General features: G+C 44.5%; 1 pseudogene; it reads left to right on the top strand.

The window, feature by feature from the left end:
* Positions 1 to 32,832: 32,832 nt before the first annotated feature.
* LOC125554870 lies at positions 32,833 to 45,535 on the top strand (annotated as a pseudogene).
* The last annotated feature ends 26,554 nt before the right edge of the window (positions 45,536 to 72,089 follow it).

The following is a 72,089-nucleotide window of genomic DNA, read 5'->3' as shown; positions in this document are numbered from 1 at the left end:
ATCGTCGCCCGCACCGATTCCGGCCGGCGACCTCGACCCCTCCCCGCGCTGTGAGCCCCTGCCTCCTCCCCTTTTCCTTCTCATTGCCGTCCCCGCACGTCATCCGTAAGCGCGCGCCACCGCCAACCATCGTCGCCGTCGCCGTATAGTGCTCATGTATATGCTCACTGTATGTATGTATGTATGTATGTATGTATGTATGTATGTATGTATGTATGTTCACTGTATAATGCTCTGTATATGCTGTATATATAATGCTCGTTTTTGCATTTTTTTTTGTTACCAAGAAAAAGGTCTATTTTTTGTTGATATGTATGTTCATATGCTCATTAATATTTAAAAAAATGTTCATATGCTCATTTAAGAAAATGTTCATATGTAACATTTAAGAAAAAAAAGTAAATGTATGTATGTTCATATGCAAAGAATTATTTTTGGATGAAATGAGATCAGATGAGATGTTTTTTGTGTTGGAGAAGAAAAGACGAAGAAGGAAGAAGGAAGAAGAAGTAAAAGAGGGTCGAGGAGGGGGGTCGATATACTCCCTCCCCGATAACAATTTTTTCCATGTATATATGCAAAAGTTACATTTTTAGAAAAGTTTTATATATCTAGCTAGAAAGAAGGAAGAAGAAGAAAAAGAAGGAGAGGAAAAAGGAAAATAAGAAGAGGAAGAAAGGAGAAGAAGAGGAGAAGAAGAAGGGGGAAAATAAATAAGAAAAAGAAAAAAAGAGGAGAAGAAGAAAGGAATAGAGGAGAAGTTCTATTTTCTCTTCTTCTCCTCTATTCCTTTCTTCTTCTCCTCTTTTTTTTCTTCTTTTTTTTCTTTGATCTTCTCCTCTAGATATTCCTTTCTTCTTCTCCTCTTTTTATTTCAGGGTCGTCTAGGGGTCGAGGGTTCCAGGGTCGTCGAGGGTTCAAGGGGTCGAGGATCGCCGAGGGGTCGAGAGAGGTTTCCTAGTGTCAAAGTATTGAAGAAATCCCCATGGCTTCATCATTAGCCGGAAGTAACCAGGGCATGACGAAGTCCTCCAAAGTTATTTTGGAATGGTGTCCCGGATAGGATAATTTGCCTTTTTGTATGAATTTCAGCAATGGCCTTCCAAATAATGATATTTGGAAGGTGTTGCTGAACTTTGTACCAAAAAGCGAATTATCTTATCTGGGACTCCGTTCCAAAATAACTTTGAAGAGCTTCGTACCATCATGCACATGTTACTTTCGCCTAATGATGAAGACATGGTTTTGTTGAATCCTTTGACACTAGGCAACCTTCCGACCCCTCGGCGATCCTCTCGAACATGAGAGGAAGAAGATGATAAAAAAAGAAGAGGAGAAAAAAAAAGAGGAGAAGAAAGAATAGAGGAGTTCTTCTCCTCTATTCTTTCTTCTCCTCTTTTTTTTCTTCTTCTTCCTCCTTTTTTGTCAGGAACGAGGGTCGTCGAGGAACATATAGATGTAGTGTCGTCATTGTCGATATATACCCTCTCGATAGCTTCAACACGTGGGGGGGGTCAAGGCCACTAATTAATATATATGATTCCTTACTATGATTAGGTAGCTAGTTCTATGTTTGGCACTAATATATCCATCTGTCATGTTTGAATAATAATTTCCATGTTGTAAATATTTGTAGAAACTATGGACACCGCCCGAGACGAAGCAAATGAAGCGTTGTTGAGGGACATAATCACAGAAGGAAGTGATGCCGTCTCGTTGTTTCTCAACGACGCCGATGGTCTGGAAGGAGAGGGTGAAGAAGCTGGCTACGGTGACCTAATGCCGGTGCAAGAAGAAGAACATGAGGACGGCTCCGGTGACCGTGACCCAATGCCGGTGCAAGAAGGAGACCGTGATGATGGCTCCGGTGACCGAACCGAGTCCGGCCAGGTATATATATTAGTTAAGCCTATGCTGACTAGCTGATTGATGCATTCATTGTTTTGGTATGTACACATATTAATTAAGTCTTTGTTCTTTTTTCTAGCCCTCCGAATCGAGCACAACTTCGGTAAAGAGACGAGGCCCGAAGAAAAAGTTGAGCTCGGATGAAAAGTTTGAGATCATAGCAATCGCGCCCGACGGCCAACCGATTGAACCCCTCCGGACAAAGAGCGCATTTTTTGCTCAGTGCGGGGTTCTGGTTAGGGACAAGATCCCGATAAGCATCCAGCAATGGTTTAAGCCGGCTACAGAAGACCCTGAGGTGTCTTATGTCAATGATATGCAGAAAAATGATCTTTGGACTGAGCTGAAGTCAAATTTCACCCTACCGCCAGAGGATAATCCAGAGAACCCAGTTAAAGAGCGATTAATCAAGTCTTTTGCTCTTAAGAGGATGGCAGAACTATTCAGGAGGTGGAAGAAAGAGCTGAATAAGTTTGTCGAAAATAATGAGACACCAGAATTCAAGGGAAGATATGAGAAGATTAGAGATCACTGGCCCGCATTTGTGGCCCACAAGACATCGGAAAAGAGTAAGAAGATGTCGGCGACAAACAAGCAAAATGCTGCGAAGAAGATGCTTCACCATCGCACGGGGTCAGGTGGCTACCTCGTAGCCCGGCCTAAGTTGGACAAGACTGAGAATGATCTGGTTGATAAAGGGATCGAACTAGAGACAATTAGCTGGCCAGACCGTTGCCGGACTTGGTTCTTCGGGGCTGGCGGAACCTTGGACCCTGTAACAGGGAAGTGCATTTGGACGAACGATCAAATGGACATACCAGTCAGGAAGCTTAAGCAGTATATCGAAGCAGCGCAGCAAGGGAAGTTCTTTCCAGACAGAGAGAACGACGAGCTCACAATGGCCCTCGGGAATCCTGAGCACCCTGGACGGACACGAGGCACGCCAGGATCCATTCCGTGGAAGGTTGGGTTTCTGGACGCAGGCGGTTACAAATCCCATGAGAGGAGGAAAAAGTGCAGCAGACCAAAATGCAGGCGCTGTAAGCAAGGGTAGACGCGATAGAGGAACGAGAAGCAAATCGCAGCAAACATACTGCCGAAGCTTCCCCCGAAGCTACCCCGGCATCTCAGCGCAGAAGCAGCGTGGCTTCCACCGAGCTGCTTCAGCCGGAGCATGCCTTGATGGCTCCTGCCAGCTATCCCGTGGATGCTATCACGGAGTCTCAAAATTGCCACCTTATGACGCAATGGATGAATTTGAAGGTCAAGGCGGCTGTTGGCTCTGTTTATCCTACTAAACCCGGCGCAACTTTTCACTGCCGGCCGATTCCAGAAGGATATGCTAGGGTGATGGTGGATGAAATAACGGAGGGATTTGAGGACCTCCAGCTTGACCACCCTACCGGTGAAGGGGAGACTCGGCTGGGGTCTGCTCTGAAGACTCCATGCCTATGGCGGAAGGATCTCATCAACCTTCCGAACTGGACGCCTCCGCCTCCTCCTCCTCCTCCGGCGAGTCAGGGCACTTCGCCTCCTCCACCGCCTCCTCCTCCGGCGAGTGACGATCAGGGCCCTCGGCCGGCTCCTTCTCCGGCGCGTGGCGGCACTCCGCCTGCGCCGGCGCGCCCGAGCAGCCAGCCTCCTCCTTCTCCGCCTCGTCAGCAAGGGCGGAAGAGACCCGCCGCCGCTCCAGCAGCTGCTCCGGCGCGTCGTAGTCCTTCTCCTCCACCTCGTAAGCAAGTAAAGAAGACAACCGCCTCGTCTGCTCAGCCGGTGTCTAGCAGTACAACCAGAGGCAGGAGGACATACAGATTCGGTCCTTCTCTGAAGAGTCCACAGAAGTTACCATACGAGAGGACCCCGGAGGAGAACGAGAAGATCGCGCGAACCGAAGTGGATGACTGGTTTCAAGGGTTGAGAGCAAAGAGACATACACCTCCGGAGGAGAAGGTAGATCCGGTGAAAGTGAAGCGCACTCTGGCTGCCCTGGCAAAACCACCCAAGTCTCCGCCGAAAGGCAACTATGAGCGCATTATTGCAAATACATGGGCCGAAGCGGAGCGGTCGGGAAGTACAGTCAGTGATCAAAGGCTGAAAGAACGACGAGCAGTTGGGAAACAAATTTCCCAGCTCGGCGAACAAGCGAAGCAATCGTGCCCCCCCTCAAGGTGCCTAGCGACATCGTCGATCCGAGGATGGTGCCCGGTTATGGCAATGTTGACGATTACCTGCCCGACGATGTACATTATGATTCCATGGAGGTGCAGATACACAGATACGAGTACGGGAAGCCTCTCATCAAAGATGAAAAATCTTTAACAACGATGATGCGAAGATTACATGATTGGTACTTGAAAATCTGCAGAGAGTCTGGGGGGAGGAGTACTTTGTATGCGAGAGTTAAACCGGAGCATGACCTCGTTGGAATTGAACTGTTGCCTATTCCATTTGAGGAGTTCTATCAGTTTTTCAATCAATTGGCCCTCAATAAAACAACGATCACCTGCTACTGTCTGTAAGTACTATTACTTCTATCATTAAGTCTCTCTATATAGCTCATGTCTTTTCATTGCATGTATTTATAATTATCCTCACTATATTATGCAGAATGAAGATCGCCGAATTGAAGAAAAGACAAATCGGTAATATTGGGTTCGTTAACACATATCTCATAGATGCAACTGAGGTTGAACATCGTCCCAGAGATACCGAGGCCAACTTGCTACAATCATTCAAAAAAAATGAAAACAAAGATATAATACTCTTTCCTTACAACTTCAAGTGAGTGTTACTGTCTTGTGCATATTCGGTTTCCTTATATATTAGTCCAGGTTATAGTAATGTAATTGATGAGTTATGCATGCGTGTGCAGTTTCCACTATATTCTCCTAGAGATTAGGCTTGAGCAGGGAGTAGTAACCGTCTTGGACTCTAAACGAAAAGATCCCCAGGAGTATGCGGACATGACTGAAATCCTCAAGAAGTAAGTTAAATCGATCATTATCCACCATATCAGCAACTTTGTTCATTTCCTGATATCAAGTAATTGTTTTCTTTGTCCGGCAGGGTTTGGAGAAAATTCACCAGAAAAGTTCCGGGACTGCCGAAGGAGCTGGAATTTAGACACCCGAAAGTAAGTACTATAGTAGCATGTTCCGCGCATCTCCTAGTGATTCAAGCGCTAGTTTCATCAATACCATTTAGCATTCTTGCTTATCAGTTTGATTGACCTCTATTTCTTGTATAGTGGTTGTAGCAGGAACAAAGGAATGATTTCTGTGGATACTACGTCTGCGAGTCCATCCGCCACACGACCTGTGAGCGGGGCGGGTACTTTGACGAACAATATGAAGTACGTAAATAACAACATTCACAATTTTATTTTATTACCATCATTTGTATTGAGTTTCATTCATTCATATATATATATATATATATATATGTATTGACCCCCTTCTTCAAATTAGATGTTTCGGAAGCGGGATGAACTCCTAGCACCAGCTCGCATGCGAGCAATTCAAGAGGAATTGGCGGCATTCTTTCTTGACCACGTGATCGCTGAAGACGGAGAATACTATGTGGACCATGAGTCTGTATGATTATATTTGTAAGAGATAATTATTGTATATATGTAGCCGGTAGTGTCGGATAGATATACGAGAACTTGTTGTTCGACCAATCTCTCGGAGAAGGAGAGGTGGTCGATATCACTTCTCTCTATATGCATATATGTTCATGACAATCTTCTGTTTCCTTCTTTGCTTACTAGCTAGCTAGCGTGTCTAGTCATCTCTATACGTATGTATAGTACGTAGCGTCAACCAAGCACGGACATAAGAGAGGACACTTCTCTCTATTAATTATAGCTAGCTAACACAATATATGAAACACCTAAATTAACCACCCAAAACCCCCAAACCCCCCCCCCTTCAAAAAAAACAAAAACCCCAGCCACAGAAATGCTGACGCGTGGATGCCTATTGGTCCCGGTTGGTGCCACCAACCGGGCACCAACCGGGACCAAAGGGTTTCCTGCCTGGGCTCCGCGCACAGGCCACGTGGAGGCCCATCAGTCCCGGTTCTGGATTGAACCGGGACTAAAGGGACAGGGCATTAGTACCGACACTTTAGTCCCGGTTCAGGAACCGGAACTAAAGGCCCTTATGAACCGGGACAACAGGCCCTTTTTCTACCAGTGAGAAAGGAGCAACAGAAAAAGACTTTGCAACGACTAAGAAGAAATAATTTATTATAAAATGGCTCATATAAATTTAAGAGCCCCTAGTTAACATGGGAAAATGATTTTTTCAACAAACCACTTTTTGTTAAACAAAAATTTAATGCTTGGCTAAACCGAATAAAATTTGAAAAAGTGTGAGCATGACAACGACTTAGCTGGTTAATGTATTCGGCGTTGATGCCGCGGTCCGAGCTTGCTGCGGGACGAGGTTTCAGCCCCCAAGCCGGTCCCGAGGTGGCCGAGTGAGGAGCATGGCACTTCAAAGTGGCGACACAGTACGGCTGATGTGGCGAGGTGAAGCCCCCAGTCTCGCGGAGGTGACGGAGTAAGCCGACATATTAGACGACGGCTTAATGAAGTAATGGCGTGTGGATGCCAACACAAGGTGGCATGCTAAGGTGATGACACAATTTGTTCGTCGGAGGCGGGACGACAACATCGGCACGCCGAGGTGACCGTGTGACGCAGTCGAAATCGATTACCTGCACACATAAAACAGTGCAAGCCAGAAACAACAATAATTGAAAGAAAAATTGCATAATTAATGTATGCAAAGCCAATAATCATGTATGTTTGGCCTGGGCGCCGAGGTCGGTTCGACGGAGTGACATCGAGGACATGTCGATGAAGGTCGGCATGCGCGAGGCGACAACGTCAGCCCAGCATGAATTGCGCGGAGGTGTCAACCGGCGCGGTGGCTGTCGGCTTGATCTGTATGTAACAATTGGGGTGAAAGAGCTGCGCCAAAGTACTCATAGAGCTTCATATGTAAGGTACCATGTAAGCTAGCTCGTTGCATCAATCTGATCTTGATGGACTTGCAGTAACTAGTAGTGCTAATTGCATCAGGGAAGCACATTTTAGAGAGACCATTAGTGAAAAGTGTAGATGGTCTCCAGACTTAATTAAATAATAGAGAAAAAGAAAAATCAAATCTCCCTGTGACTGCGCTGAGTCGAACTATTGTTGGCCTCACATGCATGTTAAGTATAGTACTGCGTCATCTCCTCGGCTGGTTCACCGTCGTTCGGATTGCTTTTTTCTGATCATTGATCTTGACGAGGTGTCTATCGGTTGGCGCACGGCAAAACGGGCTGTCGAGAAGATAGCCAGGTTGGAGCGGCACGGAGGAGCTCTCTTAGTGATGAGCCGAACTATCTCAAGGCAAGCTCGCACAATGGTCCGACCTCGAAAATTAGGAAACAATTAGTACCATGCGTTCTTTGATAAGTACGCATCCGAAGACAAACTGCTTATTTAAGTAGTCTATTTCCTCAAGGCCTATAATTTAATAAGGAAGAGATACGATTAAATAAGGTAGAAAGAGAGAGAGAAAAGTTAAATCTCCCTGATGATCTCCTAGTGCCCATAGAAATTTTAGAGGGAAGAAAACTTAGCCATGTGCTCGGTGCTCCACGTGAAGTAGTAGTACTAGCTGTCAAAACTACCACTAGTGCCTAATCCAAGTGGTAGTCAGGGTGCTCCCGATCAGTCCACCTCGGGACCTGGAGTGCTAGCATGCCCCGACTCTTCTTGCGTAGCGCAGCAGCAAACGCGTACGTGGATAGGACACCTTTTGACGGTAGTAGCTTGATCGATCTAATCATCTGCGGTCTCCATGGGGGGAGCAGAAAATTATGGTTGAAATCGACTTGACATCATACGGCGGCTGCCGTCACAGATCAAATCAGATCGGTACGGTAGTATAAGATTGATTCTGGATGAACCCACGAACAGGAAATAGCACGGACCAACAAAGAACGTTCTTATGCAGATTAAACTGTGAGAAATATATCTAATTTTTTAGAAAAACAACACCTGATTCCTGTCGTCAACATGAATGAAGACGACCCATTGAACCGCGACGATCGCCTCGCAGGCTCTCAATGAAAGCACCAATGTCGGTTCTATATCCGGCATATCTCATAATAGGGGTCCTAAGCTAGGCGTCTTGGAGCGATGGTAACATGAACACAGGATTTTACCCAGGTTCGGGCTCTCTCGAAGAGATAATACCCTACATCCTGCTTTCGATTGTGTTGATATGGGTGTAGTACAGAGTACATGTGTCTACCACGAGATTGTTCTAATGAATATCAATTGATCTATTGACAAGCCTGGCCTCGGTTTATATAATATACCAGAGACCTAGGGTTTAGGGGAGTCCTTGTCTTGTGCGCCAAGTCTTGTGGAAACCTCCTTGTATGCGGTATGGGTTGCCCGAAGTGGCTCATGAGTGAACCACCATGGGGGTCCTCAGCCCGATCCAGCTGGTCGGGAGACGACGCGGTGAGTACCTCCTAGTTCAGGACACCGTCAACGGCCACCTGAATACGAATAATTCCTCTTCGGCATAAACAGAGAAGGTCGATGTCTAGAGTATCACCAATCACCAAGCCGACCGCCCAAAGACCCAAGAAGTGACGAAGAGCGTGAGGCACCCCCTACACATGCACCCAAATAGGTAGTAGCTCGAACCGATGTGGTATTTCCTCGGACTTCCAGGCCTTGAACTGTAGAGTGACATTATGAGACTTGATGAAAACTGTAAACCTGGACACCCTCCGTAGAACTTCCTCGCTTGGGAAGGACATGAGAAAAGCATTTTGGCCATGCGGTATAGCCTCCCAGGTCCACTACTGCTGAAATTGAGCAATCTTAGCAACCTCTGCCTCCACAATACTAGGAGTGATAGAGCCGCCAGAAATTTTAAGCAATGCCGTTGGTGAGTCCTGTGGTGAAAGATGAAGGAAATATGCCCTAGAAGCAATAATAAAGTTGTTATTTTATATTTCCTCATTCATGATAAAGGTTTATTATTCATGCTAGAATTGTATTGATTTGAAACTTAAATACATGTGTGAATACATAAACAAATACCGTGTCCCTAGCTAGTGAGCCTCTACTAGACTAGCTTGTTGATCAAAGATGATTAAGGTTTTCTAACCATAGACATGTTTTGTCATTTGATAACGGGATCACATCATTAGGAGAATGATGTGATGGACAAGACCCATCCGTTAGCTTAGCATAATGAACGGTCGGTTTTATTGCTATTGCTTTCTACATGTCAAATACATATTCCTTCGACTATGAGATTATGCAACTCCCGGATATCGGAGGAATACCTTGTGTGCTATCAAACGTCACAAGGTAACTGCGTGATCATAAAGATGCTCTATAGGTATCTCCAAAGGTGTTTGTTGAGTTGGCATAGATAAAGATTAGGATTTGTCACTCCCAGTTTTGGAGAGGTATCTCTGGGCCCTCTCGGTAATATACATCATAAGAAGCCTTGCAAGAAAAGTAACTAAAGAGTTAGTTGCAGGATGATATATTACGGAACGAGTAAAGAGACTTGTCGGTAATGAGATTGAACTAGGTATGAAGATACCTACGATCGAATCTCAGGCAAGTAACATACCGATGGACAAAGGGAATTACGTATGTTGTCATAAGGTTCGACTGATAAAATATCTCTGTAGAATATGTAGGAGCCAATATGGGCATCCAGGTTCCGCTATTGGTTGTTGACTGGAGAGGTGTCTCAGTCATGTATACATAGTTTTCGAACCCGTAGGGTCTGCACGCTTAACGTTCGTTGGCGATATAGTGTTATATGAGTTATATGATTTGCTGACCGAATGTTGTTGGCATTCCTAGATGAGATCACGGACATGATGAGGAGTCTCAAAATGGCCGAGAGGTAAATATTGATATATAGGACGATGGTATTCGGAGACCAGAAGAGTTTCAGAGTGCACCGGGTAGTCATCGGGTCATTGGAAGGGGTTCCGGACACCCCCGGTAAGTGTATGGGCCAAAGGGGGGACAGACCAGCCCCTGGTGCGCCCCTTTTTGGACAGCCAGCCCTAGGGGGAGGAAAGAGGAGGGGTGGCCCCACCTTCCTTTCCCTCCTCAAGTGAGAATGGAAAAGGGGGGCGCCACTGTAACATCCCAAATTTTCAATTTGGAATGTTATACATTAGATCATCATTGCATATCATATTTTATTGCATTTTGCCTTGATCCTAGAAATTCTGCGCAACTCAAGGACCTACGGAGAGAGTTGGGGATTTCATTATTTTCATATTCGAGTTTTCTCGAATTTTGAAAAGAGGATAGTTTGATTTTACTTATTTTCTCTTCGAATATTTCTTTTATAAAAATAAAATAGAGAGGATAAAATGACTTCCTCAAAATAGAGAAATATCGAAGATTTAATATTAAAATCAAATAAGATTTTTATTCGGAATTTTATCGCTATTTTATTTGAATTAGGAAAAAATGCGTTTTTTCAAAATTGAATTTTAGGCCCAAATAAATGTTCACCTTGTCCGGCTTATTTTTAGAGGACGGGGAACATTTATTTCGGGATTTTTGGAGTCTGTTTAGTATTTCTTTTCTTTTTTTCTGCATGTTGGAGTTATTTAAAAAAAATGAACCGACTCCGGGCCATACCCGAGCGGGACTCCGCCCGGGGGGCCTTTTCAAGCCGCGCCGCCGAGCCCACCGCAACCCAAACCACGCCGCCACCCAAACCCTAACCCTAGCCGTGTCGCCGCCGCCGACCCGCACCGCCGCCGATCCGCCGCCATGCCTCGCGCGCTGTCACTGCCGCCCGCCGCCCACGCCGCCGCTGCCGCCGCCGCCCGCGCCGCAGTGCCCCGCCACTGCCGCCTCCGCCGTCCGCCGCCCCACGCCGCCGCACCAGAGCCGCCCCGCCGTTGCCGGACCTCGCCGCACCCGAGGTAGCCGCCTCGGTTTTCATGAGAAAACCGTTTGGGTTTTTTTCAAAACTCTAGATCCGTTTTTTAGATCCGGTTTGGTTTATTTTTTTCGGTTTAGTTATTTAGCGAACGCCCGTTTTTACGTTCGTTTTAACGATCGATTTTCACCGTTTAGCCGCAGACAGCGAACGTTCGTTCGTTAGCCTGTTCGTTAGTTTTTCTTTTTCTCGGATTTTCCGCGATTATTTTCGATCGCGATTTCTGATACAATTTTCGTTTTAGTATAACTTTTCGCTCGTTTATCGGAATCAGGCGATTCAAGCGCCTAGAGTTTCGGCTCGAAACCCTTTTTCTGTTTAACCTACTTAAACAAGTTTTTGCTACTGTAAAATTTGAATTTAGTCCAGATTAGTAAACAAATCTTATTTCTTTTGCTGTTTGAGTTTTGTTGCTTCGTTTGATTTGATTCTTTTTGCAAACCGGAGTTCTTAAGTTGAACTTTCTGGTTAGATCTCTTATTTGAGTTTTACCCGTGTCCTTGCTTGATTGCTTATTGTATGCTTGTTTGATTGCGATCGAGTACCCGGAGTGCGAAGCGTGCTACATCGAGTCTCTAGGTTACACGGATCATCAACAAGGCAAGTAACACTTTGATCATACATCTTCACTACCCAGTTTTATTGCATTATATCAATCCTCAAACAATTTCATGGTTAGGATCTAAATTTAAATTGTGGGTTGGGAAGTAGATGAGGTAGTACCTATTCACCTGTTTATTATCAAGCCCTGGGAGTTACTTCTACGTTATGCGTATATTGCCATGCTATGCTCGTAGACGTGGATTGGGTTTGAGTGTATCCATGACAGATGTGAGATTGTTAATTAATGGTTCAACTTAAGGTGGCAACTTAAATACACATCTGGGTGGATTGAGGCACCTGGGTATCCAGTGATTGCCTGTTTTTTTGGAAATCCCGGGGTATCGTGTGATTTTCCTATGGACCGCCACCCAGGCTCAAAGGGATCATAAGATTATTCATACTGGAAACTTCCGTGTGCAACCACATGCCATTATGGGCTCTGGCATAGTTGAGTAAGTTGTGGGAAACCTTTCCATGACGGGCTAGCAGATGTAGGAGATTGTGGGTGTACCGGCCTATCTATCGGTTAAGGGGACCTCTTCGGAAAGACTATGTCTCGGTCATCCGTTTCTCAAACATTATGTAGAGTGAGAAATCTAACGGAGGAGATCGATTCTTGTGGGGAAGTGCACAAACCTCTGCAGAGTGTACAAACTAATCATGATTAGCCGTGTCCCCGGTTATGGACATCTTGAGTATCTGGTTTTTGGATTATCATGTGGATCTCATCACTCTTTAATATAATTTTATTGGGTTAATGATTATTTTTAATTGGTATTGAGAGGGGGTTTACCTTCTCAATGTTTTCAACCAACTTTGTAGTTAAATAAAATATATTCCTTTGAAGTAGGGAAAAATTGGCTTTTCGCAAAACCTATTAACCATATAGCCTCCACCAGCCAAATATGCATGTAGTGATAGCTTTGTTCTGTTCATTACTCTCTTGTGTTACATTGCCAGCATATTCCATGTACTGACCCATTTTCGGGCTGCAACGTATCATGTTGCAGACTTTTCAGATGACGAGTAAGGAGCCTTAAGTCGTGGTCTTTCACTCAGTGATATCGTTGGGCTTGATGGACTTACTTTATCTTCCAGGCCTTCCGTTGTTATCGTATTAGATGGCTCTAAGCCATATTTATTGTAATAAGTTCTCTTTTGAGACATTCGATGCAATAAGTGTGTGATTGCTACTCTGTTATAAATCCTCAAGTACTGTGCGTGTCAGCATTACCGATCCAGGGATGACACTAATGCACAGAGATCCGACTGTTTGAGGTCTGGTCGCTACAGCCACCCTCCCCTGCCTTTCTCGCACACTCATACATGGCAAGGGGCGCAGCTTGGGGCAGGACCCCAAGTGGGATTCGGCCCCACTTGGGGCACCTCTAGGCTGCCTCCTCCCTCCCCCACCTATATTGTAACACCCTCGATGCGACTATAGCTCCCACGTGTCGAGGCACGACTCAGAGACATAATCGCATTGAAGGCATATGTCGCAAGTTAGGCAATCTTCACAACATCCCATATAATATGAATAATAAAGGGGAGAACATAGTTGGCTTACACTCGCCACGTCAATCAAGAACATAAATAAAATTACATCATCCAAAACACTCATGGCACGACTACGGCGCCAAAATAGAAGAAAAACCCAACATGCGACAAGGCCCTGAATCAAACCCCAACTAGGCACCACTACTGATCATCAGGAAAAGACACGTAGTAATGCCGAGAGTCCTCGTCGAACTCCCACTTGAGCTCGTACTCGTCACCCGGAGCGGAATCACCTGGACCTGCATCTGGAGTTATAGTAATCTGTGAGCCACAGGGACTCAGCAATCTCGCACCCTCGCGATCATGACTATTTAAGCTTATAGGAAGGAGTAAGGCAAATATAAGTGGAGCTGCAGCAAGCGACTAGCATATATGGTGGCTAACTTATACGCAAAAGAGAGCGAGAAGAGGAGGCAAAGCACGAGCGAGGAGCTAGAGGGAAACCTGCGCAAACATTACTCCAACACCGTGTCCACTTCCCGGACTCCGCCGAGAAGAGACCATCACGGTAACACACTCAGTTGATCCATTTTAATTAATTAAGGTTCAAGTTATCTACAACCAGACATTAACAAATTCCCATCTGCCCATAACCGTGGGCACGGCTTTCGAAAGTTCAATCCCTGCAGGGGAGTCCCAACTTAGCCCATGACAAGCTCTCACGGTCAACGAAGGAATAGACCTCCTCCCCAGACGTTCCGATCAGATTCGGTATCTCGGTAACTCAAGACACTTAGACAGGTTAAAACAAGACCAGCAACACCGCCCGAATGTGCCGACAAATCCCAATAGGAGCTGCACATATCTCTTTCTCAGGGCACACTCAGATGAGCGCTCCATACAACTAAAACCAAACCTCGAGTTTCCCCGAGGGGGCGCTGCACAGGACTCTAGTTTGGACCAACACTCAGAGGAGCACTGGCCCGGGGGGGTTTAGATAAGAAGACCCGCGGGCTCCGGAAACCCGAGGGAAAAAGAGGCTAGGTGGCAAATGGTAAGACCAAGGTTGGGCATTGCTGGAAAAGCTTTAATCAAGGCGAACTATCAAGGGGTTCCCATTATAACCCAACCGCGTAAGGAACGCAAAATCCGGGAACATAACACCGATATGACGGAAACTAGGGCGGCAAGAGTGGAACAAAACACTAGGCGAGAGGCCGAGCCTTCCACCCTTTGCCAAGTATATAGATGCATTAAGATAACATAGCAATATAATGATATCCCAACAAGTAAGTAAAAGTTGTTCCAACAAGGAACGGCCTTCAAACTTCACCTGCAACTAGCAACGCTATAAGAGGGGCTGAGCAAAGCGGTACATAGCCAATCAATGGTTTGCTAGGACAAGGTGGGTTAGAGGTTTGACATGCAATTGGGAGGCTGACAAGCAAATGGCAGGCATCTTAGCATTGGCATAGCAAAGAGCGAGCAAACTAGCATAGCAAAGATAGTAGTGATTTCGAGGGTATGATCATCTTGCCTGCACAGTTGTCAGAGTTGACTGGATCCTCACAAGCAAACTCAACGGGCTCCTCGGTAGCGAACTCGTCTCCCAGCTCTACCCAAACAAGACAAACAAGCAACAAAGATACAATCAACCACGTGCAAGACCAAGCAATAAGATGAAATGATGATATGCTATGCGGAATGCGATGCGGGATGCAAAATGCAAGATATGACAGGAAATGCATGAACCTGGCCTCAACTTGGAATTCCAAGGGTGCCACTGGAAAGATGAGATGAAATCGCTTGAAAACGATATAAAGATCATCGGAATCGGAGTTACGCTTTGGAAATGGCAAGCATTTTAAGAATGACACCGGTCTGCGATTTACAGCAAGTAGGCATCTAAATGCAATGAAATGAACATGCTACAGCCACTAAACATGACAACAAAATACATGGAAGGGATTCACACAAGATGCTTAACAAAAGTCTACCACTGAGCTACGGCCAATTCATCCATTATGAGGTTCAAACAAGCATGGCAAAAACGCAAATGCAAAACAGATTTCAGACTTAGTAAAATTAACACTTGTCTGAAATTTCAGATCACAAAGCCCTCTTCGGAGCAGCAAAACAACATGATGCCTGACCTGATTAAGACAAGTACGAACATGGCATGGAGCTACTCAACAAGCTTAACAAAAGACCCAAGGTGACCTGGGGCCAAAAGTGTTCACAAAATATACTAACGGGCACACGAATATAGCAAAAACATAATCAGTTTCAGACTTAGTGAAAACTGAGACATGCTGAAATATAACTCACGAAGGCACGTAAACGAGCTTGATGCACTCATTACGGTGCAAGTCATGGCAAGGTAAGCATACATCCTTTAAGAAGGCATAAAATACAAGCTAGACATGGCAAGAACAATGGCATAGCATGCACGGATCAACTATAATAGCATCGGCAAAATCGCAAACGAGTTGACGATCTGCCCAGATTCACAACGAAGCAAAACTAGAGCTCGATTGACTCAAGCTAGGGTGCTCCATAATTGCAAACAAAGACATGGATGGATAGAGAATAACATGGTTAACAAAACTCCTTTACTGACCATCCTCAAAAGAGGCACGGATCACTCGGAAACAAGCTGAACATATGGGATCATGAACTAAATAATCCCAGACTTAGTGAAATTACTAAGTCCCTGAAAACAGATTTCCCGGGTGCCTCTCTTTGCAAGCTTGCACAAGTCACCACACACATCCTAAAAATGCATGGGTTGCACGTCTGGAAAGAAGACAAAATCCTTAACAAAACATATGAAGGACTCACAGGCATATCATGCACACAATAATCATGGCAAAAATGACAAAAGTCTAAGATGAATTAGCAGATCTGACAATTAACTCATGAAGCCTCCTTCTAACAGCATTTTGGGCATCAAGATGAACTCAAATGGAAATGATGCAATGGAATGAAATGATGTACTCGACGAGACGAACATTTTGATATACTAAATGTCCAAATCGGAGCTACGGATGCGGAGATATCACTGGTCAAAGTAGGCATAAAAAATTAGGGGAGAGGGAGAAAAAGTCAACCCAGATCTAGGGTTACTGTAGCAGCGGATCGGGAGCACTGTAGCAGCGGATCGGATCTGAGCTCGCCGGAGGACTCGCTGGCGTCGATGGCTCGTGGCGGCCGGAGTTCGCCATGAGGCGGCCGGAGAGGGCCGGATCCGGGGCCGGACCGGTGAGGAGGAGGACGGCGGGGCCGGGCGGTGAGGAGGCGCGCTCGGGCGTGGTCGCCGGCGCGGTTGGCGGCGCGGGACGCCGGATGACGAGGGGCGCGGCTGGCCGGACTAAGAGACGGGGCGGCGCGTGCGGTGTACGGCGGGCGGCGGCGCTCGGCTGGGAGCGGGCGGCGGGAGGAACCAGGCGGCGGGGCGAGGCGGCTGGGCCGCGGGGGCCGTCCCCGGGCCTGGCGGGCCGCGGCGGAGGAGGGTGGCGACTTGCCACGTGTCGCCCTGCGAGTGGGCGGGCGGCGGCGGCGGACGCGTCCGGCCGGGTCGGACAATGTCCGGCCGGCGCGAGGAGCGGCGGATCTGGAAAAATTAGGGTTAGGGGGAGAGGAGATCCGGGATTTCGTGGAGGGATCTATTTATAGGCATAAGTGGAGCTAGGAGAGTCCAAATGAGGTGCGGTTTTCGGCCACGCGATCGTGATCGAATGCTCTAGATGATGGAGCAGAGTTTGGTGGGTTTTGGGCCAAATTGGAGGGGCGTTGGGCTGCAACACACACGAGGCCTTTTCGGTCCCTCGGTTAACCGTTGGAGTACCAAACGAAGTCCAATTGATACGAAACTTGACAGGCGGTCTACCGGTAGTAACCCAAGGCCGCATGACAAGTCTCGGTCCAATCCGGAAATGTTTAATCCCCACACACGAAAGAAAGCTAGAAATGGCCACCGGAGGAGAACGAAGCGCCGGAATGCAAAACGGACAACGGGGAAAATGCTCGAATGCATGAGATGAGCACGTATGCAAATGCAATGCACATGATGACATGATATGAGATGCATGAAAACGAAAACAACACACGGAGACAAAGACCCGAACCCGGTAATAAATATAACTTAACGCCGGAAACGGCAAGAGTTGGATTACAAATTGGGAAAGTTATAACTGGGGCGTTACATATATATGTGGGAGAGGGGGCGCCTAGCACACTACAACATTGTCTTAGCCATGTGCGGTGCCCCGTCCACCGTTTACTCCCTCGGTCATATTTTCGTAGAGCTTAGGCGAAGCCCTGCGGAGATTGCATCACCATCACCATCACCATGCTATCGTGCTATCAGAACTCATCCACTACCTTGCCGCCTTGCTGGATGAAGAAGGCTCGGACGTCACCGAGTTGAACGTGTGCTGAACGCAAAGGTGTCGTATGTTCGATACTCGATCGGTTGGATCGTGAAGAAAGTTCGACTACATCAACCGCATTGTGAAACGCTTCCGCTTACGGTCTACGAGGGTACGTAGACACACTCTCCCTCTCTCGTTGCTATGCACCTCCTTGATAGATCTTGTGTGTGCGTAGAATTTTTTTTGTTTTCCATGCAACGTTTCCCAACAGTGGCATCATGATCCAGGTCTATGCGTAGATGATATGCACGAGAAGAACACAAAGAGTTGTGGGCGGTGAGAATCATACTGGTTACCACCGACAGACCATTTTTTTGTTTCGGCGGTATTGTGGGATGAAGCGTCCCAGACCAACCTTACACGTCCACACACATGAGACCGGTTCCACCGACTGACATGCAACTAGTTTTGCATAAAGGTGGCTGGCGGGTGTCTATTTTCTCCTACTCTAGTTGAATCGAATTTGACTACGCCCGGTCCTTGAAGAAGGTTAAAACATCAAACTTTGGAGATCAAGGTGTTGATCCGGTGACAATGGAAATCATGACGATGCTTTGGAGATGGAGATCAAAAGCACAAGATGATGATGGCCATATCATGTCACATATTTTGATTGCATGTGATGTTTATCTTATATGCATCTTATTTTGCTTAGAACAACGGTAGCATTATAAGATGACCCCTTCACTAAATTTCAAGGTAAAAGTGTTCTCCCTGAGTATGCACCATTGCGAAAGTTCGTCGTTTCAAGACACCATGTGATGATCGGGTGTGATAGACTCTACGTTCACATACAATGGGTGTAAGATAGTTTTACACATGCAAAATACTTGGGTTAAACTTGACGAGCCTAGCATGTACAGACATGGCCTCGAAACACTGGAGACCGAAAGGTCGAACGTGAATCATATAGTAGTACAGACATGGCCTCGAAACACTGGAGACCGAAAGGTCAAACGTGAATCATATAGTAGATATGATCAACATAGAGATGCTCACCATTGATGACTACCCCATCTCACGTGATGATCGGACATGAGTTAGTTGATTTGGATCACGTATCACTTAGATGACTTGAGGGATGTCTATTTAAGTGGGAGTTCTTAAGTAATTTGATTAATTGAACTTAATTTATCATGAATTTAGTCCTGATAGTATTTGCAGATCTCTGTTGTAGATCAATAGCTCGTGATATAGATCCCCTATTTTTGATATGTTCCTAGAGAAAAATAAGTTGAAAGATGATAGTAGCAATGATGCGGACTGGGTCCGTGATCTGAGGATTATCCTCATTGTTGCACAGAAGAATTATGTCCTTGATGCACCGCTAGGTGACAGACCTATTGCAGGAAGCAGACATTATGAACGTTTGACAAGCTCGGTATGATGAGTACTTGATAGTTTAGTGCACCATGCTTTATGGCTTAGAACCGGGACTTCAAAAGCGTTTTCAACTCCATAGAGCATATGATATGTTCCAAGAGCTGAAATTGGTATTTCAGACTCATGCCCGTGTCGAGAGGTATGAGACCTCTGACAAGTACTTTTCCTACAAGATGGAGGAGAATAGCTCAGCCAGTGAGCATGTGCTCAGAATGTCTGGGTACTAAAATAAGTGACTCTACTTTGTACTAACTGTAGTTAGTACAAAGTCAAGTAAGTTATTTTGGGACGGATACAAAGTCGAGTAAATTATTTTGGGACGGAGGGAGTACTTGATATGAGAACAACTACGCACTATTGGTCTAGACATTAGTGATCAATTGATGTCACCACTGATGCAAAGTGGTCCATGCCATTCTATGGCACTAACTTTTCTATTAGTAGCGGCTAATTTCATTCTTAAAAAATATGTTTGTTAGATAATATTTAAAAAATGTTTGTTAGATGATATTTCGAAATTAATCTCCATAGTTAAAATTAATTCCATTAATGTAGCATGTATATCTTTCAGTAGCATATTACTTGATATAGCTAGCTGATTTCACTTGTGTGATCTGTATGTTTCTGGGTTGATACTTGATGCTGAAATTGCCTCTCATTGAAGTCTTGTAAAATCTACTCCTAACGTTGTATATAGGTGAATACTTTACTATAGAATTTGCGAGACGAGGTAGCAATGGTTGGCGTCAGGTCACATTTTGTGCCACTAAGGTGAAAGTGTGCACCTTCACTCGGCACAAAATATGGAGTGCTTGTCCAGATTATAAACACCATTGCCGAATAATGATCCGAGGTTGGTTCTCGGTAGAAACTAATTTGAAGCTTTGTGTTTTTCTTATAGCTGGTTGATATACTTTTTATCTTTATAAGGCATATATCTTTTACATTCTGCAATAACTTGCCTATAGTGTGAAAATGTCTGTTGAAAGATGCTTTATTTGCTAAGTTACATGAGCTTATTCACAATTCTTTTCTGAAAAAGATAAGCGAAGTGGCAGGTGGATCAGCGGCATTTTTCCATGCTCAAATATCCTCTTGGGTTGCTATGTGTGGCTTTCTTTCTATTCAGTAGAGAAAGGGTCAGATGTCAGATTTGTGTAACCACTAGGACAGAAAAGTTCATGCTTATACTGATGCTTGAAAATTCAATACTTATTTATGATGCGGGTTCCTTACCACAACTCGATGAAAATGTTCAAAAAGTTGACGGGGAAGTTATTCCTAGTTCAGTATGGATATAGTTCACATGATTGTGATGTTTTTAGTGGAACAAAGTAGTGTTTCTTGTTGAATAGCTAACCATAATTACCATTTTCTCTTTTGAGACATAGTTAGCAAACAATATTTATCCTTGGTGTTGCACTATTTGTCGGACCTTGACATGTCAGGTTAAATACATGTGTGGATGCAAGTTGAATATTTGTTCTTTTGGGAACTGTGCATCTAGATTATTATTTTATATTTCTATAAAATTTCTGTATTAAATTGTCGTCCCAAATGTCCTCAACTTTTTTAGAAAAGAGGGACAAACATTATTCTGGTATTTATATGATAATATTTTGAGAAAAAATGAAGTTATTTGTGTGATTTTTTTATTGTATAATGATATTTTTCGTTTACACATTCTGCCCTATTGGGTGGGCATGTCCCCTTCTGGTATTGTCTGCCAGGGATTTCTCTTCCCTCACCCCTTGGTGTCCAAATGACAACGTGCATTTTCACTTAGTGGGAGGGGATCCCGTATGGACAGGGAAATCCCACTTCGGGAGTTTACTACCCAGGATTTTTCATCCCCAACAACCAAACGAGCCCTAAGTGTATGGGCCTAATCGGCCAGGGGGGGACAGACCAGCCCTTGGTGCGCCCCTTTTTGGACAGCCAGGCACCCTAGGGGAAGGAAAGGGGAGGGGTGGCCCCTCCTTCCTTTACCTCCTCAAGTGAGAAAGGAAAAGGGGGCGCCACCCTCCCCTACCTTCCTCCCGCACTCATACATGGCAGGGCGCAGCTTGGGGTAGGACCCCAAGTGGACTTGGCCCCACTTGGGCCGCCTCCAGGCTGCCTCCTCCCTCCCCCACCTATATATGTGGGAGAGGGGGGTGCCTAGCACACTACAACATTGTCTTAGCCGTGTGCGGCGCCCATGTCCACTGTTTACTCCCTCGGTCATATTTTCATAGAGCTTAGGCGAAGCCCTGCGGAGATCGCATCACCGTCACCACACCGTCATGCTGACATAACTCATCCACTACCTCGCCGTCTTGCTGGATCAAGAAGGCGCGGACGTCATTGAGTTGAACGTGTGCTGAACGCAGAGGTGTCGTACGTTCGGTACTCGATCAGTTGGATCGCGAAGAAAGTTCAATTACATCAACCACGTTGTGAAACGCTTCCGCTTACAGTCTACGAGGGTACATAGACACACTCTCCCCTCTCGTTGCTATGCATCTCCTTGATAAATATTGCGTGTGCATAGAATTTTTTTTCCATGCAACGTTTCCCAACAAAAGATCCTCCCTACAGACGTTATCAGGCATCTGAAAGAAGGCCATATTTTCAGTTCCATATCCACAAAGCATCTCCACTGGCTTCGGCATCTTAAGAGCAGGGCACAGTCGCATGGTCATCGGGTGGTTTGTCTTGTTACAAATGAAACAATACTGTTGTGACTCACAGTCATCAGATGTGTGTCCTGAAGACTGACATTTAGTGCACCACAACTTTTTAGGAACTGTTGCAACTCCGGCTACCCCTGAAGATTGAGTCGTATGTGGTGACTGATTCTGCATAAGGCCCAACTGCATTGGGGTATACTACCCTTGTCCCGCTGGCATGGTCGATGTAGAGGCAAAGGCGGGCACATGACTTGGTGGTGTCTGCATAAGAATAGCAAGGGGAGGAGCAGTAGTTGGAGGCACTGCTCCTTGTTGATGTTTAGGGAGGCCGCCCTTGCTGCCCTTCAGCTTGCGAGGACGTGTGGTGGCAGCGGCCCAGTGGCAGCAGAATTATACGCCAACCTGGCATTGAAAGTGGGAGTCGATTGCACGCCGGCGGTAGGATAATGCTGCTGCAAATGAGTGTTCCATGTGGGTTGATAGGAGAGCACTGTCGATTTTTGTTGTTGTTATTGCTGCTGCTACTACACGAAACTTGTTGGGGAACGTAGCATAAATTCAAAATTTTCCTACGTGTCACCAAGATCTATCTACGGAGAAACCAGCAACGAGGGGAGGGAGAGTGCATCTACATACCCTTGTAGATCGCTAAGCGGAAGCGTTCAAGAGAACGGGGTTGATGGAGTCGTACTCGTCGTGATCCAAATCACCGATGATCCTAGTGCCGAACGGACGGCACCTCCGTGTTCAACACACGTACAGCCCGGTGACGTCTCCCATGCCTTGATCCAGTAAGGAGAGAGGGAGAGGTTGAGGAAGACTCCATCCAGCAGCAGCACAACAGCGTGGTGGTGATGGAGGAGCGTGGCAATCCTGCAGGGCTCCGCCAAGCACCGCGAGATATGAGGAGAAAGAGAGGGAGGGCTGCACCAATAGGCAGAGATCAGATCGCGTGTTATGGGCAGCCCCTAGGCCTCACTATATATAGGGGAGAGGGAGGAGGGTGCGCCCCCTCTAGGGTTCCCACCCCTAGAGGGGCGGCAGCCCTAGATGGGTCTTGGGGTGGCGGCCAAGGGAGGATTCCCTCCCCCCCAAGGCACCTAGGAGGTGCCTTCCCCTCCTAGGACTCTTCCTTTAGGGTTTCCCCCACCCTAGGCGCACGGGCCCTAGGGGGAAGTGGCGCCCCAGCCCACTTTGGGCTGGATCCCTTCCCACTTCAGCCCATGGGGCCCTCCGGGATAGGTGGCCCCACCCGGTGGACCCCCGGGACCCTTCCGGTGGTCCCGGTACAATACCGATGACCCCGAAACTTGTCCCGATGGCCGAAACAGGATTTCCTATATATAAATCTTTACCTCCGGACCATTCCGGAACTCCTCGTGACGTCCGGGATCTCATCCGGGACTCCTAACAACATTCGGTAACCACATACAAACTTCCTTTATAACCCTAGCATCATCGAACCTTAAGTGTGTAGACCCTACGGGTTCGGGAGACATGCAGACATGACCGAGATGACTCTCCGGTCAATAACCAACAGCGGGATCTGGATACCCATGTTGTCTCCCACATGTTCCACGATGATCTCATCGGATGAACCACGATGTCAAGGAATTAATCAATCCCGTATACAATTCCCTTTGTCTATCGGTACGACACTTGCCCGAGATTCGATCGTCGGTATCCCGATACCTTGTTCAATCTCGTTACCGGCAAGTCTCTTTTACTCGTTCCGTAACACATCATCCCGTGATCAACTCCTTGATCACATTGTGCACATTATGATGATGTCCTACCGAGTGGGCCCAGAGATACCTCTCCGTCACACGGAGTGACAATTCCCAGTCTCGATTCGCGCCAACCCATCAGACACTTTCAGAGATACCCGTAGTGCACCTTTATAGTCACCAAGTTACGTTGTGACGTTTGGTACACCCAAAGCAATCCTACGGTATCCGGGAGTTGCACAATCTCATGGTCTAAGGAAATGATACTTGACATTAGAAAAGCTTTAGCATACGAACTACACGATCTAGTGCTATGCTTAGGATTGGGTCTTGTCCATCACATCATTCTCCTAATGATGTGATCCCGTTATCAACGACATCCAATGTCCATGGTCAGGAAACCGTAACCATCTATTGATCAACGAGCTAGTCAACTAGAGGCTTACTAGGGACATGGTGTTGTCTATGTATCCACACATGTATCTGAGTTTCCTATCAATACAATTCTAGCATGGATAATAAATGATTATCATGAACAAGGAAATATAATAATAACTAATTTATTATTGCCTCTAGGGCATATTTCCAACAGTCTCCCACTTGCACTAGAGTCAATAATCCAGTTCACATCGATATGTGATTAACACTCAAGGTCACATCCCCATGTGACTAACACCCGAAAAGTTTACTAGAGTCAATAATCTAGTTCACATTACCATGTGATTAACACTCGATGAGTTCTGGGTTTGATCATGTTATGCTTGTGAGAGATGTTATAGTCAACGGGTCTGAATCTTTCAGATCCGTGTGTGCTTTACAAATCTCTATGTCATCTCCTAGATGCAGCTACCACGTTCTATTTGGAGCTATTCCAAATAACTGTTCTACTATACGAATCCAGTTTACTACTCAGAATAATCTGGATCAGTGTCAAAGTTTGCATCGGCGTAACCCTTTACGACGAACTCTTTTACCACCTCCATAATCGAGAAAATTCCTTAGTCCACTAGTTACTAAGGATAACTTTGACCGCTATCCTGTGATCCATTCTTGGATCACTCTTGTACCCCTTGACTGACTCATGGCAAGGCACACTTCAGGTGCGGTACACAGCATAGCATACTATAGAGCCTACGTCTTAAGCATAGGGGACGACCTTCGTCCTTTCTCTCTATTCTGCCATAGTCGAGCTTTAAGTCTTAACTTCATACCTTACAACTCAGGCAAGAACTCCTTCTTTGACTGATCCATCTTGAACACCTTCAAGATCATGTCAAGGTATGTGCTCATTTGAAAGTTCCATTAAGCGTTTTGATCTATCCTTATAGATCTTGATGCTCAATGCTCAAGCAGCTTAATCTAGGCTTTCCATTGAAAACACTTTCCAAATAACCCTATATGCTTTCCAGAAATTCTACGTCATTTCTGATCAACAATATGTTAACAACATATATTCATCAGAAATTCTATAGTGCTCCCACTCACTTCTTTGGAAATACAAGTTTCTCATAAACTTTGTATAAACCCAAAACCTTTGATCATCTCATCAAAGCGTACATTCCAACTCCGAGATGCTTACTCCAGTCCCTAGAAGGATTGCTGAGCTTTGCATACTTATTAGCATCTTTCAGGATTGACAAAACCTTCCGGTTGTATCACATACAACCTTTCCTCAAAAATCGTCGAGGAAACAATGGTTTTTGGCATCCTATCTGCAAGATTTCACAAATAATGCAGTAATTGCTAATATAATTCCAACAGACTCTTAGCATCGCTACGAGTGAGAAAGTCTCACCGCAGTCAACTCCTTGAACTTGTCGGGAAACTTCTTAACGACAAGTCGAGCTTTCTTAATGGTGACATTTACCATCATTGTCCGTCTTCCTTTTAAAATCCATTTGTACTCAACAGCCTTACGACCATCAAGTAGTTCTTCCAAAGTCTACACTTTGTTTTCATACATGGATCCTCTCTCGGATTTTATGGTCTTGAGCCATTTATCGGAATCCGGGCCCACCACCGCTTCTCCATAGCTTGTAGGTTCATTGTTGTCTAGCAACATGACTTCCAAGACAGGATTACATACCAGTCTGAAGTAGTACGCATCCTTGTCATCCCACGAGGTTTGGTAGTGACTTGATCTGAAGTCTCATGATCACTATCATAAGCTTCCACTTCAATTGGTGTAGGTGCCACAGGAACAACTTCCTGTGCCCTGCCACACACTAGTTGAAGAGACGGTTCAATAACCTCATCAAGTCTCCACCATCCTCCCACTCAATTCTTCCGAGAGAAACTTTTCCTCGAGAAAGGACCCGATTCTAGAAACAATCCCTTATTGCTTTCAGATCTGAGACAGGAGGTATACCCAACTGTTTTTGGGTGTCCTATGAAGATGCATTTATCCGCTTTGGGTTCGAGCTTATCAGCCTGAAACTTTTTCACATAAGCGTTGCAGCCCCAAACTTTTAAGAAATGACAGCTTAGGTTTCTCTAAACCATAGTTCATATGGTGTCATCTCATCGGAATTACGTGGTGACCTATTTAAAGTGAATGTGGTTGTCTTTAATGCCTAACCCATAAACTATCGTGGTAATTCGATAAGAGACATCATGGTATGCATCATATCCAATAGGGTGCAGTTATGATGTTCGGACACACCATCACACTATGGTGTTCCAGGCTGTATTAGTTGTGAAACAATTTCCACAATGTCTTAATTCTGTGCCAAACTCGTAATTCAGATATTCATCTCTATGATCATATCATAGATATTTTATCCTCTTGTCACGACAATCTTTCAACTTCACCCTGAAATTACTTGAACCTTTCAATAATTCAGACTCGTGATTCATCAAGTAAATATACTCAACATCTACTCAAATCATCTGTGAAGTAAGAACATAACGATATCCACTACACGCCTCAGCACTCATTGGACTACACACATCAAAATGTATTACTTCCAACAAGTTGCTTTCTAGTTCCATTTTACTGAAAAACGAGGCTTTCAGTCATCTTGCCCATGTGGTATGATTTTCATGTCTCAAGTGATTCAAAATCAAGTGAGTCCAAATGGTCCATTTGCATGGAGTTTCTTCATGCATATACACCAATAGACATGGTTCGCATGTCTCAAACCTTTCAAAAACGAGTGAGCCCAAAGATCCATCAATATGGAGCTTCTTCATGCGTTTTATACCGATATGACTTAAGTAGCAGTGCCACAAGTAGGTGGTACTATCATTACTATCTTATATCTTTTGGCATGAACATGTGTATCACTATGATCGAGATTCAATGAACCATTCATTTTAGGTGCAAGACCATTGAAGGTATTATTCAAATAAACAGAGTAACCATTATTCTCCTTAAATGAATAACCGTATCGCGATAGACATAATCCAGTCATGTCTATGCTCAACGCAAACACCAAATAACAATTATTTAGGTTTAACACCAATCTCGATGGTAGAGGGAGCGTGCGATGCTTGATCATATCAACATTGGAAACACTTCCAACACATATCATCAGCTCACCTTTAGCTAGTCTCCGTTTATTCTGTAGATTTTATTTCGAGTTACTAACACTTAGCAACCGAACCGGTATCTAATACCCTGGTGCTACTAGGAGTACTAGTAAAGTACACATCAACACAATGTATATCCAATATACTTCTATCGACCTTGCCAGCCTTCTCATCTACCAAGTATCTAGGGTAATTCTGCTCCAGTGGCTGTTCCCCTTATTACAGAAGCACTTAGTCTCGGGTTTGGGTTCAACCTTGGGTTTCTTCACTAGAGCAGCAGCTGAATTGCCGTTTCATGAAGTATCCCTTCATGCCCTTGCCCTTCTTGAAACTAGTGGTTTCACCAATAATCAACAATTGATGCTCCTTGATTTCTACTTTTGTGGTGTCAAACATCGTGAATATCTCAAGGATCATCATATATGTCCCTGATATATTATAGTTCATCACGAAGCTCTAGCAGCTTGGTGGTAATGACTTCGGAGAAACATCACTATCTCATCTGGAAGATCAACTCCCACTCGATTCAAATGATTGTTGTACTTAGACAATCTGAGCACAAGCTCAACAATTGAGCTTTTCTCCCTTAGTTTGTAGGCTAAGAAAATCATCGGAGGTCTTATACCTCTTGACGTGGGCACGAGCCTGAAATCCCAATTTCAGTCCTTGGAACATCTCATATGTTCTGCGATGTTTCAAAAATGTCTCTGGTGCCTCAATTCTAAACCATTTAGCATTACGCACTGAACTATCATGTAGTCATCAAAACGTGTATGTCAGATGTTCGCAACATCCACAGACGACGTTCGAGGTTCAGCACACTGAGCGGTGCATTAAGGACATAAGCCTTCTACGAAGCAATGAGGGCAATCTTCAGTTAACGGACCTAGTCCGCATAATTACTACTATCAACTTTCAACTAAATTTTCTCTTGGAACATATCTAAACAGTAGAACAGAAACGCGAGCTACGACATAATTTGCGAAGACCTTTTGACTATGTTCAGGATAATTAAGTTCATCTTATGAACTCCCACTCAGATAGACATCCCTCTAGTCATCTAAGTGATTACATGATCCGAGTCAACTAGGCCATGTCCGATCATCACGTGAGATGGACTAGTCAACATCGGTGAACATCTTCATGTTGATCGTATCTTCTATACGACTCATGCTCGACCTTTCGGTCTTCTGTGTTCCGAGGCCATGTCTATACACATGCTAGGCTCGTCAAGTCAACCTAAGTGTTTGCATGTGTAAATCTGTCTTACACCCGTTGTATGTGAACGTTTGAATCAAACACCCGATCATCACGTGGTGCATTGAAACAACGAACTGTCACAATGGTGCACAGTTAGGGGGAACACTTTCTTGAAATTTTAATGAGAGATCATCTTATTTACTACCGTCTTTTTAAGTAAACAAGATGTATAAACATGATAAACATCACATGCAATCAAATAATAGTGACATGATATGGCCAATATCATATAGCTCCTTTGATCTCCATCTTGGGGCTCCATGATCATCTTGTCACTGGCATGACACCATGATCTCCATCATCATGATCTCTATCATCGTGTCTTCATGAAGTTGTCTCGCCAACTATTACTTCTACTACTATAGCTAATGGTTAGCAATAAAGTAAAGTAATTACATGACATTTATGTTGACATGCAGGTCATAAATAAATTAAGACAACTCCTATGGCTCCTGTCGGTTGTCATACTCATCGACATGCAAGTCGTGATTCCTATTACAAGAACATGATCAATCTCATACATCACATATATCATTCATCACATCCTTTTGGCCATATCACATCACATAGCATACCCTGCAAAAACAAGTTAGACGTCCTCTAATTGTTGTTTGCATGTTTTACGTGGCTGCTATGGGTTTCTAGCAAGAACGTTTCTTACCTACGCAAAAACCACAACGTGATATGCCAATTGCTATTTACCCTTCATAAGGACCCTTTTCATCGAATCCGATCCGACTAAAGTGGGAGAAACAGACACCCGCTAGCCACCTTATGCAACTAGTGCATGTCTGTCGGTGGAACCAGTCTCACGTAAGCGTACGTGTAAGGTTGGTCCGGGCCGCTTCATCCCACGATGCCGCCGAATCAAGATAAGACTAGTAACGGCAAGCATATTGAACAAAATCAACGCCCACAACTACTTTGTGTTCTACTCGTGCAAAGAATCTACGCAATAGACCTAGCTCATGATGCCACTGTCGGGGAACGTAGCATAAATTCAAAATTTTCCTACGTGTCACCAAGATCTATCTACGGAGAAACCAGCAACGAGGGGAGGGAGAGTGCATCTACATACCCTTGTAGATCGCTAAGCGGAAGCGTTCAAGAGAACGGGGTTGATGGAGTCGTACTCGTCGTGATCCAAATCACCGATGATCCTAGTGCCGAACGGACGGCACCTCCGCGTTCAACACACGTACAGCCCGGTGACGTCTCCCATGCCTTGATCCAGCAAGGAGAGAGGGAGAGGTTGAGGAAGACTCCATCCAGCAGCAGCACAATAGCGTGGTGGTGATGGAGGAGCGTGGCAATCCTGCAGGGCTTCGCCAAGCACCGCGACATATGAGGAGAAAGAGAGGGAGGGCTGCACCAATAGGCAGAGATCAGATCGCGTGTTATGGGCAGCCCCTAGGCCTCACTATATATAGGGGAGAGGGAGGAGGGTGCGCCCCCTCTAGGGTTCCCACCCCTAGAGGGGCGGCAGCCCTAGATGGGTCTTGGGGTGGCGGCCAAGGGAGGATTCCCTCCCCCCCAAGGCACCTAGGAGGTGCCTTCCCCTCCTAGGACTCTTCCTTTAGGGTTTCCCCCACCCTAGGCGCACGGGCCCTAGGGGGAAGTGGCGCCCCAGCCCACTTTGGGCTGGATCCCTTCCCACTTCAGCCCATGGGGCCCTCCGGGATAGGTGGCCCCACCCGGTGGACCCCCGGGACCCTTCCGGTGGTCCCGGTACAATACCGATGACCCCGAAACTTGTCCCGATGGCCGAAACAGGATTTCCTATATATAAATCTTTACCTCCGGACCATTCTGGAACTCCTCGTGACGTCCGGGATCTCATCCGGGACTCCTAACAACATTCGGTAACCACATACAAACTTCCTTTATAACCCTAGCATCATCGAACCTTAAGTGTGTAGACCCTACGGGTTCGGGAGACATGCAGACATGACCGAGATGACTCTCCGGTCAATAACCAACAGCGGGATCTGGATACCCATGTTGGCTCCCACATGTTCCACGATGATCTCATCGGATGAACCACGATGTCAAGGACTTAATCAATCCCGTATACAATTCCCTTTGTCTATCGGTACGACACTTGCCCGAGATTCGATCGTCGGTATCCCGATACCTTGTTCAATCTCGTTACCGGCAAGTCTCTTTTACTCGTTCCTTAACACATCATCCCGTGATCAACTCCTTGATCACATTGTGCACATTATGATGATGTCCTACCGAGTGGGCCCAGAGATACCTCTCCGTCACACGGAGTGACAAATCCCAGTCTCGATTCGCGCCAACCCATCAGACACTTTCGGAGATACCCGTAGTGCACCTTTATAGTCACCCAGTTACGTTGTGACGTTTGGTACACCCAAAGCAATCCTACGGTATCCGGGAGTTGCACAATCTCATGGTCTAAGGAAATGATACTTGACATTAGAAAAGCTTTAGCATACGAACTACACGATCTAGTGCTATGCTTAGGATTGGGTCTTGTCCATCACATCATTCTCCTAATGATGTGATCCCGTTATCAACGACATCCAATGTCCATGGTCAGGAAACCGTAACCATCTATTGATCAACGAGCTAGTCAACTAGAGGCTTACTAGGGACATGGTGTTGTCTATGTATCCACACATGTATCTGAGTTTCCTATCAATACAATTCTAGCATGGATAATAAACGATTATCATGAACAAGGAAATATAATAATAACTAATTTATTATTGCCTCTAGGGCATATTTCCAACAAAACCACCCAAAGGTTGAAGAAGATATGGCCGCTGCTGCAAAAACTGACCCGATGTACCAATGAACTGCTGTTGGAATGGCACCCGGTACGCTTGTGGCTGCTGAACCGGCGGCTGATACACTGACGGCTGATGTACTGGCACGAAGGGGCAATGCGGTTGTCCCTACGATACTTATTTATTCGTAACTTTTCTGCCGACACACTAGATAATATCAAGGGCCTCCAAGAGCTGACAAATTTGAGGTATCTATTTATCCCATGGCGTCACTTTTCTCTGAATGTAGAGAGGGTGCAAATGGATGCTCTATGCTCTTGTTTGGGAAGACTTTGTAGCCTCAAGGAGCTGAGTGTGGATATCAAGGGTTGCATGGATGGCTTGATGCCACTTTCCCCTCTCCCCACCTCATATTGCCTCAAGAGACTTTTGTTATCACGACACTGTCCGTTTTCAAGGTGCCTGCATGGATGGGAGAACTCTGTAACCTTGACGAGCTACGATGCCACATTGATGTGCTACTAAATGATAGTGTTAGTATCCTTGCGGAGTTGCCCGTCCTTACTAACCTCGATTTAGTAATATGCAAAGCCACAAGTGAAATGATTGCCATGCATGGGGGAGGAGCATTCGCTGCTCTAAAGCGCTTCCATCTCCGGTTAAGGAGCGCTTCGTGCCTGACCTTCCTGGCTGGTGTAATGCCCAAGCTCTGGGAAATCCAGCTCAACTTCATTATCCATGGATGGATGCACAATGGGGCCGCGCTCGCCGCATTGAGCACTTGTTAGCACTCAAACAATTGTCTGCACAAATCGGTTGCACCGGTACAAGCATCATGTCTACCTTGAGGAGTGCTGTAAACATGCATCTAAGCCAACCTCATCTTGGAATCCATCTTTCTAATTACGACTTTTTTTACCAATGAATAATGTATCCTCTCGCTCGGGAGCAAGCAGCTGGTATGTGCAAATCTCTCTCTCTCCCTTCCCCCTTGTAACGCCCAGATAATTAAGCTACAGTGAACCTCTGGTAATGATGCCACATCACCACGATTACTGTTGCTAATCTCGCGTTAGCTCAAAATGATTCAAATTCAAATTTGAGTTAATGGCAAACATTAAAAGTTCTCAAACATTAAAACTAAAATGTTATATTTGCGACAAATAATCCATACATTTTTTTGGTGAAGAAACCACACTTTTATTAAATGTTTAAAATACTCTAAAATTAATAAAACAGTAGCAAAAACAGTATTTAATTGCTTTAAAATAATAAACAAATATTAAACTAGTTTAATTAGTCACCAAACTTTTTGTGGAAGTAGTTGGATTTTCAACCTATTTTAGGTGTGGCTTTTACTTACTGTAAAACTATGAATTGCTAAAGTAATAAAATGAAACTAAAAGAAGATAAATAACAAAAAACAAATTAAAAAAATGAATAAACCTCCCCCTCAACCTGGGCCACTTAGCCCACCAGAACCAACCAGGCCGGCCCAGCTGCCCATCTCCCCGTTGTCTTCTTCCACACTATAGAGGAAGGGGATCATGGCTTCTGTCAATGATCGCCACGGCCCCGGTCATTGCCGTGGCGGCCATCCGCCGCTCCCCGACTACCTATAAGGACCCTGAGCCCCCTTGGAACCCTAGACTCCCACCTCTTCCTCCTCACGCTGCTCTCTCCCCTGTTCCCGCATCCACCCGCCACGGCCGTCGCCGTTCTAGCGGCCACCATCGTCCACAGGCCTCGCGAAGATGTACGGAGGTGCGCCTCCATAGTCTACATCGACTACCGTGATCGGTTCGAGCAAGACCGCCCCGGGCAGACCGAATCGAGTCACTACATCCCCGTTGATCACCGTCGTCCGCCGCCTCGATTCGTCGCCGTCCTGCACTTCTAAGCCTCCGAAGAGCCTCCATGAGCTCCGTCGGTGAGCCACTCCCCCTTTGCCTCTCTTCCCGAGCTCTGCGCGCCCTGCAGCCCGCTCGACCCGCCCGCGTCGCCGGTCGCCCCCGTGTGTGGTCCACGCATCGCGGCCGACCCCCTGCTCCGCCATGGTTGCTCCCGTGATGCTGCTCTGCTGCGCTCCCGTCGCCGCCTGCAAGTGCCCCGGCCACGCGCCCCTGCTCGACGCCCGCCTCGCCTCGCCCGACTCCGACCGCCGCAGCCCCCGTTCGCGCCGTCTCGATTCGCTCCGCAGCCCCCGTGGCCTCTGCCGGTTGTGCCTGCTAATGAGGCCAACCCCCCATGTTTAGTTAGGGTACTAGTCCCTCACTAACAGCCACCTCTAACACCCCTGACAAGTGGACCCCCCACACTAATTTAGATTAGTTCAAAATAACACTAAAGTTAAATGTCTCGCTGACATATAGGTCCCACCACCAATTAAGCTAAATAGTCAAAATCAATTGAACTTGTGCCTATGACACCTAGGTCCCACTGGACCTTTGACCAGACAAAGTTGACCAGTCAACTGCTGACTAGGCAGTTGACTGGACCCCCACTGTCACCCTCACATGCATTCTGCTGGGTACATTTGTGTGTACCCGTATCATTTATTCTTTTAATTTCGAATTAATAATAATTTCAGAAAATGAATAAAACTTTAAAAATTAATAGAAAATAAACTGTATCTCGGATCAAAATACTTTATACATGAAATTTGCTCAGAACGACGAGACAAATCCGGATATGCAGCCCGTTTGTCCGCCACGCGTCCCTAGCATAGTGAACACGCAACTTTCCCCCTCTGGTTCATCTGTCCGAAAACGAGAAACTTCGAGGATACTTTCCCGGATGTTTCCCCCCTTCGCCGGTATCACCTCCTACTGCGTTAGGACACACCTGGCACCGTTACTTGTCATGTCATGCATCGCCATGCTTATGTATGCATTATATTTATTGTTTCTTCCCCCTCTTCTCTCGTTAGACACCGAGCCGACGCCGCTGCTACCTAGTACGACTACGGTGTTGACGACCCCTACTTGCCAGAGCAACCAGGCAAGCCCCCCCTTTGATCACCAGATATCGCCTACTCTTTCTTTCTACTGCTTGCATTAGAGTAGTGTAGCATGTTACTGTTTTCCGTTAATCCTATTCTGATGCATAGCCTGTCTTTGCTACTACTGTTGTTACCTTTACCTGCAGTCCTAATTGCTTAGTATAGGATGCTAGTATTCCATCAGTGGCCCTACATTCTTGTCCGTCTGCCATGCTATACTATCGGGCCGTGATCACTTGGGAGGTGATCACGGGTATATACTTATATACATATCATATGATACCTGTGGTGACTAAAGTCGGGTCGGCTCGTTGAGTACCCGCGAGTGATTCATGGATTGGGTCCGAAAGGATGTTTGTCCCGACGGCCCTCTAAGTGGATCTTTGTGGCGGAGCGATAGGGTAGGTTGAGACCTGCTACCTCTTTAGCACTGCATTGGTTTTCCCCGAAGAGGAAGGGATGATGCAACAAAGTAGCGTAAGTATTTCCCTCAGTTTTTGAGAACCAAGGTATCAATCCAGTAGGAGGCTACGCGCGAGTCCCTCGTACCTGCACAAAACAAATAAATCCTCGCAACCAACGCGAATAGGGATTGTCAATCCCTACACGGCCACTTACGAGAGTAAGATCTGATAGATATGATAAGATAATATTTTTGGTATTTTTGTGATAAAGATGCAAAGTAAAATAAAGGCAAAGTAAAAAAGTAAAGGAAATAGCTAAGTAGTAGGAGATTAATTTGATAAAGATAGACCCGGGGGCCATAGGTTTCACTAGTGGCTTCTCTCGAGAGCATAAGTATTCTATGGTGGGTGAACAAATTACTGTTGAGCAATTGACAGAATTGAGCATAGTTATGAGAATATCTAGGTATGATCATGTATATAGGCATCACGTCCGAGACAAGTAGACCGACTCCTGCCTGCATCTACTACTATTACTCCACTCATCGACCGCTATCCAGCATGCACTAGAGTATTAAGTTAAAAACAGAGTAACACCTTAAGAAAGATGACATGATGTAGAGGGATAAACTCATGCAATATGATGAAAACCCCATCTTGTTATCCTCGATGGCAACAATACAATACGTGCCTTGCTGCCCCTACTATCACTGGGAAAGGACACCGCAAGATTGAACCCAAAGCTAAGCACTTCTCCCATTGCAAGAAAGATCAATCTAGTAGGCCAAACCAAACTGATAATTCGAAGAGACTTGCAAAGATAACCAATCATACATAAAGAGAAGATTCAAATATTGTTCATAGATAGACTTGATCATAAACCCACAATTCATCGATCTCAACAAACACACCACAAAAAGAAGATTACATCGAATAGTTCTCCACAAAAGAGGGGGAGAACATTGTATTGAGATCCAAAAAGAGAGAAGAAGTCATCTAGCTACTAACTATGGACCCGTAGGTCTGAGGTAAACTACTCACACTTCATCGGATGGGCTATGGTGTTGATGTAGAAGCCCTCCGTGATCAATGCCCCCTCCGACGGAGCTCCGGAACAGGCCCCAAGATGGGATCTCGTGGATACAGAAAGTTGCGGCGGTGGAATTAGGTTTTTGGCTCCGTATCTGATCGTTTGGGGGTACGTAGGTATATATAGGAGGAAGGAGTACGTCGGTGGAGCAACAAGGGGCCCACGAGGGTGGAGGGCGCACCTGGGGGGGGGGGGGGGGGGTAGGCGCGCTGCCCTACCTTGTGGCCTCCTCTTCTGTGTCTTGACGCAGGGTCCAAGTCTCCTGGGACTTGTACGTTGAGAAAATCACGTTCCCGAAGGTTTCATTCCATTTGGACTCCATTTGATATTCCTTTTCTTTGAAACCCTAAAACAGGCAAAAAACAACAATTCTGGGCTGGGCCTCCGGTTAATAGGTTAGTCCCAAAAATAACATAAAAGTGGAAAATAAAGCCCAATAATGTCCAAAACAGTAGATAATATAGCATGGAGCAATCAAAAATTGTAGGTACGTTGGAGATGTATCAAGCATCCCCAAGCTTAATTTCTGCTCGTCCTTGAGTAGGTAAATGATAAAAACAGAATTTTTGATGCGGAGTGCTACTTGGCTTAATTTTAATGTATTTCTTCTTTATTGTGGTATGAACATTCAGATCCGAAAGATTCAAGATAAAAGTTTAATATTCACATAAAAATAATTATACTTCAAGCATACTAACAAAGCAATTATGTCTTCTCAAAATAGCATGGACAAAGAAAGTTATCCCTACAAAATTATATAGTCTGGCTATGCTCCATCTTCACCACACAAAATATTTAAATCATGCACAACCCCGATGACAAGCCAAGTAATTGTTTCATACTTTTGGTGTTCTCTAACTTTTTCAATCTTCACGCAATACATGAGCGTGAGCCATGGACATAGCACTTATAGGTGGAATAGAATGGTGGTTGTGGAGAAGACAAAAAGGGAGAAGATAGTCTCACATCAACTAGGCGTATCAACGGGCTATGGAGATGCCCATCAATAGATATCAATGTGAGTGAGTAGGGATTGCCATGCAACGGATGCACTAGAGCTATAAGTATATGAAAGCTCAACAAAAGAAACTAAGTGGGTGTGCATCCAACTTGCTTGCTCATAAAGACCTAGGGCATTTTGAGGAAGCCCATCATTGGAATATACAAGCCAAGTTCTATAATGAAAAATTCACACTAGTATATGAAAGTGGTAACATACGAGACTCTCTATCATGAATATCATGGTGCTACTTTGAAGCACAAGTGTGGTAAAAGGATAGTAACATTGTCCCTTCTCTCTTTTTCTCTCATTTTTTTATTTGGGCCTTTTCTTTTTTTATGGACTCTTTTCTCCCTGTTTTTCGTTCGGAGTCTCATCCCGACTTGTGGGGGAATCATAGTCTCCATCATCCTTTCCTCACTGGGACAATGCTCTAACAATGATGATCATCACACTTTTATTTTTATTACAACTCAACAATTACAACTCGATACTTAGAACAAAATATGATTCTATATGAATACCTCCGGCGGTGTACCGGGATATGCAATGAATCAAGAGTGACACGTATGAAAGAATTATGAATGGTGGCTTTGCCACAAATACGATGTCAACTACATGATCATGCTAAGCAATATGACAATGATGGAGTGTGTCATAATAAAAGGAACGGTGGAAAGTTGCATGGCAATATATCTCGGAATGGCTATGGAAATGCAATAATAGGTAGGTATGGTGGCTGTTTTGAGGAAGGTATATGGTGGGTGTATGATACCGGCGAAAGGTGTGTGGTATTAGAGAGGCTATCAAAGGTGGAAGGGTGAGAAAAGTGCGTATAATCCATGGACTCAACATTAGTCATAAAGAACTCATATACTTATTGCAAAAATCTACAAGTTATCAAGGCAAAGTATTACGCGCATGCTCCTAGGGGGATAGATTGGTAGGAAAAGACCATCGCTCGTCCCCGACCGCCACTCATAAGGAAGACAATCAAAAAATAAATCATGCTCCGACTTCATCACATAACGGTTCACCATACATGCATGCTACGGGAATCACAAACTTTAACACAAGTATTTCTCAAATTCGCAACTACTCAACTAGCACAACTTTAATATCACCATCTTCATATCTCAAAACAATTATCAAGCATCAAACTTCTCATAGTATTCAACACACTCATAAGAAAGTTTTTATTATTTTTGAATACCAAGCATATTAGGATTATTTAAGAAAATTACCATGCTATTTAAGACTCTCAAAATAATATAAGCGAAGCATGAGAGATCAATAATTTCTATAAAACAAATCGAGCACCGTGCTCTAAAAAGATATAAGTGAAGTACTAGAGCAAAACTATATAACTCAAAAGATATATAAGCGAAGCACATAGAGTATTCTAACAAATTCCAAATCATGTATGGCTCTCTCAAAAGGTGTGTACAGCAAGGATGGTTTTGTTAAACTAAAAAGCAAAGACTCAAATCATACAAGACGCTCCAAGCAAAACACATATCATGTGGCGAATAAAAATATAGCTCCAAGTAAAGTTACCGATAGAAGTAGACGAAAGAGGGGATGCCTTCCGCGGCATCCCCAAGCTTTGGCTTTTAGGTGTCCTTAGATTATATTGGGGGTGAAATGGGCATCCCCAATCTTAGGCTCTTGCCACTCCTTGTTCCATAATCCATCAAATCTTTACCCAAAACTTGAAAACTTCACAACACAAAATTTAAAGTAGAAAATCTCGTGAGCTCTGTTAGCGAAAGAAAACAAAAGACCACTTCAAGGTACTGTAATGAACTCATTATTTATTTATATTTTTGTTATACCTACTGTATTCCAACTTCTCTATGGTTTATAAACTATTTTACAAGCCATAGATTCATCAAAATAAGCAAACAACACAGAAAAACAGAATCTGTCAAAAACAGAACAGTCTGTAGTAATCTGTAGCTAGCGCAAGATATGGAACCCCAAAAATTCTAAAATAAATTTCTGGACGTGAGGAATTTATCTATTAATCATCTGCAAAAATAATTAACTAAATAGAACTTTCCAAATAAAAATGGCAGGAGTTCTCGTGAGCGCTAAAGTTTCTGTTTTTTACAGCAAGTGTAACAAGACTTTTCCCAAGTCTTCCCAACGGTTCTACTTGGCACAAACACTAATTAAACACAAAAAACACAACCAAAACAGAGGCTAGATAAATTATTTATTACTAAACAGAAACAAAAAGCAAGGAATAAAAATAAAATTGGGTTGCCTCCCAACAAGCGCTATCGTTTAACGCCCCTAGCTAGGCATAACAAGCAAGGATAGATTTAGGTATTGCCATCTTTGGTAGGCAATCCATAAGTGGCTCTCATAATAGATTCATAAGGTACTTTAATTTTCTTTCTAGGAAAGTGTTCCATGCCTTTCCTTAATGGAAATTGGAATCTAATATTTCCTTCCTTCATATCAATAATTGCACCAATCGTTCTAAGGAAAGGTCTACCAAGAATAATAGGACATGAAGGATTGCAATCTATGTCAAGAACAATAAAATCTACGGGCACATAATTCCCATTTGCAACAATAAGAACATCATTAATTCTTCCCATAGGTTTCTTAATAGTGGAATCCACAAGGTGCAAGTTTAAAGAGCAATCATCAAGATCACGGAAACCTAACAAATCACACAAAGTCTTTGGAATCGTGGAAACACTAGAACCCAAATCACATAAAGCATAGCATTCATGATCTTTAATTTTAATTTTAATAGTTGGTTCCCAATCATCATAAAGCTTTCTAGGGGTAGAAACTTCCAATTCAAGTTTTTCTTCATAAGATTGCATCAAGGCATCAACGATATGTTTAGTAAACGCTTTATTTTAACTATAAGCATGAGGAGAATTTAGCACGGATTACAACAAGGAAATACAATCAATAAAAGAGCAATTTTCATAGTTAAATTCCTTGAAATCCATAATAGTGGGTTTAGCAACATCTAGGGTTTTAATTTCTTCAATCCCACTTTTATCAATTTTAGCATCAAGATCAAAAAATCCGAATTCTTGGAACGCCTTCTAGGTAAAGGTGGACCATATTCAGTCCCATCATTATCAAGATTCATATTGCAAAACAAAGATTTAATAGGGAACACATCAATAAATTTTAGATCTTCATCTTTATTTTCATGGCAATCCGGTTTTGCGGCCATCCTATTAACTAAGGTGGCCTGCCTATCCGAAATTTCAGCAGTCAATTTCTCAAGACGAGCAATCTCGGATCTTAAACCATCGAATTCTTTAGACATATCATCAAGCTCTTTATTCATAAAACTCATAAAATGTTGATGATCCTTAAGCTCGTTTCTGAAGAATCTATTATGTTCAAATTGCAAAACCATAAAACTCCTGACATTGCTTTTGATCTCTTCTAACCTTTTAAGGTGGAGATCACCAAATTTAGGTAGAGCCATTGAGGCAAGCAAGCAAACTAACACACAAGCAAACAAAAAGCAAGCGGGCAAAAAGAGGAAAATAGAGAAAGAGAGGGAGGATAGAGAGAGAGGGCGAATAAAACGGCAAGGGTGAAGTGGGGGAGAGGAAAATGAGAGGCAAATGGCAAATAATGTAATGCGGGAGATAAGGGTATGTGATGGGAACTTGGTATGTTGACTTTTGCGTAGACCTCCCCAGCAACGGCGCTAGAAATCCTTCTTGCTACCTCTTGAGCACTGCGTTGGTTTTCCGCGAAGAGGAAGGGATGATGCAACAAAGTAGCGTAAGTATTTCCCTCAGTTTTTGAGAACTAAGGTATCAATCCAGTAGGAGGCTACACGCGAGTCCCTCGTACCTGCACAAAACAAATAAATCCTCGCAACCAACCGAATAGGGGTTGTCAATCCCTACATGGCCACTTACAAGAGTAAGATCTGATAGATATGATAAGATAATATTTTTGGTATTTTTGTGATAAAGGTGCAAAGTAAAAAAGCAAAGAAATAGCTAAGTAGTAGGAGATTAATATGATAAAGATAGACCCAGGGGGCCAGAGTTTCACTAGTGGCTTCTCTCGAGAGCATAAGTATTTTACGGTGGGTGAGAAAATTACTATTGAGCAATTGACAGAATTGAGCATAGTTATGAGAATATCTCAGTTTGATCATGTATATAGGCATCACATCCGAGACAAGTAGACCGACTCCTTCCTGCATCTACTACTATTACTCCACTCATCGACCGCTATCCAGCATGCATCTAGAGTATTGAGTTCATAAGAACAGAGTAACGCCTTAAGACAGATGACATGATGTAGAGGGATAAATCCATGCAATATGATAAAAAAAACCATCTTGTTATCCTCGATGGCAACAATACAATACGTGCCTTGCTGCCCCTACTGTCACTGGGAAAGGACACCGCAAGATTGAACCCAAAGCTAAGCACTTCTCCATTGCAAGAAAGATCAATCTAGTAGGCCAAACCAAACTGATAATTCGAAGAGACTTGCAAAGATAACCAATCATACATAAAAGAATTCAGAGAAGATTCAAATATTGTTCATAGATAGACTTGATCATAAACCCACAATTCATCGGTCTCAACAAACACACCGCAAAAAGAAGATTACATCGAATAGTTCTCCACACACTAGTAGAAAAAGGGTCAAACGTGAAGCACATTAGTGCCGGTTTGTATTTGAGCTGGCACTAATGTATACATTAGTGCCGGTTCCAACGGCTAGCCGGGCCGCTTTCATTAGTACCGGTTCGTGGCTAACCTTTAGCACCGGTTCGTGCCATGAACCGGTACTAATGAGAGTGGTGGCAGGATGTTGTCAGACTGGGGCCCCTCCAGCCCCTTTAGTACCGGTTCTTGGCACGAACCGGTACTAAAGGTCGTCCTACATAAACCCTTCGTCCACCCGAGCTCGCTCTGTTCTTCCCCTCTTCCTCTCGAGCTCATCACACATTTTGCCCAAAATTTGTCAAGATTTGAAGGCCCCCATCCATTCAAATGATCACAAAGGTTAGCAACTTTGTCCTTTCATCTCTCATTGCTAGATTAGCTCTTGCAATGCTTTATATAGTGATTAATTTGTGAGTTTAGTAATTTGGGAGGATATATATATATATATATGTGCTAGTATTTTATTTATATGCAATTTGAGGTCAAAAATAACACTTAGTTTGCATATGTAGGTGTGGTTTACTTAGTGCCTTCTAAATCTCCGTCGTAACCACCGTCGATCGCCCGCACCGTCCCGTCGCCGGCACCACCTTGTGGTGAGCCTCTTGTTCATGAAATTTTATATAAAAATTGATGTTTGTGTGATTTGGATATATAGTTACTCGTATAATTATCTTACCCCGTACGTTGTTTGTTATACATATAGTGCCATGGTTTTGATATCCGTCCCCGTCGGCCCTCGTCCTTGTTATGATTCGGATGTGGTATATATATTCTCTTTTAAAACTAGTTGCATTTCGTGTTTATGACAAATTATGCCCATCAAGTTGACATAGAAATTTTTTCTAGGAGGTATGTGAACCGGAAATTCCAACCGACCCTATTGTCGAGAGGTTAAATTTAGTTGAAAGAGAAAACGAGTACTTGAAAGAAAAATTGAAAATAATTGAGGGGGAGAAGATGGAATTGGAGTTGCCTGTTGCCGATGTCGTCGATGATCACAAGATCAAGATGGAGAAAATGCGCTTGAAGATTAGAAAGATTAGAAAATATGCCATCGATAGTGAGGCTTGGTATCATTATGCTGTTGGATCCATTGTTACCTTAGTTGTGATCTTGATCGTATTTGTTGTTGCATTTAAATGCTTTAGCTAGAGAGTTATTTTGTTGTTGCATTTAAGTGTTGTATGAACTTTATGTATGAACTTGTATTAATTTGGTCTATTCGGTGTTGTGTAATGAAGATGAGCCGGCAATGGATGTACGATGACCGATGCTCTCCCCAGTTCGTTGAGGGCATGCATACTTTTCTGCTTGCGGCTGAGGCAAACAAGCGGGCGGATGGTTTTATGCCTTGTCCATGTGCTCGCTGTAAGAATGGTCACAATTACTCTACGTCAAGAACCATTCACGTCCACCTGTTTAAGTCCGGTTTCATGCCCCACTATAATGTTTGGACCAAGCACGGAGAAAGAGGGGTTATGATGGAAGACAATGAAGAAGAAGAGGACGACGACAGCTATCCTGGCCATGGGTTCCCTGAATACGATGATACAACAATGGGGGAAGAAGCTGAGCCGGTAATGCAGGAAGAAGCTGAGCCGGCAATGCGGGAAGAAGCTGAAGAAGAGGCATCAGATGAGCCCGTTGATGATCTAGGTCGGGCCATTGCTGATGCAAAGAGAAACTGCACAAGTGATTTGGAGAAGAAGAAGTTGCAGCGCATGTTAGAGGATCACACAAAATTGTTGTACCCGAATTGCGTAGGTGACAAGAAAAAGCTGGGCACCACACTGGAATTGCTGCAATGGAAGGCAGAGAATGGTGTATCTGACAAGGGATTTGGAAAGTTGCTGGTAATGATAAAGGATATGCTTCCAAAGGAAAACGAATTGCCCGAGAGTACGTACGAAGCAAAGAAGGCTGTCTGCCCTCTAGGGTTAGAGGTGCAGAAGATACATGCATGCCCTAATGATTACATCCTCTACCGCGGTGAGTACGAGGATTTGAATGCTTGCCCGGTATGTGGTGCATTGCGCTATAAGATCAGCCGCGATGACCCTGGTGATGTCGAGGGCGAGCGCCCCAGGAAGAAGATTCCTGCCAAGGTGATGTGGTATGCTCCTATAATACCACGGTTGAAACATTTGTTCCAAAACAAAGAGCATGCCAAGGCGATGCGATGGCACAGAGAAGACCGTAAGAAAGACGGGAAGTTGAGAGTACCCGCTGACGGGTTGCAGTGGAGAAAAATCAAAAGAAAGTACGGGAAGGAGTTTGCAGATGACGCAATGAGCGTATGGTTTGGTCTAAGCACAGATGGCATTAATCCTTTTGGGGAGCAGAGCAGCAACCATAGCACCTGGCCTGTGACTCTATGTTTTATAACCTTCCTCCTTGGTTGTGCATGAAGCGGAAGTTCATTATGATGCCAGTGCTCATCCAAGGCCCTAAGCAACCCGGCAACGACATTGATGTGTACCTAAGGCCATTAGTTGAAGAACTCTTACAACTGTGGAATGGAACAGGTGTACGTGCATGGGATGAGCACATGGGGGAAGAATTTGACCTACAGGCGTTGCTGTTCGTGACCATCAATGATTGGCCTGCTCTTAGTAACCTTTCAGGACAGACAAACAAGGGATACCGCGCATGCACGCACTGTTTGATGATACCGACAGTATATATTTGGCTAATTGTAAGAAGAATGTGTACCTGGGACATCGTCGATTTCTTCCGAGCAGGCATCCCGTAAGAAAGAAAGGCAAGCATTTCAAAGGTGAGGCGGATCACCGGACGAAGCCTCGCCACCGTACTGGTGCTGATGTACATGATATGGTCAAGGATTTGAAGGTGGTCTTTGGAAAGGGTCCTGGTGGACAACCTGTTCCGAATGACGCTGACGGACGCGCACCCATGTGGAAGAAGAAATCTATATTTTGGGACCTGCCCTATTGGAAAGACCTAGAGGTCTGCTCCACAATCGACGTGATGCATGTGACGAAGAATCTTTGTGTGACCCTGCTTGGCTTCTTGGGCATGTATGGGAAGAGAAAAGATACACCTGAGGCACGAGAGGACCAGCAACGTATGCACAGAAAAGACGGCATACATCAGGGTCATGCAAGCTACGCTCTTACCAAAGAAGAGAAGGAAATCTTCTTTGAATGCCTGCTCAGTATTAAGGTACCGTCTGGCTTCTCGTCGAATATAAAGGGAATAATAAACATGGCAGAGAAAAAAAATTCCAGAACCTAAAGTCTCATGACTACCACGTGATTATGACACAACTGCTTCCGGTTGCATTGAGGGGGCTTCTACCGAAAAACGTTCGATTAGCCATTATGAAGCTATGTGCATTTCTCAATGCAATCTCTCAGAAGGTAATTGATCCAGAAATCATACCAAGGTTAGAGAATGATTTGGTGCAATGTCTTGTCAGTTTTGAGTTGGTGTTCCCACCATCCTTCTTCAACATCATGACGCACGTCCTAGTTCACCTATGCGAAGAGATTAACGTTTTGGGTCCTGTATTTCTACACAATATGTTCCCCTTTGAGAGGTTCATGGGAGTCTTAAAGAAATATGTTCATAACCGTGCTAGGCCAGAAGGAAGCATCTCCAAGGGCCGTCAAAATGAGGAGGTCATTGAGTTTTGTATTGACTTTATTCTTGACCTTAAGCCGATTGGTGTTCCTGAATCGCGGCATAAGGGCAGACTGGATGGAAAAGGCACGCTAGGAGGGGAACAAATAATATGTATGGACGGACATTCTCTCACTGAAGCACACTACACAGTTCTACAGAATTCCGCCTTGGTAGCTCCGTATATGGATGAAGACAAGAATTTGCTACGCTCCAAACACCCGGAGCGGTCTGATGACTGGATTACACGTGAACAAACCAGGAGTTTCGCCAGCTGGTTGCAGACACGTACCATGCATGACACCTCTATTGAAGATGACCTGTACTTGCTGTCCCAGTTACCATCTTCGAATATAATGACTTTCAAAGGGTACGAGATAAATGGTAATACATTTTACACGATCGCCCAAGATAAGAAGAGCACCAACCAAAACAGTGGTGTCCGCTTTGATGCAGAAACCAAGACGGGAAAGGAAACATATTATGGTTATATACAGGACATATGGGAACTTGACTATCGACGTGGTTTGAAGGTCCCTTTGTTTCGGTGCAAATGGGTCAATATGACACGAGGCGGGGTAACGGAAGACCCGCAGTACGGAATGACAACAGTGGATCTCAACAATCTTGCGTATGCAGACGAACCATTCGTCCTAGCCAATGATGTGGCACAAGTTTTCTATGTGAAGGACATGTCTACCAAGCCAAGAAAAAGAAAAGATAAGGAAGCGAATGCATCGTACGATGAGCCAAAGCGGCACATAGTTCTTTCTGGGAAGAGAAACATCGTGGGAGTGGATGACAAGACAGACAAGTCAGAAGATTATGAAAAGTTTGATGAAATTGCTCCATTCATAGTGAATATTGACCCGAGCATCCCGTTAAATGATGAAGATTTTCCATGGTTACGGCGCAAAGGGACACACGCGAAGAAAAAGTTTCACACCCAAAGATCTGGGATGTGATCGGCTTCACTATCATCACTTTCTTCTGTGTTTCACACCCAGAAGGGAATCTCTGTAATAGTTAGGGTACTTAATTATGTGTTTTGGCATTTGAAACGCGAAGAAATTTTATGTGCAAACAAATTCTTTCATGCCTTTACTGATTTTTGAAGTTAAGTTATTCACAAACTAGTGATTCACACTAATTTCAAATAATTCAAAATTTAAACTATTCAAATTTGAAAACTACGGGCACTAACAGAAGTTTGTAATTTTTTGTACCTAAAGCAAAAATATTCACAAAGAAACTCTAAATACACAAAAAAACAACTCAAAAATAAATAAAGCAAAAAAATAAAAAATCCCGCCTACTAGGCCAAAGCGGCCGGCATACGACTAGAAACCTAACCTGTTGTTGGGCCAGGATGCAGGCCCGCAAAGGCCCAGTAGGCCAACAGGGCAGCACAGAACATGTAGGCCCAGTAGGCCTGCTTTGGAGAGGAGCTCGAGAGAGCTATCGCATGGGGGTTTATAAACCAGTGCAGTCGCCCCTCGGCTAGCGAGGTGGGACTAAACTTGCCGCACCGCACCTGAGCCAGCGCACCTCCTTTAGTATCGGGTCGTGGCACCAACCGGTACTAAAGGGGGGCCTTTAGTACCGGTTGGAGCCACCACCCGGTACTAAAGGGGGTCGCTTCCCGCCGCTTGGCCTGGCCAAAACAGGCCTTTAGTACCGGTTGGTGGCTCCAACCGGTACTAAAGGTCCTATATAAACAACACTTACGAAAATTTCAGTTTCTCATCTGCTTCTTCTCCTCTGCACCGTCGCGCGCCGCGCCCCCCGTACGTCTCCATCCCTCGTCGCCGCCCCCGTCGCCGCCCCATCCCCGTCCCCGTCGTCACCGCCGCCCCGTCCCGGCCCGTCCCGCGTCGTCCCCGTCCCCGTTGTCGCCGCCCCGTACGTCCCCGTCGTCGTCGCTGCCCCGGCCCATACGTCCCCGTCCCCGTCATCGCCGCCCCGTCCCTGTCCCCGTCGTCGTCATCCCCGTCGTCGCCGCGCCCGTCGCCATCCCCGTCGCCGCCCCCCGTCGCCTCTCGCCTCGCCGGTGAGCGCGCGCACACACACACACATACATTTTTTGTTTTTTAGTTATACAAATAGTTAGAAATTTTTTCTGTTTTTTAGAAATTGTTAGAAATTTTTCTGTTTTTTAGAAATAGTTAGAAATGTTAGAATTGTTAGAATAGTTAGAAATGTTAGAATTGTTAGAAATTTTTCTGTTTTTTAGTTATGGAAATAGTTATAAAAAAGTTAGAATTGTTAGAAATTTTTCTGCTTTTAGAAATTGTTAGAAATTTTTCTGTTTTTTAGAAATAGTTAGAAATGTTAGAATTGTTAGAAATTTTTCTGTTTTTTGGTTATAGAAATAGTTATAAAAAAGTTAGAATTGTTAGAAATTTTTCTGTTTTTTAGTTATAGAAATAGTTATAAAAAAGTTAGAAATTTTTCTTTTTTTTAGTTCTAGAAATATTAGAAATGTTATAGAAATGTTAGTTATATAGAAATGTTAGAAATTTAGTTATCAAAATCCAATCATTAAAAAAATGTTACTTTTTGCGGGCATATAGCTAGTATTTGTTCTCGACGATGCCCGGCCCGCATCCTCGCCGTCGACCCGTCCGCGACGACGTCCGACTGACCCATGTCCGGGACTGGGCTCCGCCGGGCTGGCACTGGGAGGTGCTGCCTGGAGGGGCGCGCCGCTTGATGAGGAACCCGGCCCCGGGTCCCGTCGTCGACCCTGATCTCATTTGGTGGCGTTCGCGTGGGCCAGTTTCGGTGCGGAGGGAGCCAGCCCCGCCGGAGGTGGTACGTCGCCGTGTCAGGGAGGAGGACGAGCATGTCCATCGCTATATGGTTGCATTAGAGGGCGGCAGGTTCTCCAATACCTGGCAGTTTCTTCAGGGATCTCACTTCAGCTATGATCCTGTGAGGGTTCCTTCTCTTCGGGTGTCCACCGCCCGCGCCGCAGGAAGCGCGAGTGTCCTAGATTCTTCTGTAGTATTCGATCTTTATTAGCTACCTAGCCAGTGATGTACTCGGTATATAATATTCAAGACGATGTATTCGAGATTATATATTATTCGAGATGATGTATTCGAGATTATATCTATTATTCGAGACGATGTATTCGAGATTATATCTATTATTCGAGATGATGTATTCGAGATTATATCTATTATTCGAGACGATGTATTCGAGATTATATCTATTATTCGAGACGATGTAATTTGAATACTAAATTGTTTTATATTTCTTTTGGCATAGTTAAATAAAAGCTATGGCAGACAATACCAACAGAGAGGGAGAACATACCATGTTCGATATAATACGCGGGCCAGATGATGATCAGAATGAAGAAGATTATGACGGCTCCGAATTTCTAAACAACACCGGAGAGGGTGATATGATATTCGATCGCGACGACCGAATTGATGAAGTCATGAACTATGATTATGACAACACCGGAGAGGTATATATATTTATATAAGTAGGCATCTGGTGATCATCACATGTTTTAAATGAGTTGAAGATACATTAACGAATCAATCTTTCTTCTTTCAGCCATCCGGATCGAGCAAATCTTCAGGCAACAGGACGAAACGAGGCCCGAACAAAAAGTTGAAGGAGGGCGTAAAGTATAATATCGAGGCAATCAAACCTAATGGTGAACCATTAGCGCCTAAGAAGATTGCGGACAAGTTCGTTCGTCAGTGCGCAGTTCTTGTGAAGGACCAACTCCCGATCTCCCTTCAAGAATGGAGAAAGCCAGCAAAGCCACGTCCAGATCTTACTTTTGTCGATGACAGACAAAAAAGTCTGCTTTGGGATACTCTCATGGAACATTTCACCCTACCAGATCATTTCACAGAAGCAGATGTGCAGAAAGTCAAGGACGCTGCTCTTAGGAAGATGGCGGTTGCATTCAAGAACCACAAGAATCGTGAATGGGACAAGTACGTCAAGGGAGGAAGGAAGCCTCCAGTATTCGAGGGAACACTAGAGAATCAAAGTGCTCATTGGGACGATTTCGTGAAATTCAAGGATTCAGAATTATCTAAGGAACGGTCAAGAATAAACAAGGCCAATGCCACAAAAAAGGATAAGTTCCATAAGCTGGGGCCAGGTGGCTATGCGGTGGGAATGCCTAAGTGGGATAAGTCTGAGAAAGAGATGCTGGATGCAAGTGTCACTCCAGAAACATTGAGCTGGCCCCCCAGGTGCAGGACTTGGTTCTATACGCATCGGGGGGAGTTGGACCCGAAGACAGGCAAAGTTTCCAAGAAGGCATGTCTGGACGGAGCCGAAGATAAGCTACTTGTTGCAATAGAAGAGGCTCGATCCGGGTTGTTCAAGTCCAACAGAGAGAACGACGAGCTTACGCGTGCCCTGGGAAATCCTGAACACCCGGGAAGAACACGAGGCATGGGCGCTATTCCGTGGTATGAGGGGTTTTTGGACTGGAACGCCGACTACAGAACCCGTGCGAGAAAGAAGATTGCGGAGGAGAAGAAGAGGAAGATGGAGGAGGAGCAGAGGAAGCTCGACTATGAACGCCTTCAAGGCCTAGAATCAGCGCACGCGGACTTGGCAATCAAATTCCAGCAGCAGCAGGAGCAGATCGACTCACTTAGCCAGCAAAGGGGGTCTCAGCAGCTGCAGCAGCTAGCGGATGATCCAGCATTGGATACCACCGCCCCATCCATGCCGAGAAGCAGTGTGGGTTCCGCCCCGTTTGACGCAATGCTGGATAGATACCCCGTGGATGATATCGTGCAGAACACTAACTGCGAGCTACACTTCAAAATTAAGAACATATCCTTGAAGGTGGCGGACGGCGTTGCTTATACAAATTCCCCCGATGCAACCTTCCATTGCAACCCAATTCCGGCAGGCTATGCTCGTGTCGTGGTTGATGAGGTGGTGGACCAATATTCGGGGCTAGAGATTGACATTCCTGGAGGTGACGAGGAGCACACACTCGGAGATGCCAAACATCGTATCATCCTATGGAGAAAGGATTGCATCATCTTTCGAAGGCCACTGACACCGCGTCACCCGACTCCTCGTCGAAGTCCGCCACCGAGTCAGCAGACTCCCGCTCCTCCAAGTCCACCAACGCGTGAGGCCACTCCTCCTCCTCCTCCAAGTCCGGCAAAGTGTGAGGCCACTCCTCCTCCAAGTCCGACACAGCGTCAGACGTCCACTCCTCCTCCAAGTCCGGCACAACCTCAGGCCACTGCAAGTCCGGCACAGCTTCAGGCCACTCCTCCTCGTGCAACTCAGCCCCGTCAGCCGTCTCCGCCGCCTCAGCAATCGCAGAAGAGACACCCCGCAGCTATGGTGCGTAGCGGTACGAGTCGAGGTCATAGTACAGGAAGTACAGGCGGAGGCAAGTGATATAAATATGGTCCAAACCTCACTACTCCTCTTCCTGAGAGGGCTTACGACAGGACCGAGGAGCAAACCAATGCCATAGTGCGAGCAGAAGTCGACGCCCATTTTGGACCGAAACCGCCACCGCCGCCAAGGGAGAAAGTCCCTGTGGAAGTAGTTGACCACTTCATTCATATGGCTCAACCACCAGCTCCTAAGCCTGTTGACACAGACTATGAGCGCCACATCAGGAAGTTACATCGACAACGTCGAGAGAAGAAGGCGAGCTCGAGCTCGAGCAAACAACAAGCAGCTGTCAAAAAATGTGGGAAAACCATTGCCCAGCTGGGAGAACAGGCGGCGCAATCGATCCCCCCGCTTGTTGTGCCGCGAACAACACGTGACAGTACGCGCACCCAATATTATTGTGGGCAAACAGTTTACGTTCCCGAGGTGGGCGATGTGGTAATAACCCAGGAGCATATAATGCAGGCTGAAACTCTCAAAATCACTGTTGGACAACTCCTCGAGATCGAGGACATGCCTGTGCTTACAGAGGAGGAAATAAAACGGAAATATGCCCGGGGCCAACCTTTGGTCAAGCCATAAGAGGTCAAGAAGCTCCCAACGAGAATGTATGAATTGCATCAATGGTACATGGACATTACCAAGAGATCCGATCGAGAGTCCCTCATGGTGCAAGTCAAGAAGGATCATTACAACCATGAGAATGTTGTGACCATTGAGTATTCTGAACTGTTTCAGTTATACAATCAAGACGCACTCGACAAATCTATCATCAGTTGCTATTGTCTCTAAGTGATTTCTTTCTGTAATTTAAGTCTCAAGCTAGCTGTAGTGATCCTTTTGATCAATCATTACCTGTAATTATCCTCACTATATTCTTTTCTGTGGTATTATGCAGGATGAAGATGTATGAAATGAGAAAAGGTGGACGCTATGGCATTGGGTTCATTGACCCAAACACCGTTAATGAATACACATGGAAAATAAACAAGCATTATGAAAAGTAGGTAGAGGACAACATTCTAGAGTTCTTGAAGCGCCTCAAATACAATGAAGATATACTACTTCCTTACAACTTCCAGTGAGTCACACTTTCTTGTACTACAAATTCTCTGTTTTTGCCTACTAGCTAGCTACATGTTTTTGCTTACATATGCCCGCTTAATTAAGACATGCAAACGTGTGTGCATGCAGATTTCACTGGATCTTGTGTATCATTAAAGTTGACGCCGGAACAGTTCAAGTACTGGACTCACTACTCAAAGCAAATAGTGACTATAACATCTTGTTTGGGATAGTCAACAGGTAATTTCAATCATTATTAACTATATATCTCGGCCTATTTAGTTCGTCATTTCATGATATGAACTATTTAATAACCCCTTTATTCATTTTCTTTGTCGGCGGGCAGGGCTTGGGCAAGGTTCATCGGCGTCACGGAAGGCGAATGGAAACGACAGCTGAAATGGTTTCGACCCAAGGTAAGTAATTTAGTACTAGCTAGCTAGTTGCCATCTCTTTAATTATCATGCTTGATTAACTATTATCTGATCAAATTAAATTCCATTCTCGTAATAAAGGCCCTGAAGCAGGCGCAGGGGACTGATCTGTGTGCATTCTGCGTTTGCGAGAACATTCACATGATGGCGTTCGAAAGGAGCAGATCTCAAAGACAGGAATGGGTACGCTTGTCAGAACACTATTCACAATTTTTACACCATTATCGATATCTAGTCACACAACTAATACACATGCATATTGATATCCTTCTTAACAGTTCAAAGAGGTGCGGGACAAGCTCCTAGAAACGGAGCGCGTAGAAGCACTTCAAGAGGAAATTGCGGGATTTTTGCTCGACCAGGTCATAAATCCGAAGGGAGAATACTATTACCCGCTACCGCCCCCATTGACCAGGTCATGAACCACTTCCAATTGTCATCGTGCTCCGAAGGCACCAATTAGGCTAATGCCACTGGCTCTGAAGGCAACATGCATATGTAGGAGAAATTGTATATAGCTATACATGTGTGTATGTGTGAATTAATATGGTGGTTTGTGAGACATTGATGATATATATATATGATTGGTTCTACTAAAAATTCTATTTATATATATATGCATAACGTGTACAATGTGTAGTATCGTAAAATACCAGCAAACGAAAAAGAATTAAAATGGAAAACACAAAATTAAATGAAAAAGAAATCATAAAACCAAAAACCCCCCAAACATTTTAGTACCGGTTGGTGTTACCAACCGGTACTAAAGAGCTCCCGGCCCCCGGAGCTGGCTCGTGCCACGTGGTTGCCCTTTAGCACCGGTCCGTGCTGAACCGGTACTAAAGGGGGGGGGCCTTTAGTGACCACACTTTAGTGCCGGTTATGGAACAAGCACTAAAGGGCCTTACGAACCGGTGCTATTGCCCGGTTCTGCACTCGTGACTAGAGAGGGGAGAACATTGTATTGAGATCCAAAAAGGGAGAAGAAGCCATCTAGCTACTAACTATGGACCCGTAGGTCTGAGGTAAACTACTCACACTTCATCGGATGGGCTATGGTGTTGATGTAGAAGCCCTCCGTGATCGATGCCCCCTCCGGCAAAGCTCCCGAACAGGCCCCAAGATGGGATCTCATGGATACAGAAAGTTGCGGCGCTGGAATTAGGTTTTTGGCTCCGTATCTGATCGTTTGGGGGTACGCAGGTATATATAGGAGGAAGGAGTACGTCGGTGGAGCAACAGGGGGCCCACGAGGGTGGAGGGCGCGCTTAGGGGGGTAGGCGCGCCCCTACCTCGTGGCCTCCTCTTTTGTGTCTTGACGTAGGGTCCAAGTCTCCTGGGTCTTGTTCATTGAGAAAATCACCTTCTCGAAGGTTTCATTCCGTTTGGACTCCGTTTGATATTCCTTTTCTTCGAAACCCTAAAACAGGCAAAAATAGCAATTCTGGGTTGTGCCTCCGGTTAATAGGTTAGTCCCAAAAATAATATAAAAGTGGAAAATAAAGCCCAATAATGTCCAAAGCAGTAGATAATATAGCATGGAGGAATAAAAAATGATAGGTACGTTGGAGACGTATCAAGACCACCTTGGAGACCACCTTGGAGGAATAAAAAATGATAGGCCCTGGTCGGCGTTCGCGGTTAATTCAAGATAACACGCTTAACGAGATCTTGGTATTTGATTTGAGTCTGGCCACTGGCCTATACGCACTAACCAACTACGCGGGAACAGTTATGGGCACTCAACGTCGTGGTATCAGCCGAAGCCTTCGTGATGTCAGCAACTGAGCGGCGCGCGCCGGGTTGGACTGGAACGCCTGCTCTTGTCTAAGGGACGCTAGGTCTGCTTGCGGGCCGCGTACGCAACGTGCAGGTGTCCAATGGGCGATGGACCCAGACCCCTGCGCCATAGGATTTAGACCGGCGTGCTGACCTCTCTGTTCTGCCTAGGTAGGGCTGCGACGTGTTGATCTTCCGAGGCCGGGCATGACCCAAAAAAGTGTGTCCGGACAAAGAGGATCGAGCATGTTGGGAAATGTGGTGCACCCCTGCAGGGAAGTTTATCTATTCAAATAGTCGTGTCCCTCGGTAAAAGGACAACCCAGAGTTGTACCTTGTCCTTATGACAACTAGAACCGGATACTTAATAAAACACACCCTTTAAATTGTGAGATACAACCCGGTGACTGCTCTGTCACTGGGCGACAAGGAGAGGATCGCCGGGTAGGTTTATGCTATGTGATGTTCTTGGTTGTCTTACCATCTACTCTCTTCCATATGCTTCAAGATGGAGGCTGTCAGCAGCGTAGTCTTCGATAGGACTAGCTATCCCCCTCTTATTCTGGCATTCTGCAATTTAGTCCACTGATACTACCCATTTCATTGATACCAATGCATATGTAGTGTAGATCCTTGCTTGCGAGTACTTTGGATGATTACTCACGGTTGGTTTCCTACTTCTTTTTCCCCTTTTCCCGGTTACTGCGATCATATGATGGAGTCCACGAGCCAGAGGATCCCAAGGATGATTCTACATGGAGTTTGACTTCGAGGAGTTGTTAGGAGGTCCCAGGCAGGAGGCCTTGCCTTTTCGATCGTTACTACTTTTGTGCTAGCCTTCTTAAGGCAAACTTGTTTAACTTATGTCTGTACTCAGATATTATTGCTTCCGCTGACTCTTGTGTATTTCGAGCTTATGTATTCGAGCCCTCGAGGCCCCTGGCTTGTAATATAAAGCTTGTATTATTTTAAATTGTGTCTAGAGTTGTGTTGTGATATCTTCCCGTGAGTCTTTGATCTTGATCATACACATTTGCGTGTATGATTAGTGTACGGTCAAATCGGGGGGCGTCACACCCCTCCCCCTCCTCTGTTTGTTTCATAGGAACCATACCGTTTGAAGTTCGTCTACCTATCCAAGGCACCATATTTTGTTTTGATAGCTAGCTAATGACTTACAAAGATAAGATTCATCCCCCCTCACAAAACGTATAAAGGCTAATATAGACCTTTAACAAATCATATTTACTTTTGTTTGTATGATGGGTCACCCACGAGATGTATACAAGTGCGATGCCTCGCATTCGAACTCTACACTTCCCATTCATTTCTGCACGTAATAACCACTAGGACAACTAAGCAGTTGTGCAGATTTTCTCCTTTCTACCTTCTTATGGAAAATATAACACTCATAGAAGAACCTTGTTTCACCGTTTCTCTTCAGAATTTTTTTGTTTTTCTAATTTATTTTTCAATCTTTCTGTCTATTTTTGTTTCTTATCTTAATTGACAAACTTTTTTAAAAATCGTCAACTTATTAAATTTTTGTGAATATCGTTTCAAATTTGATGAACTTATTTTTTATGGAAATTTGTAATTCTAATTGTTATGGAAACACAAACAATTTTTGGAACGCGAAATTTTTTTGAAACTTCAAAAAAAAGAAAATTTTAATAAATTGATGAACAAATGTAAGACAAACATTTTTTAAAATTTCTAAAAACAAATATTTTTTGAAATTGTAAAACAAAATTTGAAGACATGAACATTTTTTGAATACCGAACATTTTTCTAAAAAATTTATGAAAAATTGAGCAAACACATTCGGAACAATTTTTAAAAAGCATGAACATTTTCTGAAATTCCCGAACATTTTTTTAAAATATGAACATCGATATAAAAAAGTTCATCGATTTGAAAAACAGTTCATCGATTTGAAAAAATTTCACTAATTTGAAAGAAGTTCATCCATTTGAAATTTTTTCCCAAATTTGAAAATAAAGTTCACGAAACTAAAAAATTTCTTATATTTGAAAAGGAGTTCATGAATTAAATACTTTTTTCACAGGCCCGACTAGGCCAGTCCATTATCCCTCACGAAAAAAAGGAGAAAAATAAAATATTAGTTTTAAGTACCTGTTAAATTAATGATTTTAAATATTTATTTCTCTAAACCTGGCATGGATGTCTACCATGGGTATGCCCACCTAGTGGGAGAAGTTGAGGTCATTTCATGAATTTTTAAAAAATGCCATGTTCAACGAAGGATGTTCGGCGGGCAACAAGGCTCCGTGTGTTAGCATGTTGTATTCCGAAATTATTGGAATGGTCCCAATTTTTTCATGGTCTTGTACGAACGATTAAAGGCACTATGCCAAGTTGTTTAAGTTTTCAACAATTCATGCATTTTCTCAGTATAAAATGACAGATAAATAGTTAAACGTGACACAACTTGCATACGGTGTCGGAGTTTGTTCAACCCTGACATGAATGCATATGATTGGCATGCCCACCTATTGACCATGTTCAACGCATGGTGTTTGGGTAGCGAAGAAGGCTCTGTTTGGGAGCATGTTTTTTTGTCATCTGTCAAATGACCCCAAAAAATTTCCATGAGCTTATATGACCAATTAAAGGCAGCATGCCCAGTTGTTTTGGTTATCGGCAAATTTTGCATTTTCTGGAGTTTTTAAGATCAAAAAACACCGCTAAATGGTTGGGCATGTCGCAACTTGCATACGATGTTAGAATTAGTTCAAACCTGACATGGATGCCTACCATGGGAATTCTCACATACTTGTAAAATTTGGGTTCATTTGAAGGATGTTCAAACATAGACAATGTTCAATGAAGGATATTCAGATTGGCCAAAAGGCTCCCTCTCAGAGCACGTTATTTCTTGACATTCTTCAAATGGCCCCAAAAAAATTCACTATCTTCTATGACAAATTAAAGGCACCATGCCAAGTTGTTTGATTTTCTGACAATTCTTGCATTTTCTGGAGTTTCCTCGGTGAAAAATAGCTGATAAATGGTGGGAGATGTCGCAACATGCATATGATATCGTAATTCGTTCATACCTAGCATGGATGCCTATAATGGGCATGCTTACCTGCTTGCAAAAGTTGGAGTCATTTCACGGATGTCCAAAAATAGTGTGTCAAACGGAGAATGTTTAGGTGCTAGAAGGTTCCGTCTGAGAGCATGTTATTTCTCGACATCCTTGAAATGGATCCAATTTTTACCATGGACCTGTGTGACCAATTCAAGACACCATGCCAAGTTGTTTGGATTTTAGACATTTTTTCTATTTTTTGGAGTTTTCGGCGGAAAAAGGCAGATAAATGGCCGGATATGTAGCAACTTGTATACGGTGTCGGGAATCGTTTGAACCTGGCATGGATTCCTATCATGGGCAATGCCCACCTTCCTGCAAAAGTTCGGTTCATTTCAAGGTTGTCCAAAACTAGACCATATTCAATGAAGGGTGTTTGGATAGGCGAGAGGGTCTTTTTGGGAGCTCCTCGTTTCCAAAAACCCCTTAAATGACCCCAATTTTTTTCATTGCCTTGTATGACCAATTCAAGGTAGCCAAGTTTTTTTTTAGTTTTCGTCAATTTGCATTTTCTGGAGTGTTCTCCATAAAAAATGCCAATAAATGGTCGTATGTGTTGCAACTTGCATATGATGTCGAAATTCATTCAAACAAGGCATCGCTTCCTACCATTTGATGCCCACATGCTTGCAAAAATTGGGGTCATTTTAAGGATGTCCAAGAATAGAACATGTGCATCCCATGGAGTTCGAGTAGGGTAGGAAGGGTCAGTTTAAAAGCACGTTGTTTTTCGACATCCATCAAATGGCCCCAGAATTTTCCAACAAGTTCTTGTTGGGGAATGCAGTATTTCAAAAAATTTCCTACGATCAGGCAAGATCTATCTAGGAGATGCATATCAACGAGAGGGGAGAGTGTGTCCACGTACCCTTGTAGACTGAAAGCGGAAGCGTTTAGTAACGCGCTTGATGTAGTCGAACGTCTTCGCGATCCAACCGATCCAAGCACCGAATGTACGGCACCTCCTTGTTCAGCACATGTTTAGCTCAATGACGTCCCTCGATCTTTTGATCCAGTTGAGGACGAGGGAGAGTTCCGTCAGCACAACAGCATGATGAGGCGATGATGAAGTTACCGGCGCAGGGCTTAGCCTAAGCATTACGATGATATGACCGAGGTGTGTAACTGTGGAGGGGGGCACCGCACACAGCTAAGAGAAGACTTGGTGTTCCTTTGTGGTGCCCCCTCCCACGTATATAAAGGGGGGAGGAGAGGTGGCTGGCCCTAGGGGGGCGCGCCATGGGGGGAGTCCTACTCGGACTCCCTGTCCAAGTAGGATTTGGTCCCCCTTTATTATTCCAAGTAGGAGAAGAAGGGAAGGAGGAAGAGGAGAGAAGGAAGGAGGGGGGCGCGGCCCCCACCCCTTGTCCAATTCGGACTGGGCAAGAGGGGGCGCGCGCCACCTCCTAGCCGGCCCTCTCTCTTCTCCACCAAGGCCCATGGTGGCCCATTAACCTCCCGAGGGGGGGGGGGTCCGGTAACCCCCAGTACTCTGAAACTTATCCGAAACGACCCAAACCATTTTGGTGTCCGAATGTAGCCTTCCAATATATGAATCTTTATGTATCGACCATTTCGAGACTCCTCGTCATATCTGTGATCTCATGCGAGACTCCGGACAAAGTTTGGTTCATCAAAACATGAAACTCATAATACAAATCATCATCGAACGTTAAGCGTGCAAACCCTATGGGTTGATCTTTATCGGTCAAATCGCATAACAACATACATTGTTCCCTTTGTCATCGGTATGTTACTTGCCAGAGATTCGATCGTCAGTATCATCATACCTAGTGCAATCTCGTCATCGGCAAGTCTCTTTACTCATTCCTTAATGCATCATCCCGTGACTAACACATTAGTCACATTGCTTGCAAGGCTCATAGCGATGTGCATTACCGAGAGGGCCTAGAGATACCTCTCCGATACATGGAGTGACAAATACTAATCTCGATCTATGCCAACTCAACAAACACCATCGGAGACATCTGTAGAGCATCTTTATAATCACCCAGTTATGATGTGACGTTTGATAGCACATAAGGTGTTCCTCCGGTATTCGGGAGTTGCATAATCTGATAGTCTGAGGAACATTTATAAGTCATGAAGAAAGCAATAGAAGAAAAACTAAACGATCATTATGCTAATATAACGGATGGGTCTTGTCCATCACATCATTCTCTAATGATGTGATCCCGTTTCAAATGACAACACATGTCTATGGTCAGGAAACTTAACCATCTTTGATTAATGAGCTAGTCAAGTAGAGGCATACTAGGGACACTTTGTTTGTCTATGTATTCACACATGTACTATGTTTCCGGTTAATACGATTCTAGCATGAACAATAAACATTTATCATGATATAAGGAAATATAAATAACAACTTTATTATTGCCTCTAGGGCATATTTCTTTCAGTCTCCCACTTGCACTAGAGTCAATAATCTAGATTACATAGTAATGATTCTAACACCCATGGAGTCTTGGTGTTGATCATGTTTTGCTCGTGAGAGAGGCTTAGTCAACGGGTCTGCAACATTCAGATCCGTATGTATCTTGCAAATCTCCATGTCTCCCTCCTTGACTTGATCGAGGATGGAATTGAAGAGTCTCTTGATGTGCTTTTCTTGTGAAATCTAGATTCCTTTCCAAGGCAATTGCACCAGTATTGTCACAAAAGATTTTCATTGGACCCGATGCACTAGGTATTACACCTAGATCGGATATGAACTCCTTCATCCAGACTCCTTCATCTGCTCCTTCCGAAGTAGCTATGTACTCCGCTTCACACGTAGATCCCGCCACGACGCTCTTCTTGGAACAACACCAACTGACAGCTCCACCATTCAATATAAATATGTAACCCGTTTGTGACTTAGAGTCATCCGGATCAGTGTCAAAGCTTGCATCGACGTAACCGTTTACGACGAGCTCTTTGTCACCTTCATAAACGAGAAACATATCCTTAGTTCTTTTCAGGTATTTCAGGATGTTCTTGACCATTGTCCAGTGATCCACTCCTGGATTACTTTGGTACCTCCCCGCTAAACTAATAGCAAGGCACACATCAGGTCGGGTACACAGCATTGCCTACATGATAGAACCTATGGCTGAAGCATATGGAATGACTTTCATTTTCTCTCTTTCTTCTGCAGTTGGCGGGCATTGAGTCTGACTCAACTTCACACCTTGTAACACAGGGAAGAACCCTCTCTTTGACTGAACCATTTTGAACTTCTTCAAAACTTTATCAAGGTATATATGCTTTGTGAAAGTCCAATTAAGCATCTTGATCTATCTCTATAGATCTTCATGCCCAATATATAAGCAGCTTCACCGCGGTCTTTCATTGAAAAATTATTATTCAAGTATCCTTTTATGCCATTCAGAAATGTAGTATCATTTCCGATCAACAATATGTCATCCACATATAACATCATAAATGCTACAGAGCTCCCACTTACTTTCTTGTAAATACAGGCTTCTCCAAAAGTCTGTATAAAACCATATGATTTGGTCACACTATCAAAGCGTATATTCCATCTCTGAGAGGCTTGCACCAGTCCATAAATGGATCGCTGGAGCTTGCACACTTTGTTGGCACCTTTTGGATCGACAAAACCTTCTGGTTGCATCATATACAACTCTTATTTAAGATATCCATTAAGGAATGCATTTTGACATCCATTTGCCAAATTTCATAATCATAAAATGTGGCGATTGCTAAAATGATTCGGATGGACTTAAGCATCGCTACGGGTGAGAAGGTCTCATTGTAGTCAACTCCTTGAACTTGTCAAAAACCTTTCGCAACGAGTCAAGCTTTGTAGACAGTAACATTACCGCCAACGTTAGTCTTCTTCTTGAAGATCCATTTATTTTCTATTGCTTGTCGATCATCGGGCAAGTCAACCAAAGTCCATACTTTGTTATCATACATGGATCCCATCTCATATTTCATGGCCTCAAGCCATTTCGCACAATTTGGGCTCATCATCGCTTCTTCATAGTTCGTAGGTTCTTCATGGTCAAGTAACATGACCTCCAAAACAGGATTATCGTACCACTAGTGCGGATCTTACTTTGGTTAACCTATGAGGTTCGGTAGTAACTTGAACAAATGTTTCATGATCATCATCATTAGCTTCCTCAATAATTGGTGTAGGAATCACTTGAAGGAAATATGCCCTAGAGGCAATAATAAAGTTGTTATTTATATTTGCTTATATCATGATAAATGTTTATTATTCATGCTAGAATTGTTTTAACCGGAAACTTAGTACATATGTGAATACATAGACAAACAAAGTGTCACTAGCTAGTATGCCTCTATTTGACTAGCTCGTTCAATCAAAGATGGTTAAGTTTCCTACCCATAGACATGAGTTGTCATTTGATTAATGGGATCACATCATTAGAGAATGATGTGATTGACTTGACCCATTCCGTTAGCTTCGCATTTGATCGTTTAGTATATTCCTATTGCTTTCTTCATGACTTATACATGTTCCTATGACTATGAGATTACGCAACTCCCGAATACTGGACGAACACTTTGTGTGCTACCAGACGTCACAACGTAACTGGGTGATTATAAAGGTGCTCTACAGGTGTCTCCGATGGTACTTGTTGAGTTGGCATAGATCAAGATTAGGATTTGTCACTCCGATTGTCGGAGAGGTATCTCTGGGCCCTCTCGATAATGCACATCACTATAAGCCTTGCAAGCAATGCAAATAATGAGTTAGTTGCGGGATGATGTATTACGGAACGAGTAAAGAGACTTGCCGGTAACGAGATTGAACTAGGTATTGAGATACCGACAATCGAATCTCGGGCAAGTAACATACCGATGACAAAGGGAACAACGTATGTTGTTATGCGGTTTGACCGATAAAGATCTTCGTAGAATATGTAGGGACCAATATGAGCATCCAGGTTCCACTATTGGTTATTGACCGAAGATGAGTCTCGGTTATGTCTACATAGGTCTCGAACCCGTAGGGTCCGCATGCTTAACGTTCGGTGATGATCGGTATTATGAGTTTATGTGTTTTGATGTACCGAAGGTAGTTCAGAGTCCCGGATGTGATCACGGACATGACGAGGAGTCCCAAAATGGTCGAGTCATAAAGATTGATATAATGGACGGCTATATTCTGACACCAGAAGGGTTTCAGATGATCTCGGAGAAAACTGGAGTGCCGGAGGGGTTACCGGAACCCCCCGGCGGCTAATCGGCCTCGATGGGTCCTAGTGGAGAGAGAGGGGGGCCGGCAGGGCAGGCAGCGTGCCCCCTCCCCTTGAGTCCTAATAGGAAAAGGAAGGGGGGGCGGCACCCCCTTGCCTTTCCCCTCTCCCACTCCTTTCTTCCCCCTCCTAGTGGGACTAGGAAAGGGGAGTCCTACTCCCACTAGGAGGAGGACTCCTCCTCTTGGCGCGCCCTCCTAGGGCCGGCCGTCCTCTCCCTTGCTCCTTTATATATGGGGGCAGGGGGCACCCCATGGATACACAAGTTGTTCTTTGATCTTTTAGCCATGTGCGGTGCCCCCCTCCACCATAATCTACCTCGGTCATATCGTAGCGGTGCTTAGGCGAAGCCCTGCGTCGGTAGCTTCATCAACACCATCATCATGGCGTCGTGCTGACGGAACTCTCCCCTGAAGCTCTACTGGATCATGAGTTCGTGGGACGTCACCGAGCTGAACGTGTGCAGATCGCGGAGGTGCCGTACGTTCGGTACTAGGATCGGTCGATCGTGAAGACATACGATTACATCAACCGCATTGTCATCACGCTTCCGCTTACGATCTACGAGGGTACGTGGATGACACTCTCCCCTCTCATTTCTATGCATCACCATGTTCTTGCGAGTGCGTGGGAATTTTTTTTAAAATTATTACGTTCCCCAACAGTGGCATCCGAGCCAGGTTTATGCGTAGATGTTATATGCACGAGTAGAACACAAAGGAGTTGTGGGCGTGGGTATATACATATTGCTTTCTGTCACTAGTTGATTCTTGATTCAGCGGCATTGTTGGATGAAGGGGCCCAGACCGACATTATGCGTATGCTTACGCGAGAGTGGTTCTACCGATGTGCTTCGCACACATGTGGCTAGTGGGTGTCTGTTTCTCCAGCTTTAGTTGAATCAGATTCAATGAACAGGGTTCTTTCTGAAGATCAAAAAGCAATCGCTATACCGCATTGTGGTTTTTGATGCGTAGGTAAGAACGGTTCTTGCCCAGCCCGTAGCAGCCACGTAAAACTTGCAACAACAAAGTAGAGGAAGTCTAACTTGTTTTTGCAGGGCATCTTGTGATGTGATATGGTGAATACATGATGCTAATGTTTATTGTATGAGCTGATCATGTTTTGTAACACAGTTATCGGCAACTGGCAGGAGCCATATGGTTGTCGCTTTATTGTATGAAATGCAATCGCCATGTAATTGCTTTACTTTATCACGAAGGGGTAGCGATAGTCGTAGAGGAAATAGTTTTCGAGACGACAACGATGCTTCAATGGAGATCAAGGTGTCAATCCGGTGACGATGGTGATCATGACTGTGCTTTGGAGATGGAGATCAAAGGCATAAGATGATGATGGCCATATCATATCACTTATATTGATTGCATGTGATGTTTATCTTTTATGCATCTTCTTTTGCTTAGATCGACGGTAGCATTATAAGATGATCGCTCACTGAATTTCAAGGTATAAGTGTTCTCCCTGAGTATGCATCATTGCGAAAGTTTGTCGTGCCGAGACACCACATGATGATCGGGTGTGATAAGCTCTACGTTCACATACAATGGGTGCAAGTCAGTTTTGCACACGCGAAATACTCGGGTTAAACTTGACGAGCCTAGCATATGCAGATATGGCCTCGGAATACTGAGACCGAAAGGTCGAGCGTGAATCATATAGTAGATATGATCAACATAGTGATGTTCACCATTGAAAACTACTCCATCTCACGTGATGACCGGACATGGTTTCGTTGATATGGATCACGTGATCACTTAGATGATTAGAGGGATGCCTGTCTAAGTGGGAGTTCTTAAGTAATTTGATTAATTGAACTCTAATTTATCATGAACTTAGTACCTGATAGTATTTTGCATGTCTATGTTATTGTAGATAGATGGCCCGTGCTATTATTCCGTTGAATTTTATGCGTTCCTTGAGAAATTGTGAATGCGTGGTAGTCGTGTGTTGATGACTACTCGATAGTTCAGTGTGCCATGCTTTACGGCTTAGAGCCGGGACTCCAACAACATTTTGAACATCATGGAGCATATGAGATGTTCCGGGAGTTGAAGTTAATATTTCAAGCAAATGCCCGGATTGAGAGATATGAGGTCTCCAATAAGTTCTACAGCTGCAAAATGGAGGAGAATAGTTCTGTCAGTGAACATATACTCAGAATGTCTGGGTACTACAATCACTTGATTCAACTGGGAGTTAATCTTCCGGATGATAGTATCATTGACAGAATTCTTCAATCACTACCACCAAGCTAAAAGAGCTTCATGATGAACTATAATATGCAAGGGATGGATAAGACTATTCCCGAGCTCTTCGCAATGCTAAAGGCTGCAGAGGTAGAAATCAAGAAGGAGCATCAAGTGTTGATGGTCAACAAGACCACCAGTTTCAAGAAAAAGGGTAAAGGGAAGAAGGGGAACTTCAAGAAGAATGGCAAGCAAGTTGCTGCTCAAGTGAAGAAGCCCAAGTCTGGACCTAAGCCTGAGACTAAGTGCTTCTACTTCAAACGGAATGGTCACTAGAAGCGGAACTGCCCCAAGTATTTGGCGGATAAGAAGGATGGCAAGGTGAACAAAGGTATATGTGATATACATGTTATTGATGTGTACCTTACTAATGCTTGCAGTAGCACCTGGGTATTTCATACTGGTTCTGTTGCTAATATCTGCAACTCGAAACAGGGACTATGGATTAAGCGAAGATTGGCTAAGGACGAGGTGACGATGCGCGTGGGAAATGGTTCCAAAGTCAATGTGATTGCGGTTAGCACGCTACCTTTACATCTACCTTCGGGATTAGTTTTAGACCTGAATAATTGTTATTTGGTGCCAGCGTTGAGCATGAACATTATATCTGGATATTGTTTGTTGCGAGACGGTTATTCATTTAAATCTGAGAATAATGGTTGTTCTATTTATATGAGTAATATCTTTTATGGTCATGCACCCTTGAAGAGTGGTCTATTTTTGATGAATCTCGATAGTAGTGATACACATATTCATAATATTGAAGCCAAAAGACGCAGAGTTGATAATAATAGTGCAACTTCTTTATGGCACTCCCGTTTATGTCATATTGGTGTAGAGCGCTTGAAGAAACTCCATTCTGATGGACTTTTGGAATCACTTGATTATGAATCACTTGGTACTTGCGAACCATGCCTCATGGGTAAGATGACTAAACGCCATTCTCCGGAACAATGGAGCGAGCAACAGATTTGTTGGAAATCATACATACTCATGTATGTGGTCCAATGAATATAGAGGCTCGCGATGAGTATCGTTATTTTCTCACCTTCACAGAAGATTTAAGCAGATATGGGTATATCTACTTGATAAAACACAACTCTGAAACATTTGAAAAATTCAAAGAATTTCAGAGTGAAGTGGAAAATCATCGTAACAAGAAAATTTCTACGATCTGATCATGGAGGAGAATATTTGAGTTACGAGCTCGGTCTTCATTTAAAACAATGCAGAATAGTTTCGCAACTCACGCCACCCGGAACACCATAGCGTAATGGTGTGTTCGAACATTGTAATCATACTTTACAAGATATGGTGCGATCTATGATGTCTCGTACTGATTTACCGCTATCGCTTTGGGGTTATTCTTTAGAGACGGCTGTATTCACGTTAAATAGGGCACCACCTAAATCCGTTGAAACGACGCCTTAGGAACTGTGGTTTGGAAAGAAACCAAAGTTGTCGTTTCTTAAAGTTTGGGGTTGTGATGCTTATGTGAAAAAGCTTCAACCTGATAAGCTCGAACCCAAATCGCAGAAATGTGTCTTCATAGGATACCCAAAGGAGACTGTTGGGTATACCTTCTATCACAGATCCGAAGGCAAGAGATTCGTTGCTAAGAATGGATCCTTTCTAGAGAAGGAGTTTGTCTCGAAAGAAGTGAGTGGGAGGAAAGTAGAACTTGATGAGGTAACTGTACCTGCTCCCTTATTGGAAAGTAGTTCATCACAGAAATCTATTCCTGTGACTCCTACACCAATTAGTGAGGAAGCTGAGATGATGATCATGTAACTTCAGATCAAGTTACTACCGAACCTCGTAGGTCAACCAGAGTAAGATCCGCACCAGAGTGGTATGGTAATCCTGTTCTGGAGGTCATGTTACTTGACCATGATGAACCTACAAACTATGAGGAAGCGATGATGAGCCCAGATTCCACAAAATGGCTTGAGTCCATGAAATCTGAGATGGTATCCATGTATGAGAACAGAGTGTGGACTTTGGTTGACTTGCTCGATGATCGGCAAGCCATCGAGAATAAATGGATCTTCAAGAAGAAGACTGACGCTGACGGTAATGTTACTGTCTACAAAGCTCGACTTGTTGCGACAGGTTTTCGGCAAGTTCAAGGAGTTGACTACGATGAGACTTTCTCACCTATAGCGATGCTTAAGTCCGTCTGAATCATGTTAGAAATTGCCACATTTTATGATTATGAAATTTGGCAAATGTATGTAAAGACTACATTCCTAAATGGATTTCCGGAAGAGGAGTTGTATATGATTCAACCTGGAGGTTTTATCGATCCAAAGGATGCTAACAAAGTGTGTAAGCTCCAGCGATCCATCTATGGACTGGTGCAAGCATCTCGGAGTTGGAACAAACGTTTTGATAGTGTGATCAAAGCATATGGTTTTATACAGACTTTTGGAGAAGCCTGTATTTGCAAGAAAGTGAGTGGGAGCTCTGTAGCATTTCTAAAATTATATGTGGATGACATATTGTTGATTAGAAATGATATAGAATTTCTGGATATCATAAAAGGATATTTGAATAAGAGTTTTTCAATGGAAGTCCTTGATGAAGCTGCTTATATATTGGGCATCAAGATCTATAGAGATAGATCAAGACGCTTAATTGGACTTTCACAAAGCACATACCTTGATAAAGTTTTGAAGAAGTTCAAAATGGATCAAGCAAAGAAAGGGTTCTTGCCTGTGTTACAAGGTGTGAAGTTGAGTCAGACTCGGTGCCCGACCACTGCAGAAGATAAAGAGAAAATGAAAGGTGTTCCCTATGCTTCAGCGATAGGTTCTATCATGTATGCAATGCGGTGTACCAGACCTGATATGTGCCTTGCTATTAGTTTAGCAGGGAGGTACCAAAGTAATCCAGGAGTGGATCACTGGACAGCGGTCAAGAACATCCTGAAATACCTGAAAAGGACTAAGGATATGTTTCTCATTTATGGAGGTGAAAAAGAGCTCATCATAAATGGTTACGTCAATGCAAGCTTTGACACTGATCCGGATGACTCTAAGCCACAAACCGGATACGTGTTTATATTGAATGGTGGAGCTGTCAGTTGGTGCAGTTCTAAGGAAAGCGTCGTGGCGAGATCTACATGCGAAGCGGAGTACATAGCTGCTTCAGAAGCAGCAAATGAAGGAGTTCATATCCGATCTAGGTGTCATACCTAGTGCATCGGGTCCGATGAAAATCTTTTGTGACAATACTGGTGCAATTTCCTTGGCAAAAGAATCTAGATTTCACTAGAGAACCAAGCACATCAAGAGATGCTTCAATTCCACCCGCGATCAAGTCAAGGAGGGAGATATAGAGATTTGCAAGATACATACGGATCTGAATGTTGCATACCCATTAACCAGGCCTCTCTCACGAGCAAAACATGATCATCACCAAGACTCCATGGGTGTTAGAATCATTACTGTGTAATCTAGATTATTGAGTCTAGTGCAAGTGGGAAACTGAAGGAAATATGCCCTAGAGGCAATAATAAAGTTGTTATTTATATTTCCTTATATCATGATAAATGTTTATTATTCATGCTAGAATTGTATTAACCAGAAACTTAGTACATGTGTGAATACATAGACAAACAAAGTGTCACTAGTTTGCCTCTATTTGACTAGCTCGTTGAATCAAAGATGGTTAAGTTTCCTAACCATAGACATGAGTTGTCATTTAATTAACGGGATCACATCATTAGAGAATGATGTGATTGACTTGACCCATTCCGTTAGCTTATCATTTGATCGTTTAGTATATCGCTATTGCTTTCTTCATGACTTATACATGTTCCTATGACTATGAGATTATGCAACTCCCGAATACCGGAGGAACACTTTGTGTGCTACCAAATGTCACAACATAACTGGGTGATTATAACAGTGCTCTACAGGTGTCTTCGATGGTACTTATTGAGTTGGCATAGATCGAGATTAGGATTTGTCGCTCCGATTGTCGGAGAGGTATCTCTGGGCCCTCTCGATAATGCACATCACTATAAGCCTCGCAAGCAATGCAACTAATGAGTTAGTTGCGGGATGATGTATTACGGAACGAGTAAAGAGACTTGCCGGTAACGAGGTTGAACTAGGTATTGAGATACCAACGATCGAAACTTGGGCAAGTAACATACTGATGACAAAGGGAACAACGTATGTTGTTATGCGGTTTGACCGATAAAGATCTTCGTAGAATATGTAGGAACCAATATGAGCATCCAGGTTCCGCTATTGATTATTGACCGAAGATGAGTCTCGGTTATGTCTACATAGTTCTCGAACCCGTAGGGTCCGCACGCTTAACGTTTGGTGACGATCGGTGTTATGAGTTTATGTGTTTTGATGTACCGAATGTAGTTTGGAGTCCTGGATGTGATCACATACATGACAAGGAGTCTCGAAATGGTCAAGACATAAAGATTGATATATTGGACGGCTATATTCTGACACTGGAAGGGTTTCGGATGATCTCGGAGAAAACCGGAATGCCGGAGGGGTTACCGGAACCCCCCGGGCTGGCCAGGGCAGGCCGCGCACCCCCTCCCCTTGAGTCCGAATAGGACAAGGAAGGGGGGCGGCACCCCCCTTGCCTTTCCCATCTCCCAGTCCATCCTTCCCCCTCCTAGTGGGACTAGGGATGGGGCGTCCTACTCCCTCTAGGAGGAGGACTCGTCCTCTTGGCGCGCCCTCCTAGGGCCGGCCGGCTCCCCCTTGCTCCTTTATATATGGGGGTAGGGGGCACCCCATGGATACACAAGTTGATCTTTGATCTTTTAGCCATGTGCGGTTCCCCCTTCCACCATAATCCACCTCGGTCATATCGTAGCGGTGCTTAGGCAAAGCCCTGCGTCGGTAGCTTCATCAACACCATCATCATGCCGTCGTGCTGATGGAACTCTCCCTCGAAGCTCTACTGGATCGTGAGTTCGTGGGACATCACCGAGCTAAACGTGTGCAGATCATGGAGGTGCCGTACGTTCGGTACTAGGATCGGTCGATCGTGAAGACGTACGACTACATCAACCGCGTTGTCATAACGCTTCCGCTTACGGTCTACGAGGGTACGTTGACGCCACTCTCCCCTCTCGTTGCTATGCATCACCTTGATCTGGCGTGTGCGTAGGAATTTTTTTTAAATTACTATGTTCCCCAACATCACTGGAACTGATTTCTGTGATGAACTACTTTCCAATAAGGGAGAAGGTACAATTACCTCATCAAGTTCTACTTTCCTCCCACTCACTTCTTTTGAGAGAAACTCCTTCTCTAGAAAGGATCCATTCTTAGCAACAAATATCTTGCCTTCGGATCTGTGATAGAAGGTGTACCCAACTGTCTCCCTTGGGTGTCCTATGAAGACACATTTTTCCGATTTGGGTTCAAGCTTATCAGGTTGAAGCTTTTTCACAAATTCATCGCAGCCTCAAACTTTAAGAAATGACAACTTGGGTTTCTTGCCAAACCAAAGTTCATATGGTGTCATCTCAATGGATTTCGATGGTGCCCTATTTAAAGTGAATGCAGCCATCTCTAAAGCATAACCCCAAAACGATAGCACTAAATCTGTAAGAGACATCATATATCGAACCATATCTAATAAAGTGTGTTTACGACGCGCTGTGGTGTTCCAGGTGGCGTGAGTTTCGAAACTATTCCACATTGTTTCAAACGAAGACCAAACTCATAACTCAAATATTCACCTCCACGATCAGATCGTAGAAACTTTATTTTCTTCTTACGATGATTTCCACTTCACTATGAAATTCTTCGAACTTTTAAAATGTTTGAGACTTATGTTTCATTAAGTAGATATACCCATATCTACTCAAATCATCTCTGAAGTTCAGAAAATAATGATACCCACCGCGAGCATCAACACTCGTCGGAACGCATAAATCAATATGTATTGTTTCCAATAAGTCTGTTGCTCGCTCCATTATTCCAGAGAACGAAGTCTTAGTCATCTTGCCCATGAAACTACAAAAAAAGACACATCTGTGACATTTTGGGCCGAACGAATTATTTTCTGCCATGCTTATGACACTTCTATAATGATAATTGTGACAAAACCTGGTATCATCATAGATGCTACTTCTATGACAAAAAATCATGATAGAAAATGGGCTTGTCTTCCTGGGCGGGACAGAGACGCAGCTACATGACATTCTTTGGGCCGTCCATGACGGAGAAAACCATGGTAGAAGCGAGGGCGAGAAAAATATTAGGGGAGTTCCCGGTTACGGTGGGTGGTCGGGGCCGAGCGATGCGTGTTTCTCTCATATGTACGCGCGTGTGTGTGAGGCGTTGTGCTCTAACTGAACTCGAGCGAGGCATTGCGCTCTAACTGAACCCGAGCGATTGCACTGCAGGCTACACGTTACTGAACCTGAGCGATCGATCGATACCTTGCTGTTAACTGAACCTGAGTGATTCCTTCGCTACTGCTGCTAACTGAAGCCGATCGATGCTGCCTCTTGATGAATAGTGAGCATTGTTTGGGGGTTTGGATGAACAGTTCCCGGTGGGGGGTTGGATGAACAGGACCCCGTGGTAGTAGAGGCCGTTGCCGTAGGATGAACAGGGCCCCGATCGATCGAACGATTGATGAACATGACCCAGTGGAGGGTTGGATGAACAGGACCCCATGGAGGGCTGGTTGAACAGTAGCCGGTGGAGGGCTGGTTGAACAGTAGCTGGTGGAGGGCTGGATGAACAGTAGCCCATGGAGGGGTGGTTGAACAGGACCCCGTGGAGATGGCTGGTTGAACAGTAGCCGGTGGAGGAGCGCGTGGTGGAGACTGGCCGAACAGGTGCCCGTGGATGAACAGGTGCCCGTGGATGAACAGTTGCAGGTGGAGACTGGAGGAGGTCGACGGTGGATGAAAAGTAGCCCATGGAGGCTGGAGGAGGTCGACGGTGGAGATGAACAGTATCCCGTGGAGTCCCGTTTTGCGGTACGCCACACCCCTCCCGATGAACAGGACCCCCGTTTCGACCGTAGCGCTCCAACACAAGACTGTTTCCTCCATTTTGCGGTATGCCACACCCCTCCCGATCAATAGGACCCCGTTTCAACCGTAGGAAGTCCGTTTCCTCTGTTTTGAGGTACGCCAGACCCCTCTCGATGAACAGGATCCCGTTTCCACCGTGGCCGATCGAACACAAGGCCGTTTCCTTCGTTCTGCAGTACGCCAGGCCTCGTTTCCATCGGTTGTTCCGTCCAAGCCGGTTGGCTTCTGATGAACAGCACACGTTCCATTGCCTCCCGATGAACACGACGCATTCCGTTGCCTCCCCATGAACACGATGACGATGCAATTTTTCAGTTTCGACCTAGCCACAGCCATGTACAGGAGCCCTGGTCGTACGTATGCGCTAGTAGGTGTTCGAGACCCCGCCCGTATGTACGTACATGGCCGTATTTACTTTCTTGCACCCTGGCCGCTGTACGTATGTGTACATGCTACGTGCGTGCCTCTACTACGACACGTGCGCGCCTCTAGTACCACACGTGCACTTCCTTACATGGCCACGGTTCATCACTGCAGCCTGCAGACAGGCCGATTGACCAGTATGTACGTACACGTTCACGACTAGAATGACAATGCTACGTACGCTTTGACCAGGTGGGTCCCAACTGTCAGGCACTTCCTTGCATGCGAAGATGTAGCTGGTGGGTCCCAGTAGCCAGGGGGCGAATCATTTTTTTTGCCCGTAATATGGACGCACTTCCTTGCGTGCGAAGGTGTAGCTGGTGGGTCCCAGCAATCAGGGGAAGAAAACATTATTTTTCAGGGTAAAAAGGATACAGTTGCATGCATGCGTCCATGGGTGTGGTGCGTCCCCACTGTCAGCTTCTCACGTACAGTCATCTTCCGATGACTCTCGTTTGTTGACCACGTTGGCCACACCGTGCCAAGCGCACCAAGGCCGATGGACGATAGTGAGGCCTCAGACTGGAATGACCCGGAGATGGGGAAGAAGCGACAGTGGAGTCGTAGACGGAGAGGAGTGGGAAACTTGACTGGTTTGGGTGCGCGGCAGCACTGCCGCCCACGGGAGACAGGAGCAAGAACATAGTTTGAAGAAGGAGCACAGCTGTTGGATTAACATCCAATGGTCCAGCTGCTAGAATCATTT

The sequence above is a fragment of the Triticum urartu genome, chromosome 4 (genome assembly GCF_003073215.2).
Source record: "Triticum urartu cultivar G1812 chromosome 4, Tu2.1, whole genome shotgun sequence".
NCBI lineage: Eukaryota > Viridiplantae > Streptophyta > Magnoliopsida > Poales > Poaceae > Triticum > Triticum urartu.
This window is presented reverse-complemented; position numbering and strand designations above follow the sequence as displayed.